This window comes from Botryllus schlosseri, chromosome 10 (genome assembly GCF_051294905.1).
Source record: "Botryllus schlosseri isolate E-star chromosome 10, Bs_hap1, whole genome shotgun sequence".
Classification (NCBI taxonomy): domain Eukaryota; kingdom Metazoa; phylum Chordata; class Ascidiacea; order Stolidobranchia; family Styelidae; genus Botryllus; species Botryllus schlosseri.
In genome coordinates, this window is record NC_137245.1 from 14,546,340 (window position 1) to 14,618,428 (window position 72,089).

Here is a 72,089-nt window from a genome sequence, read left to right on the forward strand (position 1 = left end):
CCTATAAGATTTCTCGTAGCCCCCAATTTATTTTCAACACAATTTCTGATGGTACCTATATTAAAATCAGATAGTCAATTCACATAAAATTGCGCATAGCACGAGGACCACAGCATATAGGTCTAATTCTACAATGCATATCGTACCCTCTGATGTGATCCTTCGTACCACGAAAGGGTCTACGGGTCCTGGTTAAGAACCCTGGGATAGAATAGAGCGCAAAATCTTCTTTCAGAACTTTTTACTGCATTTTGATGTGATATTTACAAGCCTGGTAAATGGCTAATTGTACAGCAGTAGAAATTCAAGGCGTTGCTACTATTTCTACTCCAGTGCAAACAATAACTTTTACCACCAACTATTATCAAACGCGAAGAAGGCCTACGCAACACCTCAACCAAATCTACTTTTTAAAACTTATTATTTGTGCACTTTTCAGAACTGCATTATCAACTTCCAATTCGAGTAGATTTGACGCAACTTTAAAGTTGTTACATCTAGGTGTGTATAAATCCATAACATTACATCTACTTCAGTTCAAAAGATGATTACTTCCACAGCCTCTGGTTTCCATGAAGTGTATTCAACGTTTTATACCTTCAATAGTGTTTTGACTTTTTCCTGAGGATGACGCAGCACCGATTTTGCAGCAACGCTTGTTTCATGTGGCAGTAGTTCTTCCGTTTTCGGTTCCAGTCAACAAGACATTCTTCGTACAATGTTCTTGACGTTGTTGAACACTATCAATTGAAGACATTGCCGATCTAAATAATCAAAATAATTATTATGTTTGTAGTGAAGCAATTTGTCAAGAAGGCAAGCCAGGAATCTAGAATATCCTGTAAAAAAAAGACAATGAAGTTCAAGCTGTATTATTCCCACATTATACTCACTATAATGACTAATCAGTAGGGCTGATCACATTGGTTTGGTTACTCAAATCTCGAACGAGTATCAATTCTTATGATTCGAGCCAAGGATATGACTATTTTCAAGACAGCCTACAGAAATTACACGCTCTTTGCCTCTATAAGAATGCAGTTGATAATAAAATTATAGTTTCACCCAGCACGTTTGAGCAGCCCGATTGCAAACCAACGTCAATAGTATATTTCCGCATCATCGATGGCACTTTTTTCAGGGTAATAAATTGCTAATTAATGAACAATCATAAATTATCATACATAGTTCGTAACTTCAACTTACATAATTCAACATCTTGATCCATGAACAAAGCACTACTGCGGCACCTTCCTCTGAAGTTTAGAACTATATAACATTGCCCGTTCAATATCTAGTCTCCTGGTAGAAATAAAGTAACTTCGTATACACAAACACAGATACGTCCCATCCATATCTAGTATGAATCCATTGATAATAAGGTTGTGTTTTCTTATCAACGGGAAGATGACCATCAGCCTTTCTCAAGGCCATCCAAAGCCTACTTTGTTAATGCTGCTGCAATGTAGGCAATGTTTCCGTGTATATATACTAATATTGAAAGTTATAATCAAGCATCAAAAGTATGCACGGAGGCCGTGCCAACATTGCGGTAACATTGTCAACAACCCGTCTGCCCCAGGCCATGAACATGTTAAGTTTATAGAGTTCTATAATTGGATTAGTTTTGGAGTATCCTTCGATTAGAGCAAGGTTAAAGATGGGCTAACAAACTTATTATAACGTTGTTCCTAAAATACCCTAAATATAAACCAATAATGCCATAAATTATTACATGTTCACTGAAAGCCTCAATTATTTTATTAACGCTATTATCGATGGTTATATACCGGTATTGTTGTGGAGACAAAAATGAATATGTTAATTTAATGCTACAATCTTCATGCAGCCACAAATTCAGCAATCTCACATTCCATAAAGGAATATTCTACATTTCTATTAGCCTACATAACATTTCAAAATTCAGTATATACCAATATGTTATAATATACCGGTACATTACTTTATGCTGCATTTGGTTTGCTGATTGGATCCTGCAGTCCTAGGAAATCATTGTAAAACTTTTCACAAGATGCATATTAAATGTCAAGTTATTGCTTTGAGACATTAAATGCAACAGAGCACAATAAATCAGACTTCTATGATAAATACATTATCATATAGTATCAAATGTACTACAAGAATTATCGGCTTGTATGAGTTACCGATTAGCAGCGGGTCGATCAATTTCGTCTGTAGGTGATATTACAGCCGTTTCACTGTAATCAAATCATAATAGTCAAATTCATTACATCACATCAGCAGTTCATGATGATCGAGACTGTTGCTATAGCACTCAAATACTAAGCTTCCTGCCCTTCCGGTACTCATGATAAAGACATCTCACAATCCACGCTGTTTATCGTTTCCAATTATGAACTATAAACTGAACCATTACTGTGATAAATTCGTCCCTCCGCCATTACTACACTGATCAAATTGAATTACACGCGCATGCTCGATTCTCGCCAAATAGAAGAAGGCAAGCGTCTGGTTTTATGGTTGAATGAATTGAAGCAACAGGCGTGTTCGACTCCACGGAATAGCCGGTAGGATTGCGTACTGCGTTGTTTAATGTTTAGTGATCGGAATAGTCATCACAATCCCATCATGACGATTATCAAGTTATGATGTTGGAAGATTTCACATGCATTACGAGTATTTGCCCCTGGTGTGGGCACTTTCGACCCAGTAATGTCACAATAAAATAAGCTGCTGTGTCTCTGTATCGCACATTATATCGAGCCTCTTTAGCACTGTGCGACCGAAATGATTGATAGCCGGGCATGTGAAGTTCCACGAGATGAGAAAGTCATCACCATATCAACATTCACGGCTTCACTCCACTAGATTTCACATGTATATCATGAGTGTATTCAGACAACTTATTCAACATTGACTGCAGAATAATGCAGATGTGATTTCATAGAAACGATTTCCCAGTAGGGACATCCAAATCAACTCCTGTGTAGGTGGCATCCAGGCATCACACTATTATGACATCCACTGGAATGGTCATTGGTGACTGGCATAGGAGCACTCCAAAAGTTACTTCCTCTGGGGGTCACTTGGAGTTACATAATTGGACGTCAATTTGTGACTTACCGAGCAAGTCCTCAGTCACTAAACGTGGGACGTGGGACGATTGGGCACAATTGTGGACGTACCCGTAAGTCCGTGGGAAATCGGGTGTTTGCTGGGTTGGTTCTCGATAAATTGGCGGGGATCCTTACAGGGTATGTATCTCCTGACGTCTATGCATTATTCGAACATCTGGACACCTTCACAGCGGCCATTGATGTGCTCAAGTCCCTGTATCGAAAGAAGAAGAATGTAATTTATGCTAGGCATCTGCTGGCCATTGCAAAACAAGACCCGGGTAAATCGATCACCGAGTTCTCACAGGAATTGCTCATGCTCGCACGCGATTGTTCGTTTGACGCTGTAACTGCTGACAAGCACAGACAAGAAGCGGTACGAGATTCGTTAATCACTGGTATTCAATCATCGGCCATTCGTCTGCGCTTACTCGAACATGACGATTTGACCCTTGAAAAGGCGATAAAGATAGCCGAGTCTCTGGAACAGACGCAGAAGTTTTCTAGTTCGTATGAGCCGCAGAGTAGGGATGGTGTGAACGTGAGGTTCACGTTCGCGTTCTGTGTGTGAACCTCGGAAATTTAGAGGTTCGGGTTCACAACAGAACCTTGGTAGGTTCTACACTGTGAACCTTTTTCATATATTACACTTTTCACTTCATTAGAGCATCTTTGGTTCATATTTATTGCATTTCAACCGCGGGCCACTCTATGCATGGCGCTGGCAGCATTAAAAATCAACACTAAACGAGCATGCACCTTGACAATCTCAAATGTTTTACTTGCATTGTTACAAAAGTTTGCTCGAAATATCCAGGTTTCCGTTTATGAATATTTAGTGACTCTCTGTTGTGAGTTTGACCCGCAATCAAAAACATCACGAGCAAAATACGTAGTCAGCGAATGATGCTTATTCAACCAATCAATGCAATTGATATCGCTTTCTGATGAAAAAAATCTAGCAGGCGTACGGGGTCTATCTTGACTTCATATCTTTACTGCATCATTAAAACCAAATCCGTGCGATTGAGGTGTTGGCCACTGCTGTATAGTGTATAACTTGTTAATGGGGTAATATTTGTAGCAAGTATAGAAACCTGTTTTACACTCAGCTCAATATCAATTTAGCGATACTCAGACGCCGAATACATTGTCCGGTCTGGTCTCGACCGTTAAGGCGTAAGTTTATGTCCCCTGGTAAGTCCTCGTCGAAATTGTTGGCAAAGCGACGGAAGATATTGATTTTATGGGAGTATTATATCCTTTAATTGCCTCAGTTGATACATTTAGGGCGAGGATAATAAAGTTGGATTAGCAATAAAGTTGATTAGCGCATTCGTCAGGATTTATCAACCCAGGATTAAGGAAACCGGTTGATCGCGGCGCATAAAGTTAGTGTTAATCTCATGATTTAACAAACTGGAACAGCTATAGATTTCTAGTTATCTATAGAAACTGCGTACCATTCCTACGTCTAATTATTCCCGATAATGACCGTGCCGTGCCGTCTCCTAGGTTATGGCTTCACTAAACAATCAACAAATTATGTATTCCTACCCGCCATTGCAAAGCGATATCCGTTTCTTAGCTGTACCGTACGAATTGGACACGATTTTCATTTCGCGATGATGATAATTCTACCTATTACAGTGGCAGTATCGTCATCAGGAGGCTGTTGCTTCATATATGAAGATTGTGGGATCTCTGAGTTTCATTCACCAACTAGCAGCCTATATATAACGCATTTTCGCATTATGATGCAACAGATAACGCCACTTGATTGAGAACTCGGGACACCGCGACTGACCATCGCGCGTAACCTTCTCCAATCTCCATTCATGCGTCGCGATTAGCAGTATTTTATCACACGATTAGCATTCTTTCGGATCAGCTAACTTTATTATCTCCACCCTCAGAGGCTTCTAAAACACAAGTATGTACTTCGGCATTGTGGTATTATGTGGCCCGAGTCGTCGCTAGGTATCGTGTACATTAATATAGGCTATCACTTCATTGAAAGATAGAGTTGGAATTAGCAATATGACGTCACGTGACGTCATGAGGTTCACGTTCGTGTTCACACAGAACCTTTCAAAAAGGTTCGCGTTCACACGAACCTGAACCTTTCAGAGGTTCACACCATCCCTACCGCAGAGTCAACCTGTTCTGAATGTCAACAGCGATCTATCCGCCAATGGTTCCAATTTATCGGCGTTAAAGAGCGATGTGCCTGCCGCGAATACATTGAAGAAGAAGTGCATTTTCTGCGGAGAAATTCACGAAAGAACACGGAAATCCTGTCCCGCGAAAGATGCTTCATGCTTTCATTGTGGCGTGCTCGGGCACCCTCAGATCAACATCCTAGTTCTCCAGCCGCTGTTCGAAAGGACTCTTTCGATACGTCTATCGGTGGATATGACAACGATTCTCGTATATCTGCTGAAGTGCCACCTGTCAGGAGGTCGTCAAGAATAAGACGTACGCCGGACTGGTACGGTGATCGCAGAACTTGACTGCTTTACATGAGGTTAATTATTGAGGCCGGGGAGATTGTGGTGTTTTATGCATCCACTAGGTGTCTATCTTTGCGTCATTTCCTTTCGTAATTATTTCGTCTGTTTGTCCTTCAGTTAGTTGATCATTCTGGTTTAAGGCGTTTGGAGAGTAGCATGTGTTTCCTGATTTACCTGTATTTAAACGTTTCTATTCTTTGTAGCTTAGTCTACACTTTTAGTCAATAAAAACCTAGAAAACCGTGTGTACATCAAGAGGGTTTTTCTCGAAAGGTCACGACATTCTTTGAATAACTAATAAAGTTATATTCATTCGCAAGTGGACGTTAAAAAGAGCGTGAAAACTACCGATGTCTTACGTTTATATATATCGTCTGCTATCGGCGCAGCAAAGCTTTTTTTTAGCATGCCCGTCAATCGTTCATGGGTGATGGATATGATCATTCATATAGTCTATAGTAAGCCCCCAAGAAGTTGCATCGATTGCCCTATGGTGGGCCCAAGATTAGTGTTTTTTTGGAGGGTTGAAAAAATGTTGTTTCGGACATGGTACAACACACAACCAGATACCAGCACCGACCTCTCAGTATAGCAGGGATGTCAAACACACGACCGGCTGCTAGGAAATGGCCCTCCAGACTATTTCATCCGGTCCGCGAAGAAATCTGTTCCAGACTCAAGCAATCCCCAGAGCTCACGTTAGAGATGTCCCAATTCAGACTCCATGTTCCACTCTACTCCTGCTGTATACAATCGATAGGCGAAACTTTGGTAATGTGACGTCATATTGACGGAATATGTGCTCACTGCTCATACCTCACTGTAAAACCCGCTAGTAGCGCTAATAACTATCCGTAATTTGAGCCACAAACATACGGTAACCCTATCGAATTCAAACTCTCACGGTGTAAGATGTTGGACCAATTTCTCGGCTTAACATTTATCCGTTTTGCAAGTCGCTGATATTTTTTGTAAATTTTGTTAGTAAAATTCTATATCGTTAACTGAATCAGCTATAGCCTTGTGGATTAGGGCTCTTCAAAAATGACTTATTTTCTCAAATCGTACTGGCTACTTGATAAAATTGTTAGGTTACCTAATTTAAGCCCACACACAAAATTTGGTTCAATTCCAGCCAGTAACCGCTTTGCTACAGGAGAATAAAGTTTCCATCTATTATATAAAAATCCATAATAAAAAATTTGAAAATTTTCTGTTCACCCCATGAAAGTGTTAGGCTGTCTATAGAAACGATGCTCATCAAATTTGGTTCAATTCCAACCACTGGCAGCGGAGTTATTGCCGTCAAAAATTTGGATTTGAATAAAATAGTATTTACGGTGAGCACAACTATAATAAATAAACAAAGAATCGGTCACCGTAAATACTATTTTATTCAAATCCAAATTTTTCGACGCCCATAACTCCGCTTCCACTGGTTGGAATTGAACCAAATTTGGAGAGTATCGTTTCTATAGACAGCCTAACACTTTCATGGGGTGAACAGAAAATTTTCAAATTTTTTATTATTGATTTTTATATAATAAATAGAAACTTTATTCTCCTGTAGCAAAGCGGTTACTGGCTGGAATTGAACCAAATTTTGTGTGTAGGCTTAAATTAGGTAACCTAACAATTTTATCGAGTAGCCAGTACGATTTGAGAAAAAAAGTCATTTTTGAAGAGCCCTATTGTGGATTTTATATATTAGTAAATCTGACTCACCGGTGGGGCCAGTGACTCACCGACCATGGACCTCACCGAAAGTCACTGGTCATCTTCTATTTTAAATATTTTGGTTTCTAATCACCATATCCGACTCATCAATGAGAATGATTATTCGTTTATAATGCTATCTAGTATACTCCGTTTCGTTACCGCGCCTTTAAACCATACGATACAACTGTCACTGAAGTTTACCGAACAACGTCACTGCAGGTACTGAATCTCGCTATAAAATCTCACATTAGATTTGTGCATTTTTATTTTTGTATTTCTTGTATTCAACTCCAAGGGTTCATGCATGTGTTTGCAAAGTTCAGGAATCTCAAACAAGGGACCCGCGGGTAGATTTTGTGTAGCCCGCGTCGAAATTTTGGATTAGACAATATTTATATTCCCAAAAAACCTGAAACTACTCATCAAACCTCACTCTAACATCACTTTCAAAGGTTAACATTCGCCGGAAGTTTTGCTAATACCTCACATTGCCTATAGATGATGATAAGACATAACCCTCTAGATCAGGGGTCTGTGGACTTCTTGAGGGTAGGAAGTACTACACCAGGACGTATGAGATACATTGTAGAATTGGGCCTATCCGCTTGCTAGAGTCTACATTTATTTCGAGAACCAAAAAATGAATTTTTCTCTGGGTCAACTTATTCAACTCAAAAAATTTTGTTCGCGTGATTTCATGTAAACGGTAATAATTTTATAATAGGTACCATCAGAAGCTGTGTTGAAAATGGAAAGAGAGTAGGCTATCTTAATAATAGTAATAGCTATCTTAATAATAGTGGTACGAGCCCTAAATAACACCTACCAATAGATCATTGCTCGCGGAGCTATTTCAGGTGGGTCGCGAAGAATTCAAATTGTTAAAGTTTCCTATTCAATTTGCCGAACATTTCAAACACCGTATCTTCTCAAGATTAGACGAGCAAATATATATTCTTCACCTCTGTATTATATTATTTGTGCGTCCATAAATGCCACAAGCCACGTTCCCGTGCTCACGATATTCCATAATGCAGGTTTCCGTGACAGTGATTTTGATTGGAACGTGAAATCGGACACTGCGTTATTGTGTACGCCTGAGAATTTGAATTCATTATTTTCAACAAAGGCTTTGCGAACGTTAATCGGGAATTTAGCCATGCAGTCCGATTTGTCGTCACGCAAGCTATACACTTTGTGTTCCACATAAAAGAAAAATTACTGATTCGATACGCGCTTTCGTCTTTGTAACTGTCTGTGCGTTTCATATTTTCGACCGCAATTATCATCTACACGAGACCGATATCAATTCTTTTCTATGACTCCGCATCTGCCCACTTGGAGGACAGCTCATTTCCAGGCTTTTCTAAATCACCTCTTACGCATATGGGGTGGTAAGGAGGAGCCTAGATAAACCCTCCTATGGTTTGTAATCAGATGTTACATTCAAGACCGTAACTGCCGCACCCCAAACCCTCCTATTGCGAGGAGGTCGAAGGGGTCCAAAATGATAGCACGAATCAACATTAATTTTGGAGTATTTGTTAGGAGAGTTATTCAACTTCTTCCAGAACGGGTACGCCTCCCTATAATAAAAATACCGATAAGGTATAGAAATAGGCATTTCGATGTTGGCCGTTACTGCGTCACATGTAAAGTTTGCACCAAGTATAATTACAAACTACGGGCCCGCCCGAAGATTCAGTTTAATATTTATGTGTCCGAAATTTTCAAAGACACCACCTTCTCCCTTGGCACTGGTGAATCTGATCACATGGGCTGAGCGAGGCCAAAAATTTATGGTGATATATGCATTTGCCAATATCATTGACCGAATTCAATTATGAATCCCGAAAAATCTTCACGCTAGGCGGCGCGACCATACAACTAGAGCAAACTCACAACATGACAGACAACCCGCGACCCCATGCCAGCAGTGTTTAAAACGTTGATTGCGAAAGGGGATCTGGTAGGTCGCGCAATTAAATGTGGATGAAAAGTGGGTCAAGAACTGAAACAAGTAGGGAGGCGCTGCCCTAGGCAGTGGTTCTCAACCTTTTTCACCTCGCGGACCGGTAAAATTTCAAAAAATATTTTGCGGACCGGCAGACTTTCAAAAATCAATATCGACCCAAAATACAAAGCACGCAACCGTGTTTTTGCAAGTATGGTGCTAGAGAGTGACATTTAAAGGGTTTTTATCGTAATTAATCATGTTCATGATGGCATCCATGTGATCTTACGGTAGTGAGTCAGGGGGGACGAAGTAAAATTGCCTTGCCCATATAAACGTGCTACCGCCAAGAGTTGTTTACAGTCTTTCTCGCCGAAGGCCTTGGGTTTAACCGACCACGCCAACTCGAATCTTTTTTTTGCCAATATCGAGAGACGAAGCGTTTCGGGGTCGAACCAAGCACTCTGTTGTGCTAGGTTGCTCATTTCCCACCACCATCAGCCTTAGGCTACTATTTCTACTATATACGAATACAATGATCCGCATGAAAACTCTTGACATCAACTATACAGGCCATGAACAAAACCAGGGCCAAAATGCGCTTCGTCATCCCACCCCCGACAAGCGTTATAAGCCAAACTTCCGCCCAGACCCGACAGTTGGATGGATATTTTCACCAGTTCCTGTGAGCGCATTCATTCTACTCAGTGTAGGCAGAGAGCTTATAAAGCCTAATCGCGTGAAGCGCGATAAATTTCTACAATTCATGACTGAATTGGTCAAATATTAGTAATGGCATGCTATAATTTTTTTCTCCTTTCAGAATTATCAGATATCAGATCAAATTTAGGACCCGTTATAAATAATTAAACATATTCGGGCTGGCCTGTTGGAATAATTACTTCATTGCATGTCATTATTTTGTGACCTACTATCTGTTATGTCTGGGGAGATAGCGTATAGTGGTGAGCGTAGACGCTATGTACGCATTAGACGACCCGGGTTCAAGTCGCGACTTCGGAGGTTATTCTGTGTCTCCTCATACCCCGGTCTCACGGTAATAAAAAAGCCCAGAAAAGACCCGATGAAGTAAGATTGACGTCGAGGAAGACTGTGACATCGGGTACTAGACCGATGTGGATACCTGGTTAAAAGACCGCTATTCATATCGACATCCGCCTATCTCTTTATTATAACGCACTGTTCATTATTTATTGTGTGTGTCTTGGGAAGATGAAAATGCATTTCAACGATTTTATTGAGCGAATGTTACTATATAGTGAATATATATTGAAATTGCCAAAGCGTACTAAACTAAAAAAACGTACACGATTCCAAATTCGTATTTCTTCACTGGCAAATGATTCTTCTCAGCGCGATGGCATTTGTCATGTGGGGATTGTCAGGACAGCGAGATTCGGTGCCAGCCATTTCGAGAACTTCAAAGATTTTTTGAAAATGTTGGAGAAAGTTTCAAAATAACACTCTATAATTTATGTTCATTTGCGAAATAATTTTGAGCCCCCTTCAGGCTCAGCCCCTCTGCAATTCAGGTTTTGGGGTGCAGCAGTTACGGCCCTGCACAAAATGAATGAATCTAAAACGAATGATCACGCAAACTGCGTGGTTTAGCGAGTCAGCTTGTAGCCTACTTGTCGCTCGTATGTCGTCAAATGACGAGTCTTGAAGTTTTGATGTTTTATTTCTTTTATCAATGAACAAGCAATCAACATATCGCATCTTGAAATTAAGGTATAAAATTGTAATATGCCTGGCGGACCGGCATAAAAGTCGTCGTGGACCGGCACCGGTCCGCGGACCGGCGGTTGAGAACCACTGAGGCCTAGATGACCCTTGACTGAAAATTGAGACTTGGGCTTGGACGCGACATTTCGTAATTCGCACTAGGACTGACTCGATAAAATGAAAAAGACTCGAATTGACTCAAGTCAAGCTTTAATAGCAGAGAAGGACTTGTGACTCGGCACAACAAACGATCCGTGTGTCATGGGGAATAGTGATGGATCAGAAGGGGGCAGCTTGATATTTCGCTATAGAAGCAAGTTTTTATGGGACCGATTGGCATTCTGTGGCTCGATCCCTTGATGCATAGTAATTGATGTGGTGCAAGGTTGGAAATCTACATGACATCATGTCGTTGTCAGCTCATGCAGAGCTGTCGAATTTTGTACTTTCCCTTTTCCAATAGAGCCTGGGGATTCATTTTCCGCAAGAAGCCATACAGCATAGCGATAATTCATATAACAAGTCAGATATCCAAATCCCCTAGATCTGCAAACTCGATGTAGCCTATGCGATTGTAACATGTTCAATAGCCTGAAAAGGACACCGAGTGATAATGTAATTTTCGGTGGTCTCGCCTGGGCGTCCATCATATGGGCGGGGACCTCAAATTATAACGACAGAGACTCAATCTCGCAATTTATTTACATATAGTTCGGGCAATTTCGTGCGCTGCGCTCTAAATATTATGTGTTCTCAAATCAAAGATTTTGATATATTTACTAAAAATCTTGTTGTGTTGACTAAATAAAAAGGTCAACAATTTGACTCGGCTCCTGAATTATCCGCTTTTTCACGTTACTTTTATGTTGTTGACTACAAAATAACTATGATTCGACAATTCGACTCCCGAATGACCTCGAACGTCCGCATTACCTATTACGCGTCATTTATGCCAATTTTCAGTTGATCCTGTCCATTAGCCTATGGTTGTAAAAGCTGTGAAGAAGGGCGATTTGCAAAAAAAGGAAGGTCATTTAGACGTGATCAGAGGACATTTTCAATTTCATGAAAAAGGAGGACAAATCTTCATTGGAGACGTATGGTAACTCTAGGGCAGGGTTGGCCAACCTTTTCACCATTCACGGCCGCATTTCGATTACTCATGTAGCCTACGACCGCATTTCAGCGCATAGTCGTAATAAACGTACTAGACGTCAAATACTCATGTTAAACTGCCCATGTCCATTTCCGGTGAGCTCTGGACTAATCTGTTTATTGCTATCGGCTTAAAAACGCACCGAAATCTCGAATGTTAATGTTAGGAATAGTTTCTGGGATTCATTAGGGTAGCGTTGTACTCGAAAATTTCTCGGATTCACGAATGAATTACCTCATTAAAATTAGTAGTTTCACATATTCCTATCAAGCACTTATCCTTTCTCAGCCCATGTGATCGCAGCACGCCGGTAGAGTTGATTGAGGGGGTGTTTTGTAAAATTTACGGTACGTTATGAAGGATGATGGATTTTCGGGTGGACCAATTGCTGTTAGTTACTTTATTGCATGCTGTTATTTCTTGACCTGCTATCAAGGTTGTCACATTTGTCAGTATAATGGAAAGATGTTGGAATCGCCCACACGTATCAGAAATAAATTTCTTTCGTGAGTAAAACACGATTCCAAGTTGGTATTTCTATATGGGAAGCATCATTTCCCTCTGCTGTTCACGTCTGTGCTGTGCGATTACAAAGGGCGCTACCATATTGAAATCGGAAAGGAAGTCGTGTTGAATCGCGCTAGGCGCGAAGGAAATTTTAGGAATATTTAAAATCTCACAAAAATTCGAGAATCTGTTTTTAAATTCAATTTGGTTGTCGACGGCCGTCAACACATACTAATTGAATTACGGGTCAACGACCGCACAAATTTCCTTCCCCGGCCCCTCTTGGAACGGACAAGAGATTTTGCGACTGACAACGAAGCGCTCCTCCGGGGTTATACATTGTCACTAGCTCACGAAGATACGCTGGTGCACTTCCCTCCATATTTTACCAGTCCATTTACCATTCTTATACGGAAATTTAGTACATTTTTATGCATTCTAAAGCGTTAATGGACAGCGTTCGTAAGTTTGCAGTTGCTGTTTTTTGATCAATATATCATTCAGCGGCGCAAGTAAATCCCTTCATGGATCGTGCATAGCACTCGTTGCAAGTCGTTATATGCACCTTCAAACCCTTTAACCAGAGAATCAAACTCTCTGCGTGAGCGAGCAAGTATAAAATTACGGTAACATATTCGTTACAGGGTCATTATCACTTTAAGCTCTCAGTGATACGAGAAGAAGTCTTGTGTACGCGGTCATTTCTGAGCAAACCAATCAACCCAACCCATCTCACTTCCTTCCATATGGCTGGAGCCTTACACCAACAGTTACAGAAGTCAGCTTTGTCAAGTTGATGTTTTTCACTGGCCCCCTTCGCACGTTTCCACTATCAGCATTTCTTCTGGAAATATGCCATGTCCAATCTGATAAAACGCACCTGGATAATTAGCTATGCAATGTGTATGGGTGGGTTCGTCCAACGCTAGAGGTTGAAGTAGTCTACGCTGCAACGTCTTTCAGAACATGCGATAAAAGATCGACTGAGACTGCTGATACTCTTCTGGTGCCGGTTGAATCAGACAACTGTATAGCTTCGAAATTTGTCAGGTGATGTTGCGTTGGCCTTGCTGCTAAGTTAAAGAAACAGCGAATATTCGCACAGTACGTTGAAGTTTTATTGAAGTTACACCTTCTCTAGCAGATTCTTGGGTTTAGCGATATTCTAAGCAATTTTGAACAATGCGTCTGCAACGTCGTCGGCAATTTTAACCATGCCTTGAAATATGGATTGCTTGGCTTGACACCTAACTAGCAACGTGTCACCTAAGATCAGGCGATATGTATAACACAGATGAAACTATCGAGGTATCATTTTAAGCTTCTACGCTTCGTTCTAACAACTGTTCTTCGACAAACATGACACATCGGTCTTCCATAACAATACTGTGCCAGCAGCAATTGCGTTCACAATGAAATATGTCGCGGACCGCAATATAATCGTATGCGGGCCGCGGGTTGAGAACCCCTGCCCTATACAAAAGCGATTAATTCTGCAATATCTATTCTCAATAGTCGATTCACTCTGTGTGCAAACTTACCTGCATTCACACAAGTCACAATACTATACAGCAGGGGCGGGCAACATACGGCCCGCGGAGACTTTTCCGTCTTACATGATAGTGTGGCCCGTGGCCGCAGTCTGCCGAGATTTCTCACTACTTGCTTACTATAGGGATGGTGTGAACCTCTGAAAGGTTCAGGTTCGTGTGAACGCGAACCTTATTGAAAGGTTCTGTGTGAACGCGAACGTGAACCTCGTGACGTCACGTGACGTTATATTGGGAATTCTAACCCTACATTTCAGTGAAGTGCCTTGCGAGGACTCAGGTCACACACTGCTACAATGCTGAAGTACATATTGACGTTTTGATCGTCGCCAAATATATCAACTGGGGCAATCAAATGACATAATAATCCCATATAGTCAATATCTTCCACCGCTTTGCCAACAATTTCGACGAGGACTTGCAAGGGAATACAAGCTTATGCCTTATGCCTGTCTAGGCCAGACCGGACAATGTATTCTGCGTCTGAGTATTGCTACGCTGATATTCAGCAGAGTGTAACCCCATTAACTAACAATTTATACATCAGTAGCAAACACCCCAATCGCACGGATTTGATTTTTATGATACAATTACCATATGAATTCAAGATTGACCCCGTACGCCTGCTACATTTTCTGCATCAGACAACGATATCAATTTCATTGATTGGTTGATAAGGTATCATTCCCCGATTACCTATATATGTGGTGTATTTAGTTCTTGATGTTGTGTAATTGTGGGTCAAGCTCACAGCAGATCATCCATAAATATTCACAAACTAGGAGCTAAATATTTCGAGCAAACGTTTGTAGGAAAGCAAGTAAACTTTTTGATATTGGCAAGGTGCATGCTCGTTTAGCGTTGATATTTTATGCCGCCAGCGCCATGCATAGAGTGGTCCAAAGTTGAAATGCAAAGAATTTCAAACAAAGATGTTACAATGTCATGAAAATTGTCATATAGATGAAAAAGGTTCACAGTGCAGAACCTACCAAGGTTCGTTTGTGAACGCGAACCTTTGACTTTCCGAGGTTCACACACAGAACGCGAACGTGAACCTCAGGTTCACACCATCCCTACTTACTACGTCCAATTTTAGTGACTGTATATGTTATGATATATATACGTCAGTACGTCGAAGCGAGAAGACTTGCATTATCGGCATTTACGATGTAGTCAGCCCTAATGTCGTTTGTGGTAATCATGGTGTTTGTCGACTACAACGGTCATTTACACCTGGCTGATATTTCTTACTTTTCATTCCGTAACCGCCGACTTGTAGCACGGCACACTTCTAGGCTTTTGTAAGACGTCGGGTTACCATATTTTGGAAATCTGAAAAGAGGACACTTTTTCAAAATTTTCAGACCTGCAAAACCGGAGGAAAATCATGAAAAATGGCAAATTTTCCCCACTTCGTTGTCGATTGACTAAAATAAAGTAGGGTCAACTTTCTCGCTCAGCGGCCAAAATACAGTTTTTCCTTCGACATTATCAGTTAGTTGGTTGACAAAAGAGGGTCAACTTTCCGGCCCATCTCCCGAAATATAGCCACTGGTACGTTACGTCGGTGCTAAATTACTGTATCTCAGTCGATTTTGCCATATATTTACCTAAAATTCTCAAAAAAGAGGACAAAATCACAAAAAAATACATTTGGGAGTCCTCCGAGGACACTTTCAAAAAAGTCAAAAAAGAGGACAATTGCTCTTAAAAGAGGACGTATATGGTAACCCTAGTAAGACACCGCTTATACCAGCGGTTGCCAACTCAAGACGGGTCGCGGGCCACTTTTCAAATTTCGTAGAGGACGCGGACCGCATTAATTCAATATAGAAATTGCTGAACAGCGACGCTCTCTCGTCACCTACTCAACTCTAATGAATTGATATATTGGTAAATCAGGGGTACCGGGGTTATCTAACGCCTTGAAATCTTAATTAAGGATTGCTCCGTGTTTTGATTATCAAATCCACATTGTCTTCGTCATTATCGGCGAGAAATGGCTTTGAAGCAACATCGCTGTCGTTAAAATACATTCATTAAATACGATATATATTTCTTGCAGATGTGGATAAATGGGCGAATAATGTTTCGATCCAGCGATCCGGCCCGCCAGTAGTTAATTTTCCTATATCCGGCCCGCCGATTGGAGAAGTTGCCCGCCCCTGCTATACAGTCACAAACAAATCATAGTCAGGCTACATATTCTAGTTTCCAAGCTACTTATCGAGGGCTAGTCAGAGTAGGGTCCTGACTGTATTTCAACGGTAAATTGCAGAGGTAGTCGCTTGGTCAAGAAGGAAGTACTTCTACTTATACTCATCTTACCCCTAAAAATCGGACGGTCGACAAGTCGGGCGAAGTATAGCCCATGTCCATGTACATTGTACAATCTCCACCCGAATATCCACACCAACATTTTCGGATTCAGCGTCCAAGAAATATATGATAACACTGGTGTACACTGTACAAATCACAAAAGGTATTTCGCGCCTAAGACTTTGATGATTGACACAGACTAATCTTCGGATGCTGAATCCGATTCTGGGTACAGAATTGCTCCATCTCGTCAGAATAGTTCGCTTTAATTTTGCTCAGTTTCATGAATTGACCAAATTTTAACTTTCGTCATATTAGGGAGTATATCACCATAAAACAAAAATGATCCAAAATTCGGATTCAGCGCTGGTAAAAGTTACCCAAAGAATTCCTGGCGGAAAAATTGTGTAGATCAGTTAATTTACAGCGGTGGTCATGGTCAGTAACAAATATTTCCTACTTTTTCGTAATACCTAATCGGGTTTTACCTGGATGCAGCACGTAGGCCTACTTGAGTGATTGTGTTTTTAGATCAGTTCCTCTTGTACTTGCAACAGTTTTCCAGACGGAACAAAATTTTTAAACTCCTGTGTTTTCACATCTACCAGCTAGAATCGAGCCAAATTAGGTATACATATTTTCAGGGAACCTAACAATCTAATCAGCGAATCTCCGGAATCCGAAAAACTTGCACTAGAAGAGCATCAATCGATATTCAAGTAGATTTTAGTGGTATGGAAACCGTTGTTTGTCGAGCGTTGCTTGCAAACATTCATGAAGCGTGCAGATCTTGAAGAGGATTTAGGTTTCACCCTAAATTTTATGAAACTTAATCGCAAGATTCCAATCAATTCCTTTGGAAAAATTATAATCCAAATTAAAGCTGCTTTTAGCGAGAAAGGCATGTCCTCCAACACAACACCCTCTTATGTACGTGACAACCTTAACAGCTACTTAGGACTATTTTTTAACGTAACAAAGTCCGTCCGTCAACCGCAAACCAACCTATATAAGCGCTACTTCAATCCCCCTACCATAAAACGTTGAAGTATTCTTATTTCATTTACTTCGTGTATGATGATTTCTGAAAAGCGCAAGTATCTTTCTAATAATGCGTTCTGTTTCGTCGGCCCACATGATTTCCACAAGAGTGCAAATCATAGAGTCTGAACAGTTCCAGCTCCAGGTCAGGAACATTCGGCACCAGCCATTTAGTCACCTATGGACTGGACAATCAAAGATACATCGAAGTTTTCGGTCTTGTTGCCGATCGTTCTGGCACATGTCTCGCAGTCGCATGTTACTGTTACACAGGGTTGCATTTAAAACAAAAAGTAATATAAAACAAACATGTTTAAAACAAGGCCCTAATTTGAAACAAGTTTTTTTTGTGTTTTCTTGAAGCCACGACGTCACGAATATTCAACTGTGACGTCATAGTGGATTTACATTGACAATTGAAAATATAGGGTAAATATAGCTCATTTGACGAAACATCTGTACTATTAATGTTGAACCGACTATTTTGAGGGTTCCAACCATCCCAAATCGATATACGTCTGCTATAGCGGGTGGTAATTGTCCGTAGGATCCTAAAACATGATTTTTTAGAAAATATTTACACAATTATGGCATAATTTTACAATTTACAAAAAAAAAATTTTGAAGGCATTTGATTAAAATACTGCTTAAAACATGTTTTAAACAAAGTGTTTTAAAACAGCGTTTGTTATAAATGCAACCCTGCTGTTGTTATATGGCCTGAAACTTCATATGTCCTGGTGCGTCGTGGCGCGGTAATGGCCGATGTCGAAATTCGCATTTCTATAAATCATGCGGAGGAAGGGTACCCAATAATCAAGATATTAGACACCATTAATTGCACGTAGCGCGAAAAAGTTTTTAAAAAGTTGCATGAATTTAAAAAAAAACTATATAATTGGAACTAGTGCAGTATATGCCCGCTTTACTCGTGTATCTACTTGACGTCATTCATCATGATTCCCCATGATCCTTTAATTCAACTGCCTTCTACTATTACTTAAACCTTTTTTCTTTTTATTCTCTCGTTTTTCCACACGAGCTAAAAAAATGCTGACTCAGCATTTTCTCTAGTTACGAGGTTTCAGTTTTTTTCGTTAGCTCTCATTATAATGATTTTGTCCATATACCCTTCTTATAATATTCACGCTCTGCCAATACGTATTTACATATTTTGTATGATTGTTGGTGGTATTGGACCTTCACACAATACCACGTCTTGTACGTTTGATTGCAGCAATACGAGTCCCTCATTCCTTAGATTTGCTGCTTTCATGCAAATTACCACATTCCGCCTTTTGCTTTTCTTTGTTGGCGTTTTGCTCAAATGAATGAATCTCCTGTTCATCCGTTCAATGCCCGCGGACATTATCTGTCTCGCATTGTTTTCGGTCGTCATGTGGTACAGTACCTCGTTACCTTCATATTTACAGTACGGGGGAGGCGTCCCTTTTGTATGTCCATGGGCAGCCGCCAGTCCCTTTTCTGAGACAATTGCTCTGTCGCACTTCTTCATGACGTCTTTTAATTCTTCAATTTCCATTTGTTCCCCAGTTTTCTTCTGGAAGACGCCACAAATATCATCCCAGGGATGGTACCCGTTCACCGAGTTGTCGCAAAGTTCATGTCGACAGTGATACATCATCATCTGCTGTATTTTTTCCGGTCGGGGTCTTTTCTGTTGGTTCGAAACGCCCTTTTTCTTGGGAATCGTCGCCCAAACATGTGGATCATCTTCTCCCGCAGCCATCTCCATCCAATAAGAACGAGACAATCCATCTGACGTAAATACCTGCATCGTACTTAGATGAATTACCTCTTTTATTTGGAATCCTGCTAGATGATTGAGCCACCTCTGAATTAGGGGTTTTGGGCTTGGATTTTTCGCTTTGTCCGTCATTCTTTTGAGGAGCCCAAAAACCCCAGTATTATCAGTAATTATTGTAAAGGGTAAGGCTCTCAACATTGATTGCCATTTTTCAACCGAATCCTTTAAGGCTTTCAATTCCTTTGTACAGGGATCATAAGCCTTTGCCGTTGGAGTCGCCCACTTTTGACTGTAGTAAGCAATTGGGTAAACCTTTTCGAAAGGCGGATTACAACCCTTTTCCGTCTGAAAAATAATTGATCCAAACCCAATATCTGAAGCATCTGTTTCCACAAAAATGGGAAGATTTGGATCAAGATGGTACAGCACCTTAGCATCATCGAGGGCTGCTTGTGCCGTTTTGAAATCCTGCAGTAATTCGTTGGTCCATAGCACAGGCGTCACCCGTCCTTGTGTCGCAGGGACCTTGCCTGTCAGCGCATCGAATTTGGCCAGCTTCAAACTTAACTCAGGTATATGCTCCGAGATATAGCGAAGTGCGCCAATCCACCCCCTTAACTCGTATACATTGTGGGGTGGTGAGAGTTCGCGTAAAGCCCTTATTCTTTCGGGCTGAACCTCAATTTCTTTCCCCGTTAAGGTTGCCCCCAAAAGGTTCACCTTTCGTTTTCCAATGAAACATTTATTGATGCTAACCGTTAGTTTCATCTTAGCAAGTTGTTCAAATACCATACGTAGCAGTAGCAAATGGTCCTCCACAGTTTTTGTGCTGAGAAAAATGTCGTCTATGTAGGCCTCCATAGGCGTCGCATTCTCCTCATCTGTCCTGCCAACTTGTTTCATGTGTTGTTGGTATTTTTCCGTGATAGGTTTCACCACACATTCTTGCATATTCGCCGACCAAAGAGCCACCGCAGTCTTCAGCCCCATCGGCATCTTACGCCATCTTACGTGCATTCCTTTGATGGCTATGCCCACATATTGTTTAGACCTTTCCGTTACGTCCATGTGGAAATAGGCCTTCTTCAAATCAAGAAGAGAAAGCACTTCTCTGCCTTGGGCAAGCTGCTTTACGTCCGGTACAAGAGGTGGAGGTACTTCTATTGATTTTATGGCCGCATTAAGGGGTTGGAGATTCTGTACTACTCTCCAGGCCTGCTTCCATCCATCCTCCTGTTTCTGTCTCTCATTCATTTTCTGAGGGACCACAAATATAGCCAACTTCCATTCGGCAAAGCCTCGTTCAATGACGCCCAAATCCAGGAAATTGTCTACCGCTTCTTTTAATGCTTTCGCCTGGCCCTCCCCTTTCAGATTATAAGGACCAGACACAAACGGTTTCGTCGAGGGGTCTTTAAGCTCGATGTCGCATTTGTATTTCATGGTTTGCGGGCCGCCAAGATGGCCTCGCAGGTCCTCGAGTTCAGACGCGAACGGTGTGTAGACGGCTTTCCAAACATCATCAGCAATAATGGTGTTTTCTGGAGTCGTCAGATCAGGAGGTTTGTATGGGAGTTTGGCCAGCGCCACGGATTTTGCGCAGAGATCCTCAAGTTCCGTCTTGACTCGCGGGTGAGTGTCTTTCTGCAAAACATATGTGGTTACTGGCCCAGCCATAGGCAGATTTGAGATTCGTGATGACCGAGTGGTTGGTGTTGGTGGAGAGAGGGCGAGGTCCTTCGATGTAGGCCTCTGATCTCGGCGCGTGCCCGCACCTACCGTCACGCCGACGGACTCCTTTTCCGCCGGGGACCCTTTTTCTGGGGAGACGTGCATCTTAAAATCCCCAGACTCCTTGTCGGATATGTCCGGACGAATATCCGGCTGACCGGCAATTGCTGCTTCGTTTAAACCTTTTGGGAAAGTATTCGTTACTGTGGCTGTCGTCATGCATCTATGGGCCGATTCATCAAGGTTATTCGGACAAGTGCATCCACGAAGACACTTAGGGCCAGTTTTCTCGTGCAGGTCCCTCTCTACGCCAGCGGGGATTCCACACTCGACGTATTCATTAATGGTGTCAGCAGGCATTCCTGTTTCAACACCAATAGTTTCCCATGGGTTAGGTAGGACGTTAGTTGCTATTTTCAACTCGTCGCTCGCACCAGTGGTTAATCCCATCTCGGTACTCGCGCCAGCGGCCATTTTCCGCTCCACGCTAAATTGGTTTGCAGCATCCATCAACCCATCGTCGGTTACAGTGTAGCTAATACTGCTTCCAACTTTGGTTCCGTTACCTTGATCACAATGATTCTCTTCAAGAAATGATGCTAATGACAACTCCTCATTTGCATTAGACGGGGTTTTGAATTCCGTAGTTATGCCTGCTAATTGTTGTACTTCCTCAATCCATTTCAGCCCTACGATATTAAGTGGGACTCCTGATCCGGTCACAAATGGAACGGATAGACCACCAATATCAAGCACTACAAAGGAGTCCACTTGGGACGAGCCACCTATTCCAGTCAATTCCATGTCTATTGGTTGACGGTTTTCCCAGCTTCGTGGGTATTTAGAAATAACGACCTTTTTCATTATCAAATTGGGGATGCTCCCCGTGTCAGCTAGGAATTTTGTACCAGTTGCTGTATCAATTAAATACAACAACTGGCCTCCAAACAATTCCGTAAAGTCGGGCTGTAGAGGTTCATCCGGCATATCAAGAAATGTAAATAAGGGTAATGATGAGTTATGTACAGTTTTTGTATGTTGAATTATTAAATTGTCTGGGAGCTGATTCACCGGATCAATCAGCACCCCAAGGCGTTTTTTGAAAGTCGTATACCTTGATTCAGTTCCTCGTCCGTCCAATATGAAGCTTCATATTGACGCGGCCGATCATGATATTGGGGTTTCGTCCAGGCCACTTGGGTATTTCCCCCAGATGGACGTGCAGGTGGTCCATGAGGACCCCATTGATCCCTATCATGCCAGTGGGTTCTATCTCGGTTTTTTGGCCTGGTATCGTAATAAGCTTCGCACAGAGCGGTTCTCTGTGTAAACGAGGGTGAACCTTGAGCAGCCAGATATCGATCAAGTCCTTCAATTGTTAGTATGTTATTTCTCGCAAGGAACGGTTTCCAGTTTCGTTCTGCAGATTCTTTAACATGAGGGGGTACAGGTCGTGCTCGCCCACGAATTACCCATCCTAATTCCTCATCCCTAGCAAGAACCTTATCGTTTAGCCACAGTATGAATTTAGCCACGCAATTTCGGGATTGATGTCCCGGTGCCTTACAATAGTAACAGACGGACAGGGATTGTCCCTGAGTGGGATTTAGATACAATCCTAGAGGAGCGAAAATATTCGGGTTTCCAAGAAAATTGTATCTCTCACCTTGACTATCCGCAATGTTGCGGGCTTCCTGGCTGCTGGACGGCGTAATTTGTGAGTTGTCTGCACCCATCCCAGAATCCTGCGTATTCGCCACTCGCGGACTTCGGTTTGAGGTTTCCGGTCCTGGACTAGCACGTGAAGATCTTGTTGTTCTCGTTGGCTGTCCGTTAGGTCTCGATGATGCGTTACGCCCATCCTGTTGATGTACTGGCCTGGCCCTAGGGCCTTGTCCACGCCTACCAAATCCATTACCATTCATGATGCGGGTGGGGAATCGATTGTTGCGTGCTTTACGTTGAGGATTCCGACGCCGCAACGGTACCCGGTCTGCATTGGCAAGCTGACGCGGTGAAATTCCCCTAGGTGATCCAGGAGGTGTTGCCCCCCCAAAGTTATTCAGCGGTTGTAGAGGCGAGGGTGATTGTACCACCGGCGGTGGGGTGTCACCAGGTGGAGGAGGAGTGTTGAGCTGACTGTTCTCTCTTCCATGAGTGGGATAACTGTGCACTATTTGTCCTGCAGGTTGCACATTATAAATGTGGACTGGCGGCAAGGACGGTTTTGTATCACGTACTTCCTTTATTTCCTGATACCTGGGGCGTGTCTCTTGCTCGTCCAGAAACTCGGAGTTCCAAACAAGTTGTAGTTCCTCCGCAACCTCCCGCCATCTTTTCTCTTCTTCCCAGCCTCGTAACATCAATCTGAGCGCTTCGGGAAGTCGTTGTCTTAGATTTCGGAAAAGACGCAATCCATCCGGATTATCCTCAATAAAACTATCCATGTCTATTTCTAGTTGTTTCAAAGCGCTATTTAGCAGAGGTAGCGGTTCATCCTCCCAGCGATAATTCCTGCGGAAATCCCCAATGATTTTTTCATCATTTACCAATCCCTGGGGATTGGATAAGGAAAGGGATCGCATCACCGATTCCCAATCTGCTTCCCCCGAATTGGTGTTAAAAAAATTTCCCAGTTGGGTAGCCTGCTTGTGTCGGCCAGCAGCCCTCAATTTCTTCTGTAGCGCATTAGCCAAAATAACATCCACATCCGTATTTCCAGTACCATGGCGTATTCGTCGCATTGAATTCTCCATCCATTTTAGCAATGGCATGTCTCCAGGATCCATCATAAGCTGAAGCATTTCTTTTTCTGATTGGTTTTTAGCAGATACATTAAGTACTGGGGCAAAAACACCAGAATTCTGATGTAGCTGTTGCTGCCGTTGTCGCCTAGTCCCTCCCCCATACTCTTTTGGAGTGGAGGTAGCGCGAGGTATATCAGGAGGACGAGAGATATCGGCAGGTTCCTCATCGCTAGATTCACCCGCAGAATCCTGAGAGTTGGCACCGCCCCGTAGAGACCTTATATTATCTCTTAATTCCTTGGAAAGATGCTTTAATCGAGTCTGAAAGTCAACCTCACTGTCTTCTGCGGCAGATTGTTCCTCGCCTGGACTACGAAAGGTTACACGTTGTGAAGCGCCATCCGCTCTTATACGAGGTTCTGTCTTCGAATTGCGGCGTTCTGGCCAACCTTGATATCCCCTATAGTTACTCAAGGAACTTTTTGCAGGTTTCGCCCTTGTTCCCATCGTTGTTGGGTTACCATCTTTTTGTTTGGAGCGCGCACCACTGCCAATATGGAAGCATGGTGTCGTCCCTATTTGAGAGTCTGACAACGAGGACGAATCAGAACGTGGTAGTTTAGGATAGACTGCCGTCACAGTATGACAATCCAGACCCTTACGGACCGTCATTGTTGGTCCTGGTTGTACGTTATCCGACGGCTGCTCAGCGAGCGGGACGTAAGCCGGAGGATCATGTTCTGGTGCATTTGGAGTTACTGTCAAAACGGGAGATTGGACGCTATCTCGCGTAGCCTGAGCATGCGACCTTCCGAGCTCGAACTCTGACGTAAGGATGTCATTCAGCACGTCGGTGGAGACCTTCCCGCTAACTTTTGTTGTGGCATCACAAACAGCTTTGAGGTCTGCTTGAGCTTTTCGAACCTCTTTCTTTGCCTTTTCTAACCCTTTCACGGTTTCCGGCAGAGTTGTCTTTACCTCTTTCAATAGCTCTGTTTGTTCAGCCACGTCCTTAGCCAGTTGTCTTTCTTGTCGCCGGACATCTTCATGGCGTTTTTGTGTGGCTTTAAGCAAGGTAATCCCTTGTTTGAGTTCGTCTGTTGCTTCTGACGGCTTTTTCCTTTTGAATGCTTTCAACATCCTTCGCATAGTCCTTCCTATTGACTGGAGAAGGTACTGTTGACAGAAGTAATTAGTTCAGGTGAAGATATGTTAAAATAGATTGTAGATCCTTGCGGCGTATTCGTGGGTGGAACGTAAGCAGTAGAAGCGCTGCTGTTGGATCCCAAAAATACGTTCAACAGATTAGAAAGCGCTCCAGGCGATACGTGCAGATAGATTGCTGCCAATATAATCAGAAGAGATATAGACGAGCAAAGCAAGGATACAACAAGTGCAAGTTTTACGATGGTCGTCTTAGAAAGCATCGATCGGTCAACGTCTGAACACCGGAAGTATTCCCCGTATTGGCCACCAATTTTGTTTTTATAGTGCAGCTCCACAACGATTGTTATGCGAGTAGTCCACACTTGTTCGGGTTACTTCCTAGTAAAGCGTTGCCTTTCGTTTGCTTTAGTATCCTGACGACGTCTGTAAATGGTGATTGGAGCAACAACAGTTGTAGGATTGTTTCTTCTCAAGTTAACAATGACCCTGGGGTCCAGAATTTTAATCTACCTTTATCTACTGATAATCTAGAAGCTTATAACAACCAAATACTCCAATCATTAATCATGCAGACGGAAATGAGGTAACTCTATGCAAAGCTTGGTTAAATTGGCATTCACATCATTCATCAATTATAACACAAGGCATGGTTTAACCTATACGTCATCATACCCAATTAATAAAATTTTCAATACTCCAAGGTTTGTTTACGCATATAATTTATGCGACGGCCTGTCCTGCCGTAAGTATCTATCAATAATTTCAATTCATTATTACATGAAACAAACAAAATTAAGGACGTCATGTCTTCAGTGCAATTAAAATCACTTATGATCCTACTAATCAGACCGCATGATACTACCCTTAACTAAGATGCCACTTAATACAGGCATTGCAGATTGTTCAAACATTTTTTAGTGTTCATTATTTAGTTAATTTAATGGTATTGTTGTACAAGATTTTATAAGATTTTATATTGTTTTTCATTAATTATTTATTTAGCCTATAATAAGGGTTCGCACCGTAAAATTCTGGATTTTGTTTCCCTGAAACTAGGGAATTTACATCATAAATATAAATCCCTAGGGTCCCGCTTAAGGATTACAGGCGTAGCGGTGTATAACGCCTTATATACATACTGTAAGGATGACGAGGCCCCACAGTATTAAATATCATTTGCAGTCAACAAATTAGCAATAATCAGTACAAACTGTGAAACATTTCTGAATGTAGGTTGGCCAAAACCTTTTCATAAAATGTGATCGTTACGAAATCAATTCACCGTGCGACAAAATACAATAAAATTACTCTACGCAAGACGCAATAGAGATTCTTGACCATTCTATATTCCGTAGGCCAGTTATAACACTCTATATACATACATGAAAACAATAGCATTCATGGGCTTAATATTTCTCATTGAACTAGGACATCTATAGTATCCTCAGGGTAAAAGGGTTCCGTAGATTCGGCTTGTTCCTTCACCCATTCATCCGTGATCAAATTTTCCATAGGATGCATTCGAGCCATATAGTTGAACCACAAGAATTTAGCCCTTTCATAATTTCCATAGGCCATGTCTTTTATCATTTTGTGGTTTTCTAATATTCCTGGATAGTCAATAACGAAGGGTTTTTCATCGGAAAGGGTTTCGTTAACCCGTTTGCAAAAACATTTCAATCCAAGTTTGATATATTTGGGTGGAGTCTTTGACCACTTGTACCATCTATGAGAGGGGAGTATTCTAGCTTCATATCGTTCTTTGAATAGCCAAAAATAAAATATCAAATCTTGTTCCGCCACATTGGAGCCCACCATTCTGGTGACATCAACATCACCATTATCATTTATTATCACGTTACTCATACTTAATTTTCTGAAAAAATTAATAATCCTAATAAGGGTCCATTGGGTTATGCAGACGGAAATGAATTAACTCAATGTAACACTCAATAAATTGGCATACATGTCATACATAATTTTAATAGACATTTTAATTTAGCAGAAAATACAATATACAATCCATGAATTCATTGTCCATTATTATTACAGCCATAACATTTCATTTTATGTATAAGTATAGCAGCTCTCACATCAGAGGGAAAAGTATCATAAAAGAGCTTATCCGTGGTATAGATACAAAATCCATTTTTATCAGAATCAGGCATTCTTTCCAACACCCATCCTTCAGGTATTATATCTGAGGCAGGATGTAATCCAACACAGAATACGAACCAACAATATTTAGCATGTTCATAATTTTCAAACAATATCATGCGAGCGATGGCTAAATGCTTTTTGTATAGCGCATCAAACAGTCTGTCGGATACTCTCAGGTTGCAAATCCTCAAGTAAGGTGTCATAAATATCTCCAATTCATCCCGTGTTGTTGCAGCCCACTTGCCGAAATCTTTGTGTTCATATTTCTTTTCAAATGAATCGAAGAACACGTCAAGTTCATGCTTTACTCTAGCAATTTTTTCACCCATATTTTCTTAATATAGAAAATTTTACGTTGATTATCGGACCGGAAACTTTCCTTGCTAACATTTTTAACACATATAAGTATAACAGCATTTCCAAAATATTCAATAATTGTGATAAGCATACTAGATACATAGTAATTTACTTAGCATACATATCAGTCCAGTTTCTTGCCATCTTCTGATAACTTTCATAGTCATCCCGATACAGTCTGGCGCTCTCAACATCCATTGGATCTTCTGGGTTAGGGGAAGCCAATAATGATGAAATCGAGACCAATACTTTTCCCAACGTTAAAGCAGGTGACCATTCATTTGCAAGAATGTCAATACATATGGTACCTCTACGGCTTATATTCGGATGGAAAATTCTGGTTTCAAATTTGATCTTCGGAGGCTTGAATGGATATTCCGTTGGAAATTCAATTCTAAGGAGAAATGTCCCTTTTTCATATGGTGTTTTTGAGGGTCCGCGCAAAAGTGCTTGCCAAACATAGATATCTGACTCGTCCAATGGCCCTGCTTGCAAAATTACAGGATTTGTTTGAATTTCTTGGTTGATCTTTCGCCGTTCAACATGTAATCTATGTTTTGCCATTCGGTGTAGATTAATATTATCCAACAATACTTGATACACATAAAAAGAAAAGAAAATATCACTAATTCAGTCGTTTATCCATAGTATACATAGCCCGTGAAAAACCGGCAATAGTTTTGCTAGTGATGTTCCAATCTTCGTCAACATTAGCTATAGCCAACACATATCGTAAAAATACATACAAGTAGTATGCAGGGCTCTCTCCAAAGTTCTCTTCCACAATTTGCTCCAGTACTCTTTTGGCGCATTTCAATTGTTCCGCCACCTCATGGTCCCGGTATAGCCAAACAAGAAAATCCTTCAATACGTATTCCATGTCATTGGCTGTCAAAGTCGGAAAGTTTTCTATTCTTTCTTTTATTCGTTCATGTACAACTCCCATCCTTAGCCAAGCAACTCTGCTGTCAGGTATCGTATGGTATGGACATGGTCTAAACTTTTTCCGATTCAATTCCCTCTTCTGTGGGTCTTTTGGCACATACTCATATTTTTCATGATTGACTTCCAACATGTCACAATCAAAGATCAAATAAATTATTAATGTCTTAAAATTCCTTACACAAAAAAAACCCAAACATCGTTAAACATCCAAATAGTCTTAATCAATCAACCAACATGATTACACAAACAAAAGTTTTAATTCTAGTTTTTATATTGGATATAGTACATGGTTTTTAAAATCACACCATATCCAACTGATATAGTGGAAAATCTGATGCAGTATATGTATCATTTCAGTTAATCATCTTTCAAACATCCTTTTATCCATTGTTCTGAAAAGTTTTCCTTCAAGGGATGCATACGAACAATATGTTGGTACCAAAGAAATTTGGCTTCCTTATAGTTTCCCAGTGTAATAATTGCAATCCTATTATGTTCTTTGATAGCAGCATGATACCCCCGAGCCTTTCCCTGTGGAGATAATGCATTCCCGTAAACTTTGTCAACATACAACGTTAGCATTCCAACAATGTCATTGGGTCTTGTCATAGCCCATCTTTGCCATCTGTCGGAAATTTCCACATCTTCTTCATAGTATTTACAGAATATGTCAAAATAATATTTTAAGTCGCACTCTGCTGATTCATATCCCGTCTGTAATAATTCCTGGTTACTTCTGTTTCTTTGAGACATTCTTCTTAATCGTGTAATATAACAATTTTCGAACAGGCGTCTTCTAAAATCGGAATAGCAACAGTTTCAAATTCTCGAGCATTCAGAAGTAATGTTGCAGAATCTTTTAATTCCATTTGTGGTAATCTTTCATCCAGAAATTCTTCTGGTAGATATTTATGAGCCGGATGTAATTTTAGAACAAGTCCAAACCATGTATATTGGGCCAGATCAAAATCTTTTGTAACAAAAACGCGAGCAATATCACTATGTGCGTCATAAAGCTTATCAAAAAGCTTTTCTGTCACATTCGCAAAACAATGATGGAGGTATTTCTTTATTAATTGTTTGAATTTTTCCTTTGGGGTATTTTTCCATATCTCAAAATTTTGATGATGGTATTCCTGTTCAAATTCATCATAGTATTCATTAATTTGTTTCTTGGCTAGCGTAATTTCCCAATTCTCTAATACTTTAGTCATCTTAATATAGAATAAAATACTTTAAAATCGTATGTTCAATTTTACGAATAATTGATTCATACACACAAAAGTAACTAGTAACATCATGCATTATACATATGCATCAAGAGCACTCATGCCACAAAATGATAGTCCTGCCTGCTCCATCAAGCTCTATACACCTTTATCTTTTCAAGTATTTTTTCTCCACAAATATTGCACCTTTCGGAGTTCGTTGCACATTTTTCACAACTACATAAATGTCCACAAGGTACGAAAGTGACTTCACTTTTGTTCCTCTTGCAATTTTTGCAAAGCACTACCTCTTGTATTTCTTTCAAACTTTGCGCAATCTCATCCACCGACATTGTTTCTGCAACGGCTGCTTCTTTCGTTTCTTTGTCGTTGTTCACTTCGTGATTATTTTCAGATATGCTATTGCCTTGTTGTTGTGTTGTTTTCGTTGGACTGGCTGTAATTGTATTTACTGTTTCCAGTAAGTCCTGAATTAAGTCATCAGTAGAGAAATGATCATTAGTCTGTCTATTTATAGTTCCTTCTATTTGATCTCTCGTGAATCCCATGTCTTCTAGTTGCATCCTGTTTATGTATTGTCCAGATAACCTTGATCGATTATGGTTCCTTCGTATCTCCTCTCGTGGTACATCAAGACATATTGCATTCCTTATCGATGGTCGATTTAGATTGGGATGTTCATCTCTTATTCGTAAAACGAAATCAATACCCTTCATTTGCAAAACATATTCACAACCAGGAAACCACTTTGCATGCTCTGTCCACGGCTCATCATTGTAGTTCCAGTTTTGTAATCCTCCATTGCAATAAAAGCATTTCACTCTGTCCAAATTCCCGAGATAATACATACCCGCTTTAGCCAATTGTTCCGCTGTTGCGAGGATCCTAGGCCATGTTTCATTAAACGAAGATATTCTTTGCTGTAATGATATCATATGCAAGTTCATCGGGTAAAGACAAGGGAATCTTTCCACCAACTGGAGTTGTTCTTCTGGGGATGGATCCGGAGGTTCTCCCCTATTAGCAGTTAACCTTTCAATTTTTATTTTTAGTTCATTATCTGCCTGATTTCTCTCGGAGTCTGTCAAGGATATGTTTCCCGCATACTCGTTATTTGCCATTTTGCATTTTGTAAAATGTCTTTTATGTTGTTCAAGGACATTATCAGTGGGTGCCCAGTTTCTCAGTACTCCTGAGCATGAAAAACATTGCACTCTGTCAAGGTTTCCCAGGTAGAAAAATCCCTGTTTTGCCAACTCCCCTACCAAGTATGGAGTAGGATAGGAAGGCCATTTGTCAAAGGTTCTTCTCCTCTCGAGTTCTCTTCTCAAATTTGCTGATCGCAATGAAGTCTCATGTTCTCGGTCACAAATGTTCGCAAACACGATCTGCGGTAATGGACATTTTTCCTCTTTGATAGTTGGTCTTTGCACATTCCGATTAGTTTGTTGACTTCTTGTAGTAAGATTAAGGTGACACCTGATTTGTTCAAAAAGGAGCCCCCTTGAGCAATTTGAAATAGGCAAGTTATAACTATGTTGTCCGGTCACCATGTCACAAGTAGATTTATGCCACTTGTCATCAAAAGCATCATCTCCAGTAACCCATTTTTCCACAGATACTCCACAGCAGTAACATCTTACTCTATCTTGAAATCCTGTCCAATAGAAACCAGCAGCGGCTAGATAACTCGGTATCACAGGAGTTTCTTTCGGAAAATGTTTGAACGTTGCAAGTCTGTAATGTTCAACCCGGTGATCTCCAGGTGGAATATAAATGCAATTATGTCCAGGAGGATCACAATCTCTTTTCATCAGAATGCCCATAGTTTCAATTCGGTCGTTTCTCGGTGTAATTGCTTTCGATGGAACAGGCGTTCAATAATACAGATCAAAATGTCTAAATATAACCATATCAATCCAACATTCTAGTAATAATACATAAACATTCTGTTAAAAAAAATATATCATTATATAAGATTTCTCGAGGTTTCAAATTAGCATTGTTTCGATAAATTCCATGGATTGGGTGTGAAGTCATTATTTAATCGTCAATATGTGACAACAGTTAATGGAGATGTATGTCCAAAATATAGGAATTTTCCAGATATTGATTCATTGACTGGGCTTTCTTATCTACTTTCTTCGAGTATATGTATATATATGTATCCATAACGGAGGTATCAGAACTCAACAACATATAACCTTTTACTCCTAGATTGGTTTGGCTGTGCCAAGTCCATTTGCAATTCGCATCTGTAACATAAGCCAGACTATTTGCACATACCAACAATCTCGTATGGCCCATTACTACTCCTCGTATCACTTCATATATTACTCGTCGCATACATAGAGGAGGTATTCTTCGGACAACTCCCATCAAGGTTTCCGTAATTATAGTCCATGTATCGTCATCGGGTCGTATTGTCTGTTCACTCCATACTATGAGTCGTTGTCTTGAGGAATCTTTCACAATGGCAGAATCTTGGGAGTCGTCAGAGTCCGTATTACTAGAATTTTCGTCCTCCGACGTTTCTCCATGGGGTTTCCTGTCGCCACATGGAAGTTGTCTTTTGTACCAATTATGTTCTTGTTCAAAAAAATTTTTCAACATATCCATCAGCAGCTTTAGACACCCAGTATTTTTTCGCACGTCGATTTTATCTAGTTGATTTATTAATTTACAAAAAATAGCAGTGTTATGATCTTGTACCTCAGATAGATACATTTCATCCCTGCGAATATAACAATAATGTGCAATAACAATAAAAGATCCCATTTCAAGATTTCAATGCATCGAATCTCGCTATTAGATATCATATAACATGTAATACATTTACTCACTATGATACAACAGTAATATAATCAACTCATATATGTACTTAAATAGAAACATTTCATAGGTTTTCTAAACATGTAGATTATTATACATGCCTCCATTGTTTCTCTAAAAATTCAAATCACTCATATCTGATGATATTGCACATAGTGACCAACATTGTTTTCAATGTTCCAATGTCCTAAAGTTAGTATCAAGAGCAATTATCTCTAAAAATAGTTGAAACCTTTCCTCCAAGGCCACCCTTCTTTTCCAAAGCCACTCCTGTAAGTAATGAGGAATAAGTGATCTTGATACTCCATTCAGTCTTCTAATAGCAGCTTTAAAAAAATTCCAAGACACCTCGATTAATTGTGTATTTATGCCTTCTGTGGTGACAAATTCGCGATCATGATTTACTATTGAATGTTTATAATTCATTCCCAGGCTTTCCAACTTACGGTAACTGGCAAATGAATCAGTCCATATAGTAGATCCCTCTTTTACATGTTTCATAATTATTTTTGATAATATAGAGGTTTTTCTCCCTTCTTCAGGTACCAATTCTGCAAACATTTCTCGCGTTTTCATATCTATTCCAGCCAAAACCCAGCGTTGACGTATTATTCTTCCACGATTAAATTTTCTTTTGGCCACAAACGTCTCATCAATTTGAATTACATGTGATTTACCTTGTGATATTCCCCCTATTAGGGTACCTCTTCTTTCCATCTCCCCAGAGCATATCTTACGAAGTTTTTTGGTCCAATTTACCATTGTTCTCTTGCTGACGTGTGCTTCAAAAGCTATTTGTCGTTGAGATACGTCTATGGTCCAAAGATAAATCATCATTACAAGTTGGGTGAGTCTTATTTTACTTCCTTCAAATAGCGATCTTTTCCTTATGGACGTGGTAGTCCGGCACTTTGAAACCGGACACCTCCATCTATATCCATCCATAGTTCTTTCGCATTTTTCTTCATTCATCTGTTGTCCGCATTTAAAACATGTTGCCTTTTGAACAAGAAGTTGCCGTGATCGCAGAAACTTTATACATTTTCGTTCACTTGATATTATACCACGTCGAGCAAGATTGAATAGATTTCTTCTTTTTCTGGGTTCTTTAGTCTTCATATTTATTTAGAACTTTATTGTCTTTTCAAAAGTAGTTTCTGTATATACAAACATTGGAAAGTTAAATTTCATGCAGGTATTTTCAAAGCCATAAATTGACAATCGGCTTCTTTTATGGTTATTTCCTGCGTCTTCGCCCACGAGTAGATTTGAGCTTCCGGAAAGATTATCCACATTATGAGATCTCTTTCAGAGTCTCCTTTTTTTAGAAATTCCCGCATTTCAGGATTTACTCTTTTTAAAATTGTTACCCAGTTTATGCAGATTTCTGCAAAAGCCATTTGTATAGGTTTTTCAGGGTAAATGCTTCCTGTATAAATTTCTTCCCACTCATCTTCAACCAGATGTTTCCCAGGCCAATGATTATTACACGTAGTAAGACCATACTTTTGCTTCCAATATTGCAGCCGTGGATTTAATTCGTCGTACATTATGTCACATAAATGATCCGTTAATGTATATGTTGTTAACAGAAACTTCAGCGACTTTAATCCTTTGTCTATTAGTGTTTCTTTTTGGGGTATCCATGTCAAATGTTGTATTTCCTGATCATCACAACGCAATCCCAAACACATTTTGATACTTTATTATGTTATACTATACAAAATATATAAGATCAGTTACCTATTGCCATGTTACAATACTGCACCGAATTTCAATATTTATACTTAAGCATTTTACATTAGTCTAATAGTAACTAGCCAAACACTAGCGGCAAATGTACATTTTGAATGTATAGTCACGGGATTGGAAAAACTTTTCATTACATCATAATTTAATCTTGATTGTTTACGAACATAGGGTCTTTTGGTAGACGTTCCATTTAATTTTAAAACCTCCAAATATGGCAATTTTCTCCGTAGAGAATCACTCAGAAATTGAACATGATTATAACTAAGGTCAATAGTATGTAAATATTTGAACGATGTGTTGGAGGACAGAGAAAAATATTGCAAGTTATTATAATACAACGTTAATCTCTCTAAATTACACAAAGATTCAAGTATTGTCATATCAAATTCCACCAGTTTATTTTCATCCAAGTTTAAAGTTTCCAGTTTACTCAGTCCTTTAAACGCCCCTTCTTCTATAGCGCTTATTGCGTTTCTTGATAAGTCTAGTATTCTTAAACGACGTAAATGAACGAATGTTCCGTTCTTTAGTTTCTTTATGACATTGTTGTCCAAATATAGTCTTTTTAATTTTTCCATGCCTGCAAATTTTGATCCTTCTATTTCTGCCAGTAAATTACTGCTCAAGTACAAACTTTCCAGTTGGTGTAAGCCTGCAAAGCTTTCTTTTTCAATTCGTGTGATGTAGTTTCTTATCAAATTTATCTCCCTAAGCTTTTCGTTTTTGCAGAAGACTCCTCCTGGTATGGTTTGGATTTTATTCCACCCACAATGCAACACCTCTACGTCTTTATACTTTTCCAATTGTCCTTTGGTTATTTCCCGTAGGCAGCTGTCGTTGATGAATATCTTTACTGTGTTCCGGCAAGATTTTGCCAGGTATATCTTGTCAGGATCTGGAATCCTTGTATAACTCGAATGATCACACCAAAGTACCAAATTGTTTCCTTGCATGCATTCCGGGTATAGCATAGTTCGTCTTTCATTCTTTGTACATTTCTTTTGTTCTATTGTTTCCGGATAAATAGCATAACACGTGCCCAGCCATAATACTAGTAGTTCCACTCGGTTCATTTTACTTATGAATTAGATAATTCACTTTGTTACTTTACTCCTTTGAAAAAGGTTTTTTTGTAAGTCAAAATCTTATTTACATTCGTTGTCATTACTCATAATTGTTCCGGTATTATAGAGTCAATGTTCACACTTTCCCCTCCGTAGGGGAAAGGGTGTATTTCTATACGCCGTATCCTTTTTGTTCGCCAATGTATTGAACTTGAATAGCCTTTTATGCCCAAATTATTCTGACAATTCCATTGTTCCATATGCGGCGGATCTTTACAAATTTCTCTCTCCTGGTACACGTCCTTTGTTATATTAGTGTTTGTAAGTTTCATCACCATTCCTCTAATTAATTCATACAACATGACTCTTCTTCCCAAAGAGGTGTATTCCTTTGCTCTTATTTCAAATATCTCATCTACAACATGGTTGAATTGTTCAAGAATTTCTTCGGTTAATTCCTCATCTAGGGCTACCTCTTCTAGGCCATTGTCTGTTTGTTTAACCCAATCAACTCGGTCCGTAAGCAATTCCCATATTGTTTCTTTAAACTGGTATCTCTCATATTCGCTGTTATATTCTTTAAGATTCAATAGATCCAATTCGTCATATACATCGTACAAAAGACACCAATTTGTTGGATCGTAACCTTCAATATAATCAAAATCTAGCATTTTTTTTTTTTTTTCTTTCTGCATCAAAATATACAGATTTTTTTTTCAAACAAAATAGAAATTTCGCACAATCTACCATTTTCATGTATACTCATATATACTCATGTATACTCCATACTCGTTAAGACATTTATCAATTCATTAATCACCCAATACTTATTAGGCAATAAATCTCTCCCCCCCACAAGGGATTTAATTATTTTGTAATTTTCTATTTTCTGGTTTTTATTTATATACTTTTTTTCTCATTAAGATTTTATCTCGTATATAGTTTTTATCCTTCGGTTTAGTTAATAATTTTATCAATTTTTATGATCTATAAACATAATCCGACATTTTATTTTTTTGAAGATTTTTTTAGTGGGGAAAGTTATACAACATATCAACTTAAACAATAATAAAAAGTGATATTACTCATCATCCCTGCCTTCCCTTTCATAAGAAATTTTTAGACACGAGTATCTTTGAATGACAAAAAATTTTCAAGGGTCATTAATACAGCGTTGTCCATAACAAGTAATACACCACTATGTCTCATAGGGATTAATAGAAGAAGGGTGCCAAGAGACAGGAATGTGAGTAATCAGCGAAGTATTACTCTACAAAACTAATACATATTTAAGTATTGGATACAATACTAGAGGTTAAGTCCATTATTGCGCATGTTATGTACAGTACAATAAATATTTACATAATCGGAAAATATTATAAAATCAGCAATAACATAAATAGCAGCAAATTGGTATGAGGCTCATACAAAGAGATTTGGCAGAGCGACAATTTTAGGCAAAATAAAAAATATTAGCTCACGTCAGCCTTTATACAATTTAATTCGATTAGCATTACATTTAAATAGTGAGCACACGAGGTGATTTGAGGTAGGATAGGTAGTCTGGGGCCATTACAGATTATTTTCAACACAAAATTGCAGCCGAAAACACGTACATAACATACAATATTATGGGAAATAGACAGCGTACAGTTCCTCATAATTTACAATAACAAGTTCCTCTCGAATTTAAAAAGTTGTTGCAATAAAGATAGGTCGATCATGCATTCAAGTAATCAAGTTCTTATAATCCCCGGGTTGTTATTCTAGGGGAGGTGGTAGTGGGTACAATCCCAGCGATTGATCAATGTATCGAAATCTTTTAATAAAAAGGGAAACTGTATTAAAATCTGAGTATATATATAGTAAAATACAGGTATATAGTTTTACTTTTGCTAGTCTCAAGTTTCCACCATAACCGGCTTTTATGCTTTTTCCCGTTAAGTTTGACTTTTGGTAGTGGTGCCGAATTGATAAGTTGTCCTAAACCACCACCAGTCAGCCCTAAATAATTCAGTTATCATGGCTTGTCTAATAGGCTAGCCCTAAAAGTCCAAATCAACCTATCCCATAACAAATATTACGTCTCTGACGTGTTTCCGAAGACAATTTCTAAATCAAACTAATAGTAGCTTATTTTCAAATCAGTCCATTTTACCACTAAAGGCAGCATGGGGTCCGTCTACACTGGGCCTCCTTAAAACTATCATTCGGGTTGGAGCCTCTAGTCTGTTTGGAAACCTACTGTCTCTACTGGTTGAAGACTCAATATTAAACAACGATGTAGTTTCCGAATTGGTATTTTTGACTATTTGTTTGGCACCCTCTTTTTTTAGCGAGTGTTCAAAGATTGATTCCGACACTTGGTCAACCAGAGGAATAAAAACACCTCCCACATAACCAAACGTACTCGTGGACCCGTATGTAAATCTCCACTGTTCTAGATTTCCCCCAAATAGGAATTCAAATTCTGCATCCATTCTGCACCTCGTAAAACAAAATGTTTGTATGTTTTTTGCCCCCTGATATTGTTGCAACAGGAGAGCTATGGCGGTTATTATCGCTTCCGGATATAGCACATAAAGTACTATATGTCCTTTATCTATTTCGGTGTTTTGATCTAGTCCTTTGTGCATACTACAAGCTTCTTTTAAATAGTCATGGCATAATGTCATAAGTTCCAAAATCTGCCCGGTATTCTTGAAATACGGTCTTACGTGTCTCATAAGGTAACATTGTGTACATTCACCATTCCCAACAGGGTGAAAAAGCTTTCCTATTTTTGTCCAGCCCTCCTTGTTGTACATACATTGTTGCCAATATTGCACCCTTGGATTGTCCCGCTCACAAGTGCCGAACAAGAGGCTCATCAAACGATCCCGAACCGGCGCAGTTTTTATGGTTTCCATTACCATCTGCTGCCTTTGAGTAAGAGTGAACTGCATTGCCCACTCGTAGACAACCTTGTGATCCGTATTAGGGTTGCACAATAGCCCGTAGCACATTCCTTTCTTTAACTAGTTCACTATTTATAATCTTAAAATAAGATAATCCCTCGTCATTCATAATATCCTTTAGGCACAAGTTAATAAACTAGCTTTTATTCACCATATATTCACTCCATATAATTGATAATATTCACATCATTCCACTGAATATTTTTCATTATTCGTTAACGTGATGCGATGTTGTAGGTTGAGGCTGATTAAAGGATGATTGTTGCGAAAACATTATACTACCAAAAGATGCATAAGTTCCATTTGACGTGACATTGTTATTAGGCGGTGCATCATTGTTTGTAGTAGATGGTGTCAGAGAGGACGTCAAGAGAGTATTACTTGTCGATGTCGAAGAGCTTGCTCGTATCTCTGTATTCCGATTCTGTTTGTTTGAGGCAGTTTTTATTAGCAAATATGGTTTTACTTTTGCTACCTTGCGATTTCTCAAGTGTTTTCTACGATAGTCATTTCGCCATGGCCATTCTTTGACCTTTTCATTACTCGCTCTCATTCCTTCGAAGAAGATTTCTGCATAACGTCTAGTTCCATTTTTAATGTCTTCGAAAAAATCATTCCATCGTTGTAATCTTTCTGTCTTTTTTACCCCGCGAAGTTCCTCATACCATAGTTCGATATTTTCAATAGATAGCTCCCATAATTGTTCTTTAGTTATTGAGGCAGACATTCTTTAATTTACGACACCACGTTATTTTTACACCTTAAAAAATAATAATGTTTCTTTCAGCCGAGCTTATCGTATGATATCGTTAATGATATTTCAAACACTGAATTTTGCTAACTCTTTATTAATCCTATTTGGGGTTAATTATTCCTTTACCAGGTAAAGAAGAGTGTAATCTCTGGCCACTTGTCAACCTATCAGTTCTCTATTTACTTAACTCAGGGCCGGCTAATCCGTGGCCTACGAGATAATTTCCGAGATTTCAAATTTCTAGAATGGATTGCTCTGATTGTTAACTTGCAAGGTTAATTAAAATTTATATTTGTTTTGCTGCAACACTTGAGATGTGATGACTAAAATATCTATTCCTGCGTTTTGGCAGAGGCATCAGCCTGTCACATAATGGTATATTTTTATACATTACAATAAATCAGAGTAGTTTGCTCCAGATTCATCAAAAGTAAAATTTTCTGCAAGCTCAACGCGACATTTTGTCCCTCAATTCCTTGTTTTTAATATTGCTGCCCTTTTTTGTGATCATGGAAAACAGCCAATTTACCTATACTCGCAATTACGGGACAAAGTGCCTCTGAACATGTGTGACCTTGCGTTTGCGTTCACAGTAGATACTGCTGACTATGAAACCTATGCACGTAGAGATTGACGCATGTTGGTCGCAGCTGCTTGCGTTACCTATATGTCCATGCGCTGAATAGCCTATTCCTCATAGACTTAGCCCAGCGATATGCGGTAAGCCCGCAACAGGGCCTAGTTACAATATCCTTGGCCTATGAATTTCTAAAGTTTTTTTGCATTTCGTGAGGTAGTGGCCTGCACAGTATTTCGTTAATCGAATGTGTCCCTTAGGCTGAAAAAGGTTAACCAGCTTTGACTAAACCAAACCTTTATTTTGTCACCTACCAACCTAATTGTTCTCTCTTTCTTAAAATCTGCTGAATAACCTATTATTATTCCATGGCTACACAAGAATTCTTTAAACGAAAACACATTCGTCCACAATATGTAATTGTTTCACTATGAAGCACAGAACACATAGCATATCTTGTAACAGTCGCAACATTGTCAATGCACATTTTAAGATTTTGCTGATCACAACAATTTGTACATTTTAATCATATAACTTTCCGATTCTACTCGTTACACCGGGGGCGCCAAAATATTCTATCAAGGCGTCTGAGAGTGGCCTCGTCAAGAGGTGGTAACTGTTCATGATCTGAGGATAGATCGGAATCGCTACTACTAACTCCAGAGTCAGTATCGGGTAGAGTATTCAGACTCTCATCCGAGTCTGTAAAATCACCGGACTCGGAATTTGGATAAGGTCCCGATTCATGATCTGAGTAAAAATAGGATTCCATATCATCATGTCCAGACTCAGTATCCGACGAGATACTGAAACTATCATCCGAGTCGGTTAGATCTAATTCCGAATCGGTACTATCTCCCCAAATCGAAGGGTTTCTTTCAAAATAGCTTTCCAATGTGGCCTCGTCAATTTGTTGATCATTTTCCACATTTTCATCTGCTTCAGGCGATGTTTGGCATGATTTGAGAATTTCATCTATATTTTTTAATACCACAATCCACCTCCCGGTCCAGATTTGTTCATCCAGAACAGAGGGCTCCATGGCCTCAGCACTTGTTATGGCCACAATTGTACTAACAAAGAGATGTATTGTAGTTGCTGAGCCCTATATATACCAAGTCTGTGGAAATGTAATAGGTCTATGTGTCATAAATTTTCCAAGTATACCACAGGAAGTTTTTATTCTTCTTCGTGAGTTAGCACCACAGTACGCAGTGATTATGATACTCGCCTTATTTTGATTCATCACTCTTTTTTTTACATATGTCTCACCAGGATATAACCATGATACCCATCATCCTAAACTCAATCTCGATGTTCATCTTTTATTGCTACATTATCCGTATTTGTGCCATGAGACCACGCTCAAAGCGAAAACTTTCTATCAATTATAATTAGGTGACTTAAAATTGTAGGTGATTGTACAAATTTTGTGTCCTGTTTCTTCATCTAGTACAGAGGTCTCAAACTCAAACGTGCTTGCGGGCCATTTTTCTAGATTAGACGACGCCGCGGGCCGCAGCATTGATAGAGGTATTCTATGTCTTTCCAGGTAGGCCTTATTTTGGCGGGAATGAATTTTTCTATTGAGAGTGAGTCGATCCAGCAGACTGACAGTAACCACACATCGCCAAAATATGATTTAGATCTGTATAAATTTTGGCCTGGCACGAAAAAAATCATCATATTTATAACTATTTAAAGAGAATTGTTGTTGTACTTGATATAAATTAACTATAAGATATAGACACCATATTAACGGACAAACGTATGATGCCATCATAAAAGTTATCACATTATAATTTTCAGCTACTATGAATATTTTGAATCCAACAGACCGATAATAGAGTCTGATCTGATTATTGTAATTCCTATCACGATTCGGGTATACTTATGAGAAGTAGGCTATTAATCTCATGGCCAAATATCTTCAAATATAGGAGCAGAAAAAAATATAAATATAATATAAATATATCAATGAATGTGTCCTAGTGATTGAAATGTCGGAACGCCGAACGTCCTATTGCTGTTACATCGTTGGGGCGTACCACTACAGTACTCGGTACCTTTAAGTGGCCTTAATAACATGATTTAGCGACCAAAGGTGTAACTAACAGAACGCCAATGTCATAACCATACTTGCTCAGTTAGCGAAATACCAAGCTGTGACCTTCTGATCTGTTACAAGTTCTTTTATTGTCAAACAATTGTACCAATTGGCCATTAAATACCAGATCTTGTGACGGAACATCTCCTACCTAACGCACTTATCTTTCGGGTTTAATATCAAATTATAGGGATCTATGCCTCAATTGATCAATTCATAGCCCTCCTTCAGTACCGTTATTACTATGTCCAACACTACATCCCTCAGTTCGTGCTCTCTTACCCCAACTTTAATTTTCTTAAATACATACATGGAGTATGGCTATGTTATTCAACTGTCGTATGGCCTGTATTCCATCTCTAATACCCCCTTAATGAAACTATTACTCATGCCTCCTTCAAATACTAAGTCACCAACCTACATTCTAAACTCGGTTTACTTCCTTATAATCATGAACCGCCGGTATATGAGATAGAGCCTCAGTGCATGGCGCATGCCATTCTTTTTTTGTTAACAATTCCGAATTTGCGTAATAGATCACAATCAGATTTGGATGGACATGTTTGATCAATGTTAACGCGAAAATATTCCAAAAATTAGTCCTAATTTTTTGTTCGTGACTTTTGTGTGCATGCCCATTGAGAGAGTACTGACTAGATATGCGCTTACTACTTAGCTAATTAGTTACTGTATAATTCTAGATATTTAGCTGTCTTGATCTTTCAATTAATAAGCTACGTCATTCATACATCAACAATTCTTGTTCTTGGTCCATTGCCAACATGAATACTGCGTAAAAGGCTGCGGGTTGTACCACAATTTCTCCCACGTTTGCTAATTCAATCTAACTTGAACATTACCTTAGGCGCTCATTCATTTACCAACCTTGATATTAAGGCTAAAAGCGACATAAACTAAGTGGTAGCAGGTCACGCGCCATTTTCCAAGCACGACTTTACGCCATTTTGATTACATAAATTCTTGCTTGGCTCAAACCAGTCGCGTGGTGGTGCCGACAACCCACTGATTCAATATCACTCCTTTACTTATTTTAATTTGTAAATTTATTTCCCAATTTGCATAGCTTTGCTACCAAATGCAACAATTCAAATTATCTTGTAGTCACTTAAATTGGCAAGGTCCCGCCGACCATTCTTATTCATACTGGCCCTTTTCAGAAAACGCAAAAACCAACCCGCTCTGCTTCATGCTACACCACTGTGCATTGTTATGTAATTATACTCTAGGCTACTAGGTCACTATTGTTGATATATTATCAATAATTCATCTTTTCGCACCCAATCTGTCCCAAATAATTACTTCTGCAAACTACAATCCCAAAATGCACATCTTGCTACCTCAGAAATCAATGACTTTCCTTAATTATCATATCTTTTGTTTGTTCTATGATACTACAAACCTCGCACTATTGCTCAACACTAATAAAACAGCGTTTAAGTTGCTGAATTATCTACGATTCATGTGTCGCCTCCAATAATCAAAACTTACTTTTGTAAATGCAGACTCGCAACAATAGTTACTTTTAAATAAAATACCTGTGCTACATACATGCTAATGACTATCATCGAAAACAAACATCTATCACTACCCAAGTTTCACTTAGTAATGTTTTGTAATTTACCTACTTACTTGAGTGTTTTTTAAATCTGGCCAAATTTACTTTCATTTTTAAAACTACATATCTAGCTTAACCACCACTATCAATGGCACAAACCCGATACCTGGCTCTGTGAAATTACCTGACATTTGAGGCGTAATATGAGAAAATAACATTCTCATCTATTTCAGCTTAGTGCTCCTAGATTAATTTAATCACAGGGTGACTAGCGCAAAAAAATCCTATAACTGCCTCAAGCAATTGTTCCATCATTTCAAATATTTTGGAGCGACCGGCTGACGGAGGCAGCTATCATTACACAAATTACCATACCCTCACGACAACTTCTAGTGAGTTTCAATCATGTCCAGACAATTAGAACACACTTGTAGTAGAAGAGATATTGTAGAGATCTCCAACGCACTAGTTTTGAAATGGGCGTCCCCAATAGGGCACGAGCAAGCGCATTTTTTCTTGTTTAGTAATACTGTATGCAAGAAGGTTTTGAAAACAGTGCGATCTATCAAAGCCGAGATTTGTCATGGCTTACAGTAGATTTACAATTTTATAGCCCTTATGTGTTATAACGTACACAATTGTTAGTAATCAATAATATTCGCCTCGCACTGCAGTGGGAGTTAGTCCATTTCAGGAAGTCATTCTATGCGGCTAGGCATTGCTCCACTGCATGTCTGGCGTCATATTGTTGCATCAGGTTTTAGCTAAGACGACCTGAGTTGTCCGCAAACGCACAATTTAGTTTTGGAATTATAGACCAGAGTTCTTCAAACGGGGTTACTGTGTATTATGAGATGTATCAAAGCTTGCAACATAGTGTAACCTTCTAACGGTATTTACAGGGATGTACCAAATCCGTAATACAATGAACTGAAGACCAGCTTTCGTAAATGTAGGTTTATGGTTCAGCGTGAGCTAGAACATAAGCGAGCGAGCAACATGGTATTATGTTATTTTAGTGTGATACTTTATACCCTTTGATTGAGATAGATATTTATTGGTTTTCAAAAATATAATTAATTTTTTAGGGACATACTGCTTCAGCACAGGCCTTTTGGGACAATACCTTGCACCCTTGTTGGGCTCAATTCCCTTCGAGTCACGAGTCATTCCAAGTCCTGGCAGACCTTTAATCGAGTCAAGCCAAGTCGAGTTACGAGAAAAATCACAATTTTGAGTCAAACCGAATTTCAGCATCTATATTGAATTAGCTGACAAATATGCAGATAACTATACATGCACCCTGATGCTGTATCAGTCACGCGCAAGTAAAATACGTGAACAATTGTAAAGCTAAATACTACAGTCAGACATTGTCGGCCAAAATATAGCAAGATACGCACCGCACAACGTAAATATTAAGTCGTCTAATGAGACAGAAAGATGTTGTTATTCACAATAGTCCTCTATAATTACCACGGCAGCGTCAGCCATGATCGTTTCATTCGCGGTTAATTTATTTATGACTTAACACAACAATTCAAGTATACGCAAGCTACAGTGATTTATTCGACACCGTTTATTTTGCGACTTGATATAGACTTGTAAATTCTGCTTCGAGACACGAGTCAATACATATTTCCCAATCAACTCGCGTCATCCCAACACTGTTTCTTACCCTACATTAGTAATACGCAATGTGTCAGTCATAGTAAATAAAGAGCCGCAGTCAGCCAGGATTAACCTAGTCTTCATATCGAAATTGATCGGTTTTATTCAGACTATCTATTTATTAATCCAGTCTCACCTATGCATTTGAGACGCCAATAGAATGTGCAAAGCGGCCTACGATTTAAGGTTCTTGATCATTCTTGAAGCCTATACACCAAGATGAACTTTCACGCTTTGCAATGTAACTCTGATTGTCAGAATTGTTAAATACTGAATAGTGTTGTCGAGCATGTGTGAATGGGTTATTTTGTAAATAGCAACAATAATATTGGTCTTTTAAATTTCCATATCCAGTCGCCGCTCTTATAATCAGCGTTTGTGCTAGCCCCAGTTACAAAGAAACATCAGGTAATGTTCAATTTATAGGTCATCATTGTGTCAATTTAGAATATACTATGACTTGAGCTACCCTTGATTTTATTATATTCCTTTATTCTTCATATATACGAATGCGCATGACTAGAATTACCCCAAATAGCGTTCCATCTTGTCAGGCATTCCAGAGGGACCCGTTAGTTGGGGTGGCTCCCGTCACGCAAATTTAGATACCATGTCCATATTAGTAATATTTTATTTAAAAAAAAACTTCGAGAACGGTTCAGTACAGGAAGCTATATATACTACTCTCCCTTGTTATGGCAAACGCTCGTTATTGAATTATTTTACCGCAATGTTTAAATTTTAAGTCGTCGAGGCGAGTTGTAGTCACAAGTACAGCTAATTTCTGGCACTTAAAAGTTAGTGTTTCTCAACCGGGATAAACGTAATTTTTGGGAGATACCAGAATTTGCAAGGAATATGTCTTTCCAATGGGATATATAGAGCTGTATCAGGCCTGGATTACCCTGAATCGGCGCCCAGTTATTGATAAGGTAGGTATATATACAATATTGTCTTCCAATGTAATACTGTATTCCACTTGGTTGCGATGTCACCAGTATTTCTAGTTGTCAGTCTAGCCCAATGGTCTAGTTAGATGTTATAAAGTCCATACTGTTTCATGTTACATGTCATTTTATACGATAGATCAGATTTACCTGTAGCTGCATTACCTGCCTATGTAAATAAATGCCATATTGTAGTGAATGCAGCAATTGACGTGACATAGCCATTCAGGGTCAAGACACCTTCCATACCATATATATTCAGACCGAGTGGTCATAGTGGTTAACCAATAAAACTTCCTGGAATTAACTAGATACACCAATAATGCTGCATTGTTTAAATTTTAATAAATTAATAATCCATTTAAGCATACACACTCACCTTAGTTTATTTTTATAATTCGAAATAGAGGATTGAATAAATCACCATGATTCACGACAGCATTGGCTGTAAGCTTAAACTTCTTATGTTCATGTCACCATGTCGGATGGATGCCCCATAAACAGCACTATCATGGAATGATTAGTTGCTCTCATGGATCACATAAATTTTACGTGATAAATCCAAACATATGCTATATACCACAATCTTTGTCTGCATTTGATTATTTGATGACTTGAAATTGGCTCACTAATTTTACTCCGAATTAAATTCAATTCATAAACCGGTATACCGAATCAATTCAGATATTAGCCAGTTGCTTGAGGCCAGTGACTCGAGAGACCATGGGTTTGTATATAGTATCCCCTAATACAACGATTATTGGCATTTCTTGTAATCTAAATGTTATTGTCAACCCTGTGCAGTGCACGGTACGATATGTGTGGCGGCTCTGATACTTAATAGGTTGGTGATTGTGCTATTGTCGATTGAAATTACCGCTTTTACAACAGTTACTCATCATCTAATACTGTTATATTTAAGTTATGTAAATAACAGCTACAATAGCATAACGCGTCGACGGCAGGCTGATACTATAAACCTTAAAATTCCAGATCCACTGTCATTATTTGCCTCAAATGATCGTATTTGCAAACGTCTTTAGCAGGGATTATCCATACTTCTTTTAGACACAGGTATCATTATGAGTGAGTGAGTGTTTGGCGTGTCGTGATTCTATTTCGTGGTATATTCTACGCTTATATCCGTATATCATGCTATCCAACGCAATCCTTATCATCCTAACCTTGAAGCACAAGCGTTTATACTTTAGTAGCGCAAAATGAATCAACTTCTGACAATAGGTCAGGTCGAAGCAAGAGTCAGATTGTATTCCAAAATACGTGCTATTAGTAAAACTATTGATCACATACGCATGTATATTACTAAAAATCAATGTAATATCGTTTGTATTGTTAGTCACGTGATAAGGATAGATTTTAAGGACGTATTCTCTTTAGCGATGTGCTCCTTGTGTTGTTTTTGTCATTAAATTCTACTTGTATAGTAGCGTTGGAATCTAGTTACTTCCTCCGACACTGCGGCATAGCCCTGTCAAAAACTCACTTTAATTTTACAGACCAGTTATTAGCGTTCATATTGAATTAGAATCGAGTGTTTAGAATTTGTTTTGTATAGTAAGGATGTCAGTGTAGCGAGTGATTATAATATAAGTCTCATATCATAGCTATAAGTACCACGTTGATTTTCTCTCTCCCCGTTATAGAAAGGTGAGCATTAGTTAAAGTTTATATTATCGAAATTTTTCTAGGTGCCATGACAAGTAATAGTCTACACCTTGTAATAATAGCTTTCAACTTTTTAGTAACATTTGGTATAACTGATACATTCTCCACGCGATAATGTAAGATTGGCCGTCTGTACCGTGACGACCCAAGTTATATTCAGGTATGTTATCTTGCCATACCAAAACTTGTAGAGTGTCAACCAGTGCTGGTACAAAAACACGACCCTCCAGTTAACGCACATTCTCACTTGAGTCAATTCCAAGTCAATCGACTCTCAATGCGACCCGAGTCAAGCCAAGCCACTCGTTCCCTGTAGGCTAACCGCTCCAGGTCAAACCACTCGAAAAAGTCGACCCGAGTCACCTCAACACTGGTGTCAACCTATATATGGATAGAAAAAAAATTTTTTCTTTCCAACTGCTACCAGCACTCAACTCCCCTAACACCTTACAGTTTGGTGTGGAGTCAACTGATTTTTCCAGTCCTGCGCTCTGCGTTTTATCCAGTTTTGAGCGGAAGATCGTTAACGCGCATGCACCCCCCCATCACCACGAGCAATGTGCTATTTTCGTAAAGTAGGGGTTGGCGTCCTTCCGATCATTCATCAAGCAAATTTTTGTCGCTATCCTTTGTACTCCAGCATGATTAAGCCCCCCATTACAGACAACTTTCACCCTTTTGCTACAGTTAAAGATTTCCTGTTCGTCAATTACCCACTGTAGCGCTTCCTTTCCCACCATTAATTGTGGCCTTATTGTGCAAGATTTTTGCAATGGCGTGATCAACCCATCAATTGGGGTCGTATTTTGCCGTTTTTGCTAAATTAAATTTTTCCTATTCGTCAATATGTCATTGCAACATGTACAAAAATTATGCCATCCTGCTTCCAGATTTACTTACTATTGCATTACTTAATCCTTCCATATGTAATGCTTCCATATTTACTTACTATTGCAATACTTAATCCTTCCATATGTAATGCTTCCATATTTACTTACTATTGCATTACTTAATCCTGATTTGGCTTCGCAATACCATCCAAAATTTCGCAATTACGTATTTCGCAAGAATAGTCGTTGCATAGGCATCGTTAACACCGCGAATTTGCCTCGTACGTTCTTGAATCCCGCCTACTTTTAGGCTTCCATAGGCAAATACAGCATGATTTTTTAAACTATGTTATTTCAACGAAATTAAATTTAGGTCTTTGGATAATTTCACACGAACTCTAAAGTAGTAGGTATGATCGCTCGTGACGGGCTATTGGTTCTTATGGGCGGGGTGGCGAGCGGCTGGAAAACCGGGGGTGGCGAGCGGCTCTTATTTCTTATGGCGGGGGTGGCGAGCGGCTATTGCGTCTTATGGCGGGGGTGGCGAGCGGCTCTTATTTCTTATGGCAGGGGTCGCAAGCGGCTGGGAAATCCGGGGTGGCAAGCGGCTCTTTTGTCTTATGGCGGGGGTGGCGAGCGGCTATTGCGTCTTATGGGTGCGGTCGCATGATAACGCGAAACTCGTGGTGGCATGCTAACCTTTTTGACCCCCCCCTCTCGGTCGCATGATAGCATTACAGAGATAGGGATCGGTCGCATGCTAACGTATTCGGGTATAGGCTGCGGCGACATGCTAACGTGAAAACTCGTGGTGGCATGCTAATGTTTTTTGGTATACGTGCGGCGACATGCTAACGACGATAAATGTGTCTGTCATGTATTCTTACGAGATCTCTGGTGACCTGCCGTTGTGTCTTATGGCGGGGGTGGCGAGCGGCTATTGATGCTAACACGAAACCCGGGGTGGCGAGCGACGCTTATGGTGGCATGCGGCTATTGCGTCTTATGGGTGCGGTCGTGAATCGTACTTTCAGGTATAGGCTGCGGGGGTGAATCGTATTGGAATACTCGTGTTGGTGAGTCGTATTTTCAGGTATAGGCTCCGGTTGCATGATAGCGTTACAGAGATAGGGATCGGTCGCATGCTAACGTTTTCGGATATGGACGGTGGCGGCAAGTCGTACTCTCGGGTATTTAGTTTGCCACAGAGCCGGCGTAGACGGTGATTCGAATATCAACAATAGTCGCGTTCACAAACTAACACTCCAAAAAGGTGTGAAATATTTGTAAAATCCTACGATCGCTAGCAAGATACCCCTTCCGGCATATCGATCTATCACTCAATACACAACCGAAGTTGAATTGTAATTGAATGCGTAAATTTATCACCTCGACATCGAAATTCGAAAACAACAACTTGATGCTTTATGTTCTCACTCTAATTTCATGATAAGTGTAATAAGTGCCGAATAACAGATACACCACCGGCGAGACTTGAATACCAACAAATTGTCACTTATTTCTATTCTAGCCGTAATCTTTTGTGAAGTTACCGCTTATTCAAAAAGGTGTGAAATATTTGCAAAACCCCGCGATCACTGACAAGATAATGTCTCGGACATAGTCATCTTTCACGACTTGGTGTCATAGTCATACCGATCGCTCACAAGGTAATATTTCCGCAATAAGTTTGTCACAGAGCCGTCGCACAATATCCGCGTTCACAAACTAACACTCCAAAAAGGTGTGAAATATTGGTAAAATCCCGCGATCGCTCACAAGATAATACCTAAGACATAACCATCGCTCGCGACTCGCTGTTACATACATGCCGATCGTTGACAATGTAATATTTTGGTAATTGGTTTGCCACAGAGCCGACGTAGACGGTGATTCGAATATCAACAATAGCCGCGTTCACAAACCAACACTTCAAAAACGTGTGAAATAGGTTACAAATCCCACGATCGCTCACAAGATAACACCAAAGACATTGCCATTTCTCGCGTCTTGTCATTACATACATCCCAATCGCTACAGTGTAATGTGTCGATGGTTGTTACTATCAAGTAATAAGTAATGAATAACAGTACCAGCGCAGACCGTGATTCGAAAACCAACAATTTGACACTTGCACGCGATCGCTATATGTTTTGACACTTCGGAACAGTCGTTGACTTTGTGTGATACAAATCATGAAAATATTCAATCAGTGTGTCAATTTGTCAACTTGAAATGAAACTTACTACACAGCTCAAGTTGATTCGTATCTGAATGTGTTAATTCGGTACAATTCTAATTATTTTGAGTAATCTTTTTAACGCGATCTTTTGATTCGACCGTAACCTGAATATTACTGACACCAACATTCAGCCGCATCGGATTATTCACACATTACGCGCCGTCGTTTTCACACCTATAGAATCAATACCAACTATAACTCTACAAGAATCACAAGTATGTGCATTATACAGTTATTATCTTTATCAACATGAATTTAAACTCTTAACAAAAACACGCAACTATAATCATTTGCCAACTCTAGCATTACCAAAAAATTCAGGTATTGTTGATTGAAAATCCTTGAACCCGTATTATTAAGAGTTTTATAGTACGACGTCGGAATCCCCTCGCGAGATGTACTAAAGGTAAATCCAGATAATCCAAAATGAAATATTTGGACTTTGACATAATCTGAATTGAAATAGATTGACAAACATGACTAACAACTTTCAACCCAGTCATATTTAGAGATTATACGCACATTGATTCGAAACAAGTAATGAAACATTACAACTCTATTCGCGACCTGTCTTTACGTTTGTCAAAGAGAGTTTCAGAAATATTATCACTATGACATCTCAACATTTTAACATCTTGCCATCAACAAAAGAGTAAAATACAAAAACCTTGTCAAGTCAATCCGTTTGTAACTCACCGAACCAAAGCAAAAAGTGTCCATACGAAAAGTAGACAAGACTACGCAAGTAATCACTACAACCCACAAACATATCAAGTTCGGTTTTAGGCATACACCACCAACTCGTCTTTTTTGTTCAACTGTAAAAGTCGTTACTATGCCGCAAGACAAAGAAATTACTATGCGGTATATTTTGTAAGACAAAAGTAATTACTTCTCGGTGTCGGTGACTTGAGGTTAACATAATATATTTGAGTATACGACATTTGAAAGTATGACCATCGTAGTTTCTTACAATCGAACGCAGGTGTTATATTCAAAGTTATCGTGATGTAAACATAAGGATTGACACATTGATTTGACATATGTTATAGTTGATCATGACTTGAATATTAAATTATTTGCGTTAATTAGACACGGCGTTGTGGTAAATGTTATGAAAGCAACAAACTTTTCAGTGCCATTGTTCTTAACATATTAAGTTGTAAAACTATACGTGTCTGAAATGTTCTTGATTGGAGAATTACACCACCTTGGTAAAAATGACTCTGCGTATCGCGGATATCAGAAAATATTTCCAGTAACCAAGACTAAAGATGAAACGACAATATCGGTATTATTACATTCAACAATCAGTACAATTATTAAAATCTATCGTTTGCGATAAACAGCACTAAAGATGTAATAATTCCAGTATTCATACATTGAACATCCGATACAAAATGCTTTATTATCCCGATTCCCAACGGGTAATTGAAACGACTAAGTGTAGAATCAGTATATCACAATATCGTTACTATTGAATCCAACGATTTATTGTCGGAATTTGTGACAGAGAATTGAAACATATGCACTTTACAGAGTATGAAAATATCACTTTGAGTATCGAGTACCGTTCGAAGCTAGCGATCAATTCTTAATCATTTCAGTAACTCCCCATTGTGCGTGCTAAATGTAAAATATCGCGAGGTTATACACTCTAAGACTTTGATTATTGTAAAAGTAAATTGTGATATGTTTGTTAGATGCATCCAATTCAACTAGAAGTGTCTAGTACCCAACACTCGTAATATCAAAAAAGTACTTGCTACACTGTTATTTGCTAAACGTGTTTTGCATTGTTGTTCATTTCTAGTATTGATTGAAATCATTCTTGAACCCTCAGATAATAATTCCCGACATGAAACCAAGCCGCTAAAAGTCGTTACCATCACGAAGATACAATGTGTACGATGTTTGTCAAATGTGTCCTACCTGGCCAACAGAAAACAATTTTCACTAGCTTGGTAATGAAACCGAAGTCTCCATTCGATATTTTGTTTGTGTCAAATACTTTACAATGAACACATTTGCGTGGTTGAGCTTTACATAATCAAGCTGTTATTTGTAAATCAAGATTTCGGTAAACTTGTAAATGTATCGTTTAACTAACCGACATTTAGTGATTGGGGAACATACCAAACGATACACATCCATCTCCGAAATACTGCATTGATCTTAATTTCCATCATCGTGATAAGCGAAGTACATTTGTTTTGAATTCATAACAATAGGCTTTTCTATGACATGATAAATTATTGACAAGTTCTGCTTAGAAGATTGGTTGCATATCACGAAAAATAATATACCACACATATTATTACTGTTACTCCATTCATCGGTATTTTTTCCGTTGTCGATTTTCAAACGAGTAAAATTTATTACTTGAGTCGCTCTGCTTACTATATTTAAATGTAAACTCCCCCGTCTTTCAACAACAAACAATGTTAAAAAAGTATGCAATCAAACACAGCAAGTTTTACGATACTAATTATTATCCCACATAACCCATTTCTTACCGAAGACATATGAAATATATTCATGTTACACGAAAATATTCGCTCATGCTACAAACCTATACAATGATTGGTGGTGCTTTCAAACTGTTTCGATACCTCAAGAACTTTATTGTCTGAATGGTTGTTCATGTATCGTAATAATCAAGTAGTTCAACACAGAACTAGTATTAACAGAAACACCAGAGTTGTTTACACAAAAGTTTGTATGTGTACAGTATACGAATACCATGTGTAAGTCCAGCACAATTGTGGTATCCATACGAGTTTAGTTAACACAATTTACGACACCGAGGTCGCGTCATCTTTCGTAAGACAACAAACCAAGGCTTCAGGATATGTCCATGTCATAGCAATAAATCAGCTACTCCAACAACAGAGTGCATATGTTTTCTAGTTACGGTGCTTACATCTTACACACAAATCAATCTACTTTGCTAACGAAAAGTGGTGAGTCGTCATATGGTTGTCCTCACTAGTAAAACATACTATCATACAAAATGGTCGTTATAGTTTGCACACCAACGGTACATCGTACAAGTAACAAGTCTCGAGAATCCAGTTATTCAAAAAACGTGAAAGTATTTCTACACCAAGTCGTTATGTTGACGAAAGCGTATATTGTAATATCATGATCGATTTGCATTCGTTGGTCACAAACTGTCACTACTCTAAATAATTCTTTTTCGCTCAAACACAAACGCATACTTGTCACCATTCGTTTTCATCAAGCACGAGTTCAAGAAACTTCTTACTACGACATGAATTTTTATTTTTATGTTGTGTAAATAGGTAATAATTAATTCAAGTAACACAATATCAACATCATCGAGTTGTGCTAATAGATTTACATGTGGTCTTGTGGTTTTCGTCGGGACATACAGCACGAACTAACTGTAGACTCCTCTCTGTTGTACAGCTACTCGGTAATCGAAATGCATTAACATGTAAACAACGATCTTGTTACGTCACACCAAAAATATGTTCACTGTCGCGATACTCCGCACAAGACGTACATAGCCTTTTCACACTCGTAATAGTATACCAACGTCAAGCGATAAAACCTTTTTCACTTGGAAATATATTTTTTCTCTGGGTAACAAACCTTTTTCACTTGGAAATATATTTTTTCCCCGGGTAACAAACCTTTTTCCCTGAGCAACAAACCATTTTCACTTGGTGGTCCGTCGTTTACCCGAATAAAAATATCATTTTCCTTTGGAGATCCGGCGTTTACCCAGTGTAACAATACATTTTCACTTGAAAAAATACTTTTACCTAGAGTAACTAATCATTTTCTCCTGGGTAACAAACCCTTTTCGTCTGGAAACTATCATTTAACTGAGTACCAATACCGTTTTCACTTGGAAATACATTTTTTCCCTGGGTAACAATACCATTTTCGTTTGGAAAACGGACAACCACACCGGACAATTTGATATTTTTGTATATTGTTACAACGGACAGCGACAAAATATACACCAACAACGACTCCAATACATTTGTGTAATAGCTTATTCACTTGTTCTGGTGCATCCCATCGAAATCCTCAGTTACCCGCATGCAATGCGCTGTTGTACATCGACGTGTATGTTTTGGAAATTGGACAATAGGTTTCGACATGTCTGCGATGTCCGGGTTCGTGCTTTGGATTTTCCAGAGTCAAAATGTCTGAATAAAACACCTCCTCGACTTCGGTAAATGTTTGGCACGCAGATAACGACGGTCGGACATCGACGAATTTATGTTTCCATCGGGCTAACAACTCCGGGTTACTTGTGATTTATCTCACACGTGTTTACTATGTTGTGTCGCTCTTTATTGATCAATACATACCACACCATTCAGTTTGAAATCGGAAACCCCGAGAAATCGTTAACCGGATCCGGATATCAACTCTGAATCGATAAACCACATGCCACACCCCGTGTTTCCATGAAAATAACAAGACATCGCAAAAATCAAGTATACTTCGCTATTATTTGCCCGCACAAGTAATCACGTAAATAAGGTGTATGACATTACATACATCATGGATAACATCGTGTCTAGCATTACAAACATCATGGGCGACAAATTCGTCTTCTCAAGTCCCGTCATGCGCAGACTCTGTACATTCAGTGTGGGTATAGATGACTTGGAGATAGACAAACAGACATCTTTGACCGTAACATGGTTATTCGTTCAAATACCATTGGTGATATCGATACAGTGAACAGAGCATTATGCATACCGATACATTCATAGTCATATATACGAACCATGTACTATCATGTACCCCGATTTTCGTTGAATATCCACGACACCAACAAATCTGTACACTTCTTTTCCCTCAACCTCGACGATAGAGTCTTCATCCCAATGTATCAATCGAGTGTATGGTTCATCAGGTGTAAAATCCAAATCAAATGTAACCAAGGTATCGTTTTTCATTTTCAATATTTCCACTGCCGCATCTTGTCTGTGTCGTAAAACCACGGTGTGGGGCCAGAGGAACCTATGGACAGTTATGCGTAGTCCATCCATGCTCTTGTATATGGTCAGGTAACGATAACGTTTTTTCAATTGCCTTGTGGTGATGGTCCGTTTCGAAATGCAAGCGGATGAACTAGACCAAAAGTTTCGAAGATGCGTTTTATAATTGCTCAAGGTGTGAAATAGACATCACGCTCTTGCGAGGGGATCAACACGAATTCAGTCTTCACACCACAGAAACCCAGTAACTCGGATTACAAAAACTGCAATCGAATTTAAGATTTCCATACGCGGAATCACTGTTAAAGATGTCTGACTGTGACGTTGCACCCGTGTAAAGAATTCTCGTACTAAGGCCATGTTACGATCAAAGATGTCTGTTTGTCTATCTCCAAGTCATCTATACCCACACTGAATGTACAGAGTCTGCGCATGACGGGACTTGAGAAGACGAATTTGTCGCCCATGATGTTTGTAATGCTAGACACGATGTTATCCATGATGTATGTAATGTCATACACCTTATTTACGTGATTACTTGTGCGGGCAAATAATAGCGAAGTATACTTGATTTTTGCGATGTCTTGTTATTTTCATGGAAACACGGGGTGTGGCATGTGGTTTATCGATTCAGAGTTGATATCCGGATCCGGTTAACGATTTCTCGGGGTTTCCGATTTCAAACTGAATGGTGTGGTATGTATTGATCAATAAAGAGCGACACAACATAGTAAACACGTGTGAGATAAATCACAAGTAACCCGGAGTTGTTAGCCCGATGGAAACATAAATTCGTCGATGTCCGACCGTCGTTATCTGCGTGCCAAACATTTACCGAAGTCGAGGAGGTGTTTTATTCAGACATTTTGACTCTGGAAAATCCAAAGCACGAACCCGGACATCGCAGACATGTCGAAACCTATAGTCCAATTTCCAAAACATACACGTCGATGTACAACAGCGCATTGCATGCGGGTAACTGAGGATTTCGATGGGATGCACCAGAACAAGTGAATAAGCTATTACACAAATGTATTGGAGTCGTTGTTGGTGTATATTTTGTCGCTGTCCGTTGTAACAATATACAAAAATATCAAATTGTCCGGTGTGGTTGTCCGTTTTCCAAACGAAAATGGTATTGTTACCCAGGGAAAAAATGTATTTCCAAGTGAAAACGGTATTGGTACTCAGTTAAATGATAGTTTCCAGACGAAAAGGGTTTGTTACCCAGGAGAAAATGATTAGTTACTCTAGGTAAAAGTATTTTTTCAAGTGAAAATGTATTGTTACACTGGGTAAACGCCGGATCTCCAAAGGAAAATGATATTTTTATTCGGGTAAACGACGGACCACCAAGTGAAAATGGTTTGTTGCTCAGGGAAAAAGGTTTGTTACCCGGGGAAAAAATATATTTCCAAGTGAAAAAGGTTTGTTACCCAGAGAAAAAATATATTTCCAAGTGAAAAAGGTTTTATCGCTTGACGTTGGTATACTATTACGAGTGTGAAAAGGCTATGTACGTCTTGTGCGGAGTATCGCGACAGTGAACATATTTTTGGTGTGACGTAACAAGATCGTTGTTTACATGTTAATGCATTTCGATTACCGAGTAGCTGTACAACAGAGAGGAGTCTACAGTTAGTTCGTGCTGTATGTCCCGACGAAAACCACAAGACCACATGTAAATCTATTAGCACAACTCGATGATGTTGATATTGTGTTACTTGAATTAATTATTACCTATTTACACAACATAAAAATAAAAATTCATGTCGTAGTAAGAAGTTTCTTGAACTCGTGCTTGATGAAAACGAATGGTGACAAGTATGCGTTTGTGTTTGAGCGAAAAAGAATTATTTAGAGTAGTGACAGTTTGTGACCAACGAATGCAAATCGATCATGATATTACAATATACGCTTTCGTCAACATAACGACTTGGTGTAGAAATACTTTCACGTTTTTTGAATAACTGGATTCTCGAGACTTGTTACTTGTACGATGTACCGTTGGTGTGCAAACTATAACGACCATTTTGTATGATAGTATGTTTTACTAGTGAGGACAACCATATGACGACTCACCACTTTTCGTTAGCAAAGTAGATTGATTTGTGTGTAAGATGTAAGCACCGTAACTAGAAAACATATGCACTCTGTTGTTGGAGTAGCTGATTTATTGCTATGACATGGACATATCCTGAAGCCTTGGTTTGTTGTCTTACGAAAGATGACGCGACCTCGGTGTCGTAAATTGTGTTAACTAAACTCGTATGGATACCACAATTGTGCTGGACTTACACATGGTATTCGTATACTGTACACATACAAACTTTTGTGTAAACAACTCTGGTGTTTCTGTTAATACTAGTTCTGTGTTGAACTACTTGATTATTACGATACATGAACAACCATTCAGACAATAAAGTTCTTGAGGTATCGAAACAGTTTGAAAGCACCACCAATCATTGTATAGGTTTGTAGCATGAGCGAATATTTTCGTGTAACATGAATATATTTCATATGTCTTCGGTAAGAAATGGGTTATGTGGGATAATAATTAGTATCGTAAAACTTGCTGTGTTTGATTGCATACTTTTTTAACATTGTTTGTTGTTGAAAGACGGGGGAGTTTACATTTAAATATAGTAAGCAGAGCGACTCAAGTAATAAATTTTACTCGTTTGAAAATCGACAACGGAAAAAATACCGATGAATGGAGTAACAGTAATAATATGTGTGGTATATTATTTTTCGTGATATGCAACCAATCTTCTAAGCAGAACTTGTCAATAATTTATCATGTCATAGAAAAGCCTATTGTTATGAATTCAAAACAAATGTACTTCGCTTATCACGATGATGGAAATTAAGATCAATGCAGTATTTCGGAGATGGATGTGTATCGTTTGGTATGTTCCCCAATCACTAAATGTCGGTTAGTTAAACGATACATTTACAAGTTTACCGAAATCTTGATTTACAAATAACAGCTTGATTATGTAAAGCTCAACCACGCAAATGTGTTCATTGTAAAGTATTTGACACAAACAAAATATCGAATGGAGACTTCGGTTTCATTACCAAGCTAGTGAAAATTGTTTTCTGTTGGCCAGGTAGGACACATTTGACAAACATCGTACACATTGTATCTTCGTGATGGTAACGACTTTTAGCGGCTTGGTTTCATGTCGGGAATTATTATCTGAGGGTTCAAGAATGATTTCAATCAATACTAGAAATGAACAACAATGCAAAACACGTTTAGCAAATAACAGTGTAGCAAGTACTTTTTTGATATTACGAGTGTTGGGTACTAGACACTTCTAGTTGAATTGGATGCATCTAACAAACATATCACAATTTACTTTTACAATAATCAAAGTCTTAGAGTGTATAACCTCGCGATATTTTACATTTAGCACGCACAATGGGGAGTTACTGAAATGATTAAGAATTGATCGCTAGCTTCGAACGGTACTCGATACTCAAAGTGATATTTTCATACTCTGTAAAGTGCATATGTTTCAATTCTCTGTCACAAATTCCGACAATAAATCGTTGGATTCAATAGTAACGATATTGTGATATACTGATTCTACACTTAGTCGTTTCAATTACCCGTTGGGAATCGGGATAATAAAGCATTTTGTATCGGATGTTCAATGTATGAATACTGGAATTATTACATCTTTAGTGCTGTTTATCGCAAACGATAGATTTTAATAATTGTACTGATTGTTGAATGTAATAATACCGATATTGTCGTTTCATCTTTAGTCTTGGTTACTGGAAATATTTTCTGATATCCGCGATACGCAGAGTTACCAAGGTGGTGTAATTCTCCAATCAAGAACATTTCAGACACGTATAGTTTTACAACTTAATATGTTAAGAACAATGGCACTGAAAAGTTTGTTGCTTTCATAACATTTACCACAACGCCGTGTCTAATTAACGCAAATAATTTAATATTCAAGTCATGATCAACTATAACATATGTCAAATCAATGTGTCAATCCTTATGTTTACATCACGATAACTTTGAATATAACACCTGCGTTCGATTGTAAGAAACTACGATGGTCATACTTTCAAATGTCGTATACTCAAATATATTATGTTAACCTCAAGTCACCGACACCGAGAAGTAATTACTTTTGTCTTACAAAATATACCGCATAGTAATTTCTTTGTCTTGCGGCATAGTAACGACTTTTACAGTTGAACAAAAAAGACGAGTTGGTGGTGTATGCCTAAAACCGAACTTGATATGTTTGTGGGTTGTAGTGATTACTTGCGTAGTCTTGTCTACTTTTCGTATGGACACTTTTTGCTTTGGTTCGGTGAGTTACAAACGGATTGACTTGACAAGGTTTTTGTATTTTACTCTTTTGTTGATGGCAAGATGTTAAAATGTTGAGATGTCATAGTGATAATATTTCTGAAACTCTCTTTGACAAACGTAAAGACAGGTCGCGAATAGAGTTGTAATGTTTCATTACTTGTTTCGAATCAATGTGCGTATAATCTCTAAATATGACTGGGTTGAAAGTTGTTAGTCATGTTTGTCAATCTATTTCAATTCAGATTATGTCAAAGTCCAAATATTTCATTTTGGATTATCTGGATTTACCTTTAGTACATCTCGCGAGGGGATTCCGACGTCGTACTATAAAACTCTTAATAATACGGGTTCAAGGATTTTCAATCAACAATACCTGAATTTTTTGGTAATGCTAGAGTTGGCAAATGATTATAGTTGCGTGTTTTTGTTAAGAGTTTAAATTCATGTTGATAAAGATAATAACTGTATAATGCACATACTTGTGATTCTTGTAGAGTTATAGTTGGTATTGATTCTATAGGTGTGAAAACGACGGCGCGTAATGTGTGAATAATCCGATGCGGCTGAATGTTGGTGTCAGTAATATTCAGGTTACGGTCGAATCAAAAGATCGCGTTAAAAAGATTACTCAAAATAATTAGAATTGTACCGAATTAACACATTCAGATACGAATCAACTTGAGCTGTGTAGTAAGTTTCATTTCAAGTTGACAAATTGACACACTGATTGAATATTTTCATGATTTGTATCACACAAAGTCAACGACTGTTCCGAAGTGTCAAAACATATAGCGATCGCGTGCAAGTGTCAAATTGTTGGTTTTCGAATCACGGTCTGCGCTGGTACTGTTATTCATTACTTATTACTTGATAGTAACAACCATCGACACATTACACTGTAGCGATTGGGATGTATGTAATGACAAGACGCGAGAAATGGCAATGTCTTTGGTGTTATCTTGTGAGCGATCGTGGGATTTGTAACCTATTTCACACGTTTTTGAAGTGTTGGTTTGTGAACGCGGCTATTGTTGATATTCGAATCACCGTCTACGTCGGCTCTGTGGCAAACCAATTACCAAAATATTACATTGTCAACGATCGGCATGTATGTAACAGCGAGTCGCGAGCGATGGTTATGTCTTAGGTATTATCTTGTGAGCGATCGCGGGATTTTACCAATATTTCACACCTTTTTGGAGTGTTAGTTTGTGAACGCGGATATTGTGCGACGACTCTGTGACAAACTTATTGCGGAAATATTACCTTGTGAGCGATCGGTATGACTATGACACCAAGTCGTGAAAGATGACTATGTCCGAGACATTATCTTGTCAGTGATCGCGGGGTTTTGCAAATATTTCACACCTTTTTGAATAAGCGGTAACTTCACAAAAGATTACGGCTAGAATAGAAATAAGTGACAATTTGTTGGTATTCAAGTCTCGCCGGTGGTGTATCTGTTATTCGGCACTTATTACACTTATCATGAAATTAGAGTGAGAACATAAAGCATCAAGTTGTTGTTTTCGAATTTCGATGTCGAGGTGATAAATTTACGCATTTAATTACAATTCAACTTCGGTTGTGTATTGAGTGATAGATCGATATGCCGGAAGGGGTATCTTGCTAGCGATCGTAGGATTTTACAAATATTTCACACCTTTTTGGAGTGTTAGTTTGTGAACGCGACTATTGTTGATATTCGAATCACCGTCTACGCCGGCTCTGTGGCAAACTAAATACCCGAGAGTACGACTTGCCGCCACCGTCCATATCCGAAAACGTTAGCATGCGACCGATCCCTATCTCTGTAACGCTATCATGCAACCGGAGCCTATACCTGAAAATACGACTCACCAACACGAGTATTCCAATACGATTCACCCCCGCAGCCTATACCTGAAAGTAAGATTCACGACCGCACCCATAAGACGCAATAGCCGCATGCCACCATAAGCGTCGCTCGCCACCCCGGGTTTCGTGTTAGCATCAATAGCCGCTCGCCACCCCCGCCATAAGACACAACGGCAGGTCACCAGAGATCTCGTAAGAATACATGACAGACACATTTATCGTCGTTAGCATGTCGCCGCACGTATACCAAAAAACATTAGCATGCCACCACGAGTTTTCACGTTAGCATGTCGCCGCAGCCTATACCCGAATACGTTAGCATGCGACCGATCCCTATCTCTGTAATGCTATCATGCGACCGAGAGGGGGGGGTCAAAAAGGTTAGCATGCCACCACGAGTTTCGCGTTATCATGCGACCGCACCCATAAGACGCAATAGCCGCTCGCCACCCCCGCCATAAGACAAAAGAGCCGCTTGCCACCCCGGATTTCCCAGCCGCTTGCGACCCCTGCCATAAGAAATAAGAGCCGCTCGCCACCCCCGCCATAAGACGCAATAGCCGCTCGCCACCCCCGCCATAAGAAATAAGAGCCGCTCGCCACCCCCGGTTTTCCAGCCGCTCGCCACCCCGCCCATAAGAACCAATAGCCCGTCACGAGCGATCATACCTACTACTCTCTAAACCGCGCAAATGGACCGAACACACCACACAACAACACTCACTTATATCTTTACAAAATTTCAGTGATTATTCCACAATACCTATCTCAGTTTTTCGTGCAATGTTACTGCTGTAATATACGTCTTTCGATTATTCCGCCGAATAACATCCCTAAGATAAGTTTTTGCCGCGACCCTCCTGCATTTCGCATAACATAAATACATACATCCTACCATTACTGTTACGCTAACCGCAAAAATCAATGCATTATTGTTAAGTGATTCTTCTAAATCCTTTCTATTGTTAATATCAACAATAATTTTACCTGCTGCATAATTTTGTTCCATTTCTTGTAGTTTGTGCAGTCGTCCATAGAAGTCAAACGTAATTTGGTCCAGTCTGTCATATTTGGTCGTGGATAAGGTATGCGGTATACTGAGTGTATCTTTTCCTTCTTCTTCGATAGAGGGTGTAATTGAAGAAAGTGCACTATTGGAAGTACCCTTCCAACTTCTGATCACATCATTGTTACTTACTGATGTGGGTTTGCTCTGATAGTCCCCTGATGAAAGCATTGATGTTGATTTAATTCTTACCTGTAAGTCTTGCTCATTGTTTAAATTATCTGGTTCTGTATTAGAGCGGGACTTGCTGGTGGCGAAATATTGGTGCGTTTCGACTGTCGTTGCTACTTGGATTGTATCAAACAGCACATTGAAATGCGCTCTTGGCGATGTTGTGTCCATGAGTTGATTTGTGTGATGACGTAATTGAATATAAGACTCAGGTATCTGCGTAACCTGGGGTGTTTTTCTAATTGGCACGGATAAGGAGCCTAACATTTCATCATTTTTTGTGGGTATTTGATAGGTCATGGTATGCTTCGCGATTACTCCTCTCTCCATTGGTACACGCGTTGTTAACCCACTTTCAGAAAAGGTGACTCCTGTTGTAGCAATACCAATGCTTTTCTGAGTGTCCATCTCTGTTGATATAGCTATAGATGGTTCCACAGTTGTGAAAATATTAGCGGGACTCGTTCTGCGTCTTTCTTGATCACTAGCAGCTTTCACTGTAGTTAAGAACGTAGTAAGAGATGTAGTTGGTCTTGGGCCGGTGTTATCTTTGCGTGGGGAATTCACAGTAGTCAATATGGCTGGGAGCGGTGTCGATGAAGTCGTTCCGGAAATTACAATGGCCGATGTCAACCCTCCAGTATATGGTGTGATTGCAGCAGTGGATAATGTGGTCATAATACTATCTGTCGTAAGTGTAGACGTTCTTGGCGTGGAAATTGTTGTATCCATTGTTAACTCAACCGTATATTGAGTATTTTTAGTTGATGTTGGAGTTTCAATCATTGGTAACGCCATTGTAGTTTCAATAATATTTGGGGAATCTGTAGTGTGAGCTACTGGTATGGGCCTACGTTTTAACAAAACATCATATTCTCCGTCTTTGTCATAGTAATCGTAGTAGTAATTTCCAGAGTCTTGAAAGCTAGTATTATCGTCATAACTGGCATAGCTAAATCCTTCGTCATAACCTTCTATATAATCGTAGTTATAGTGGTTAGTATTGTATTGATTCGTCATTCTTACATTTTCCTCAGTAATTGTTATGGTTTTTTTCCGGGTCACAGTGGGTCCTGGAGTCGCTACAACAGAAGTGATATCATCCCTTATACCAGTCTCGCTACTAGGAGGCACTCCTCGAGTGATTCCTTCGTAACTTACAGTCCTTGTCGTTATTGGGTCCGCGTTACTTCGTGGCATTTCGGAGCTAGGAGGTACTTTTCGAGTGGTTCCTTCATAACTTACAACCTTCGTCGTTATTGAATCCGCGTTACTTCGTGGCATTTCAGAGTTAGTTCTGATTTTGTTATTGTCCTTATAGGCATAAGGCGTATGCACCAATATTCCAGCACATATTGTGGCTGTGTAGGCCACACTAGGTCGAAATATCCGGATATCATGAAACTGCACCTCTATGAGTTTGCGTGTTGACATATAGCTCAGTAACTCTTCATTTATCTTACTAAGTTTCTGAGGTGTCAAGGCTGACCGTAGCGCCTGACTTAGAGACTCCATCTCTTTACCAGTTATGGACCTGTCCAATCTCCCCAGTTTTCTTCGCATTTTATATATGGGCAGGGACAACTGGCGTAAACGCCGTTTCATTACTTCTACGTAATACATTCCTAGGCGAGCTAGATAATAGTCCATATTCCTTGTATTTTGCCCATTGCTTTTAAATGATGCAGTCAGGATAAAGTCGCCTAATCTACCGGGTTGTTTACAATCGGGTAGACTCTTAGGCCATGCTTTGAGTGGAGATTCCTGACCTGCAGGTCTTGGAGATGCAATTTGTAAACGACCGTTGCCATGATCTGCATACACGGGTTGATTTGTATATGGATCATATAACACTTCCTTAAAGGCCAACGCCGTTTTTAAACTTCCAATTGAATTACGACAAACCTTCTTATTTTTTTTGCGTTCACATTCTATGCTGCCTTGCAATATAGTCGGAAAATTTCTCTTCCCCATTATCCGTTGAGTATCATTATTTAGATGTTCGCGAAGGGCGTAAATCCTCAATCTAAACCAAGTATGACCATCAAAGTTCGCTGGTCTCTCCCTGGGGCCCGTCTCATTTCGAGCCTTCAACCACACGATGTCGTGATGTAATTCGGGTAATTTGACTCCTGCTGGCCATTGACTGTAGGAGTAAGCTTCTTGCGTTCCCATCCCTGATCTTCCGATGCTATTATCTATTTCCATGATCACAAAGTCTCTGGACAGTATATTTACTGCCAGATCATCTGTGAAAAATGAGCATCCTAGGCATTGTATCTGATTAGCTTCTCCTTGCACACATACGTTAAATTCGGCTTTATTGACTCTCCATCCCATGATATCCTCTGAATGCTGCTGGCACCTTGCTGTCACTGTTGCATATTGCGCCAAGATATTCATCACTGATAACTTGTACACCGTCAACAGCTGGTGTAGAGTAACTTGTGGAGTAGCATTAGGAGAGATCATCCGAAGAATCGCCCTAGGCACAGCCATAGTGCCGCGTGCTTCCCTTCCAACCACATACTTCCATGTATGTATTAAACCAAAGTTATTCTTTCGACGATATGTTGTGGTTCTAGTCAAGGCTGCCAACGTAATATCGGGAGATATTCTTGATAGTTTCCGATTGCACCCGCATTCTCTCTCGTACTGCCTAACATTATTCCAATACCTCTTGTCAGACCCCGAGGGTGCAAATAACTTATACAATTGATCTTGGCTAGCTCGTGTTGGACCAAATTTGGGCGTCTCTTCGTATATTGAAAAATTATTTTTCGTTTCACCTATTGGCCAACTCTCGTTTAATTTGAATAGTCGATTAAGGCGGATGTATCTAAGACTTTGATTCCGGAACGTTGTCCATCCTGTAAGATTAAATGTTAACCTCACACTCATAGCAGATAGGGGCAATAATTGGCCATGAATTCGCAGATATCCTCGGTGTAGTGTTAAGGCTACTGCCAGCACAATCCATAATTTAAGGTAACTATTCATATTATTATAAATTAGTTAGTATATCTGTGGACTTATGAAAAATTAAATTAAGAAAAGTAAATATACGGGCACTACATTCTTGTCGATTTGGCTGTTTTAACGGGGGTCGATACCGATGATATATACATTGTCAACTGAGTATTCGTGTTCCGCCGTTGTACCTTAGGTTTTAACTTAGGACAGCAAAGACTGCTATAACGACATAAACAAAACAAGATGATCCCGGCCCCCAATATCAAAATTACTGGAATCAGAACAGTCCCCAAGCCAGAAAAAATTCCGTTCACTCCCTTACTGAATATTCCTCCGACCGCACCTAGTCCTTCTTGTAGTAGATTTCCTGTACTCTCTCCTACTGATTTTATCAAGCTTTCGGCACCGTGTGTCATGTCTTCTATCGTTTGGCCCAAGTTTTCCATAAATTTTTCTCCTCCCACAAATTCGAAAGGCTTCACTGTAATATTCTCATATCGCCAATCAGAAATGTTCATGTACACACTCTTGTTCAGATCTTCTCTCCAGACTTGCAAACCCAAATCCACATTCTGTTGGGTTTGATCTATATTGATACGATTAGCACGTAGTTCCACTCCGATGTCATTCGTCTCATTGATGTAAGCGTCTCTATAGGCTGTTAATTGCTGAGCATGCTCTTTTATCCGTAACGTTCCTTGCCGGATTTTCGTGAGATATACCTTGCTGGAGTCAAATATTAACTTTCCAGTCAGATTAGCCAGTTCGTCCAAAACCAATCGGTCGATGGCTAATTCGGCATCACTCATTTCCTTATAGTTTTGAAAAGAGGTCAAAGAAGCTGTTGCTTGTCGTATTATCATTTGTCGATTTCTTTCTATGTACTTTTCCATTAGTACAAGTCGTTTATCTGTCAGTGATGTCCTTACTTCCATGGCAGCGATCGTTTGATCCAGTTTCTGTTGTTGTGCTATTTGAAGTAGCGAGAGCTCGTTAATCTTTCTCCCTAGTGCAGTGGACCTCTGTGTGGCCTGTATCATTCTATTATTGATCTGCTGGCTAAGGTTCACCGTCTCTTCATGTAACTGGGAGGAAACTGTCGCAACGACGGCGATTGTGGATATCACGGCGAATACAAGACATATTAATCCAGACAGAAACCTTTTTCGTCTTCTACGCGTACCCCGTTTGGTACTATCACGCGATACTATCTCTCCCTTAATTTCTATGGGGCCTCCTGGAAAGCGTGGTCGGTTTAGCTCCGGATCAAAATGAACATGGTCCCAAAAGGCTGCCTTTAAAATGGGTCCACCCACCGGGTCACGACACAAATCCTGGTTATGTGATATTCTATTTTTACATGCTTCGTCTGATGCAGTAAGAGAGGGGAAGTGTTTCCACATGGGCCTGGGAAAAGGTATCCATGTTGATATAGATGCCTTAAACCTAGTCGGCACACCATCAAAAAGGTTATTCCACCTCATGCCCTGATTGCCGCGATTAGCATACACACTGTGATCCAAATTTGGAAAAGACGGTTGTATCCATTTTACTCTAGGAGGGAAATTTGTCATTGGTAGATCACCCCATATAGTGGTATTCATTTCAGGCCAGAAATTGCACGAATGGGCTATTACCCCACCAGCAGGCCAGAAGTGCTCAAACCAGTACTGATTAATCCATCCCCCCTGGGCCCGGCATGGAATGAACTTATTGCGCATATACGGCCATGTACTTATTGTAGTCATTACTATTTCTTGGATGATTATATCTGCCTTATTTGGTTCCAGAGCAGAAATCACTCCTCTAAAATTACACCTTGTACAGATTCCTTTTCTGACCCCCTTTACCCTCCAAGAGTGGTATTGTTGCCAAAAAACACTATGGGAGGCATAATCTTTATCTACTAGATGCCAGCATTGTGTAAAACTATTGCTACTGGCATTATACTTATTTAATTCACTTAATTTTTCTTTGTCCCCGTCTCTCATTGGCTCTTGAAGACATGAGGCTTCAACAGCTGAATAACTTTCGAATAGTCGTATCATAATCAATTTAAATTTGGTAAGAGCAAACATGGAGTAATTCCTGCCAAGGTCATGATACCAGTAATAGTCCCCATTCCAGAACCAGCGAATCCTATAATACCCTATTGGACGTATGAACATGTTTGTTTGTTTAAGAACATCATAGGAAATATTGGGCGTGATCTGGCCCAGGCGCCGTTGACAGAGACAGGTGCGTTCAAATTCTTGTACACTTGTCCAATATCTTCCATGTGGAAACGCCATTTGTTGTAATGAAAAGCGCTCAGCCACTACGTAACCAAATGACTTACTGTAAAATAACTCAGGCCGTCTATATACGTGTCGTTCCGCCGTTTTATTGAAGATGCTCATCAAATGATAGTCCTCCCATTGTGTATCATTTAAAGTGATCCAACCTTCAGGCAGGGGTCCCCGTAGTTCCCCTAGTGTCCCCTGAGTGAAAGCCCGTGCCCTACTTGTTACAGGATCTGCAAGTCCGTGCATACCTTTCGCCGCCGTATGCAGCACCAAATCAGACGTACAAATGATACCAACAAGGATAGACAGAGAATAAGGAAGGATGTCCATGGTACAGACAGTGGTGGTTCTCGCCACGTCATAAACTAAATATAATCGCGCACTAGACTTAGACTACCGTCTGTAAAAACACAAAACAACAAATGTCGTCATTTCCGTCCTGGAACCTTATAACGGGGTTTACAAATGTGGTAATACAGGAGACCCATCAAATTTGTCAAAATTATACCGTGGATCATTGTGTATGGTGCGCAGGAGTGCCAAGAATCGGTCAGTCTTTTGATGTTGACGTTTCCACAAAAACTCCCCTACGTAATCGGCCAAAAGATGACGTGCTAGACCACGAGATCTATGTAAATGATATTTAAGCTGGCCCCAGGCCCCCTCGATTTCATTAGTACAAAAAGCTGTCCGAGGGTCCTTAAACCAACGGGAGTGGTCCACTACACCGTGTATATAACCCTTCCCCCAGCTCTCTATGCCCTTGTAGGAAGGATAGGCATCGGTTAGAATTGTGGACCCCTCTGTCACATTTTCTACTATGAGTTTTCGAAATACTTCAGCAGTTCTGTCAGAAGTTATTTCAATGAACATTTCTCCGGTGGCTTTGTCTATTCCTCCAAACCCCCAAATGGCTTTAACAGCTGGTCCTTTACCAGAGGCAGCCCGGCGCTTGGCTAAGTGCGTTTCATCAATAATCACGCAACCGCCTTCCTTTCCCAAACGTCGCTTGTTCCTGTGAAATTCGGCCGTACACAGCTTTCGCAATTTGCCGCACCAGGTAACCGTTGAACGCTGGCTAATCTCAGCTTCATGCGCGATTTGGGTTTGCAATGCGTCATGGGCCCAAAAGTAGAATAAAATCAACAATTTGGGAAGTTCTATCTTACTTCCCGCGAATATCGAGTGTTTCCGTATAGTCACCGTAGTGTCACAGGGGTTGCATCGCCACCTAAATCCATCATCGCCTGTCGACGTAATTTCCTCTTTCATTATTTTTTTACATCGCTTGCATTTCATCCTTTGCACCAACAACCCGTGATTTCTCAGAAATATCACACAATCCCGTGTGTTTAGCAATGCACCCGATTCGACCAAACTCAACACATTGTATGTTCTTTTCCGCGTATCTGCGCAAGTAAATAATACGACATGTGGCGTTGATCAACTCCCCATCGTCTTTAGCGGATCAAACCCCCCTTTTTCTTGGCATTTCATGTGTACTGACTCTCTCCTATTTTAATCCCGTGTTATTCCTATGACAGGGTTATTTTTTTCACTTGTTCCTTACCAGACCTAATGATTTTTTCACCCTCATTTCAATGTACATGCACAACACTTACTATCCTACCACACACCCATTTTATGGTGCAACAACTATTGCCGACTAGACCTCCGGGTACTTATTTCACAAGTACCATATAATTTCTCTTAATTCACGAAATATTTTAGGGTCCCTTTCGAGTTCTCCATCCCCCAAGCGGGGGTTTGGGGTGCGGCAGGTAGGTCCTGGTTGTGACGCTGGTGCTTAACCAACTGCGCTACGCGACCCCCATGCATTTGTATGCAACATTCTTGTATTTTTAACCGGTTTTCCCCGGGAGAGATCAAAAGGTTTGAATCTGGCCCGCAACCCAATCAAGTTTGACATCCCTGCCCTATAGCATGCATATTAGTGCGGGCCGGTCCGACTCCGATCGTATTTTTCATTTCTCTGATCCAACTCCTTTTCGATCCCTAGGCATGATTCTTCAAAGGACCTTGATCGGATCCGGAAAAAACTCTGTTAATAATCATCGACGTGTAGGCCATACTTGTTGTTGCGAGATAGCGTAGTGGTATAGGTACCCCTTCGTCACGAGAACCCCTCAAAAGCGCTAATGAATGGGAAATTCGGCTTTGTTACGTACAATGACAGCGCAGAGAAACATTGACCAGGTGAGGTGAGGCACAGATGAAGTTGTCTCACTCACTTTTAGCCGATAATCCGACAATCGCAGAGCAGTGGTATACAATGTGCTATCGACCTCGCAAGCCGACGTTGTTGCATCGTGTATAGTTGCGTCGGCCAACATGAAGTTCAGTGCAGAGCAAATTCCTTCACTTACTGATGAAGCAGCTATGTATTTCGATCCATACCTATACCTTCAATTGTGGAAATATATAGTAGCTCTATACGTAGCCTTTGTTAGAAGAGTGCTAATGGGATAAGAAACAAGTCACCAACTCAATGAACTACCATTGTGGGTACATATATCTATAAATCTAACTCGGAAGGAGTCAGTGCCTCACCAACCATAGACCTTGCCGAACGTCACTGGGCGCATTTGTATAGGGTCGGAATCAGATTACAAGTACACTACTATATTATAACGGAAATCAAGTTAACCTGAATCGCGGAAACGCGAAGAAAATTGCACGTTGACAGCCGCATGACACGCTAATGTCATTATGTGTATACGACCGCACGATTTTCGTTCTACGGCCGCAGGTTGGCCACCCCTGATCATATACGCAAAATTAATTGTTCTTATCCTTCGGTGTTAGGCAGACATAAATAGACGACTAATACTGACGTGTTTGTCAAAGAGCGCGCTGAATTTAGCACCATCGATCCATTTCCGTTTGGGTTAGGTTTTAAGGCTTGAGTCTATAGCTCGATTGGATTCAGGATATTGATATTCGAGCAGATTTTACTTCGCGTGAATGTTTCTTCGATTTCGCGATAGGTTCTTGATAACGAATCACTAAATCTCTTGCGCTATTTCCCGCTCAATCTCTGGGTGTTCAATATTATGTCGTCATTGTCGGAGCCCCCTAGTTATCTGTATATTCCTAGTTAAGGTGACATTCATCTGGACCTGACTATAAGAGTTTCCATACAGATTTTCTATTAATCTTCTTATGGTCACTGGTATGCCGTAGGATTCTAAAATTTTGAAGAGATAGCCATGATGCACCCTATCGAATGCCTCATCTTTATCAAATGATACTACTATTAGATCCGTTTTCTTGTAGTATGCGTAGTCTAGTGCCGCCTTAATATTTCGAAGGGCATCTGATATTTGCCTGTTATTTATTCCACATTTTTGTGTATTTATAATCAATTTCCCCGTTATCAATTTTAGTCTCTTTGAAATTATTGCTGTAAGTATCTTATAGTCTAGATTTAAAAGTGTTATTGGCCTCCAATTTTTTAGATCTTGTGCATTACCTTTCTTATAAATCAATTTTACGATGCCCCTATGCCACGAGTTACAAATATCACCCAAAAACAAAGCGTTATTATATAGTTCTTCCATGCTTTGTTTTAATTGCTCCCAGTAAGTAACATAGAAAGCTTTGGGCAGACCATCACTTCCCGGAGTTTTGTCACTGTTGATCTGGTGCAATGTGAGTTTTATTTCTTCCTGTGTTATT

At 39.7% G+C, this 72,089-nt stretch overlaps 1 protein-coding gene and 1 long non-coding RNA gene across 2 annotated transcripts in view; both read right to left on the minus strand.

The window, feature by feature from the left end:
- The window catches only part of LOC145449210 (uncharacterized), a 2,822-nt gene extending 1,495 nt beyond the window's left edge, over window positions 1–1,327 (minus strand). The window contains exons 1-2 of the long non-coding RNA XR_013918176.1: window positions 1,207–1,327; window positions 598–764 (exon numbers count right to left, since the gene is read on the minus strand). This is a non-coding gene — a long non-coding RNA (uncharacterized LOC145449210). The remainder of the gene's footprint in view (window positions 1–597; window positions 765–1,206) is intronic.
- A 27,450-nt stretch (window positions 1,328–28,777) lies between these two features.
- On the minus strand, window positions 28,778–32,276 carry LOC145447854 (baculoviral IAP repeat-containing protein 7-like). Its single transcript, XM_080326119.1, has one exon. It carries the CDS (start codon window positions 31,534–31,536, stop codon window positions 29,842–29,844), a length of 1,695 nt encoding a protein of 564 aa, XP_080182245.1. The 5' UTR covers window positions 31,537–32,276; the 3' UTR covers window positions 28,778–29,841.
- Between the last annotated feature and the right edge of the window lie 39,813 nt (window positions 32,277–72,089).

Excerpts from the sequence above, each read along its gene's own strand:
- LOC145447854 (XM_080326119.1), bottom strand. The coding sequence starts at position 31,536 with ATGGGCATTCTGATGAAAAGAGATTGTGATCCTCCTGGACATAATTGC.